Source organism: Chionomys nivalis, chromosome 18 (genome assembly GCF_950005125.1).
Source record: "Chionomys nivalis chromosome 18, mChiNiv1.1, whole genome shotgun sequence".
NCBI classification, from domain to species: domain Eukaryota; kingdom Metazoa; phylum Chordata; class Mammalia; order Rodentia; family Cricetidae; genus Chionomys; species Chionomys nivalis.
In genome coordinates this window covers 61,114,647-61,186,735 of record NC_080103.1, presented here as the reverse complement: position 1 = coordinate 61,186,735, position 72,089 = coordinate 61,114,647, and the positions used below count along the sequence as shown (strand labels likewise).

The 72,089-nt window shown below is 41.2% G+C and overlaps 1 pseudogene; it reads right to left on the bottom strand.

Moving 5' to 3' along the window:
* Positions 1–11,928: 11,928 nt before the first annotated feature.
* LOC130889374 (eukaryotic translation initiation factor 1-like) lies at positions 11,929–50,614 on the bottom strand (annotated as a pseudogene).
* Positions 50,615–72,089: the final 21,475 nt, after the last annotated feature.

Here is a 72,089-nt window from a genome sequence, read left to right as displayed (position 1 = left end):
TGACATGGCAACTGCTGAACATGTAGTACAGCGTTAACATAGCGCACAGCTAAGGAGCTAGAACGCTTCCATCAGAACGTACTCTGAGCATGTGCACCACAGCAAAGGTGTGGAGGATGCTGTGAATGGGTTAGGAGATACTCAGCTAGTAGGGTGCTCACTTGACAAGCACGAGGACCTGAGTGAAGATCCCCAGAAACCATATGTTTAAAAGTGGGTGTGTGGAGGTGCACTGCTATGATATCCCAACACCAGGGGAGGCAGAAACAGGAAAATCCATGGGGCGAGGTGAGCATTCAAGAGTAGTGGCGAGATATAGACCAATGGCGGTCCTTGTCTCAAAGGAGGTGAATGCATTTCTGAAGATGGCACTGTAGGCTGTCCTCTGGCCTCTACATACATGGGCACCTTCATATATACACACCCTGCACACACATGAGCATTTATGCCTATGTACACATGGCATTGAAACAAATATTATAATGAACATCTAAATTGTTCCAGTAAAATAAAAACCTGGCAGTCAAAAATTGAGGTAAAGTCCAGATAAACCCAAGGACAGACTACTGGCTGACTGTCTCCCCGTGCTTTTTTCAAAGCTCAGCCCCAGAAACTTCCCTCTTCTCTTTTCCTATCCTCTCTAGTAGACTTCCTCGGTCCTCCAAGAACTCTATGGCTAATCATGGTCCTCAAATTGCTGACTCGGTCCTTTGATTCAAGATGGCTTATTGGCTCAATGGAATGGCTGTAAAAATAGTTTTCCCACAGCAAAATATTCTAGCCTTTGCAGTGCAGCCTGGAAACCATGAAGCATTAATAGAAACAACTGTGTACTTATGCCCAGTTTCTAGTACGAGACCTTTGCTGTCAAACTTTCTATGTAACTCACCCTGAGCTCAGGATCCACTTCCATTTTCTGTGAAGAATGTGCTGAGTCACCTGACATTCTTTACTTCTGCAGAGGTGTCCCTGCTGCTGGCCATAACCAGCCTAATTATGCAACACGTCCCCAGTTAAGCTGTAGGCTCTGACATCTCACATCTGGTTTAAGTCATGGAGATATAAGGCAGGAAAATACCGTACGGTCAAAGCCAAACATCTCCATATGAGAAAATCATTGTAACCAATCACCCATTTACTTTAAACAATGCTATTCAGCTCTCTTTCTGAAACAATGCATGCCAGCAATGGTGTCAGGGTGCTGGCCGCTAAGGTCTGGAGATTTAACACTGAAACTACAGCTCATCATTGATGCAAACTTTAAGTGAAAATACGCTATCTCATCCTTGTCTTAAATGTGAATCTCTGAACTATCATTGGATTTATTACTGGCTAGCTTTCCTTTCTGATTGACAAGGAAATAGGAACAAGTAAAACAATCTCACATTACGTGGAATAGTCCAGTCTCACAAAGAGAAGTATCTCATGTTTCTCTTATGTGACGTGAGCTTGAGAGGAAAAAGGACATGGAAACAAAGAAGGGGTTAAGGAATGGGAATGAGTGTGTTCCATGTATGTATGGAAGGATCACAAAGAACCCACTACTTTGGACAATTAGTGAATGCTGACTTTGAAAAGTAAGTTGGGTGTTTTGTGTAATGGAAAATAATATTTTACTGAGATAGAGGAAGAGAAACTTAAACCTTCAATCTCTAAACACTCACTCCATGGCCCTTCATTTCTGTATCCTTTATTTAATTATTCCAGAAAATTGTAATCTAAAAACTCCTTTCTCATCACTGAAAACACACAACTCCTTTAATCACTAAATTCCAAGGACTGATTACATTGGCTTAAAATTCTTTCCATGAGGAAGGGTCTTATTAGTGCTATATTACATTTTCAAAGTCTTTTATAAGTATATTCAGTGGGTCTTCACTGAGTCCTTGCAAGTCACTGAATGGGGAAGAAACAGTTCTGAGGACTTAAGGATATCTTTACTTTAAGGTTCCCTATCTGCAGAAAGGTAAGGAGAATATGAAATCAACTATAATGCAATACAAAAACATAAAATATAGAATAAATGTCATTGTTAAGATAGAAAGGGCTATTCGATTTTAAATGAGAAAGAATAATATATGGGTAAGTGAATCTTAAGTGTCCTTAGAGGAGAGATGGAACTTGGATAAGAAAGATTTTTAGATCATCACAGAGGGAAGAAGATTATTTTATTAGAAAGGACTGGGTGAGCACCCAGAAGGTTTTATTGGACTAGTGTGACAGACATAATCTGATGAGAAAAGAGTAGAGAAGGGTAAAAGGAACAGTGAAGGAAGCTTCACACAGTGGGATTAGGGGCTGGTTTTGCTCAGGGTGGTAAGAGCGTCTATTGAAATCATCATTATCCAAAGCCTGTCACCCCACAGTCCAGTAGGGTTGCATGTTGCATGCACTAGGCTGCAGAAGGATGATGAAAAGAACCTGACCTGTTCCACACAAACATGCATATGGCCAGGCGGTGGTGGCGCACGCCTTTAATCCCAGCACTTGGGAGGCAGAGGCAGGCGGATCTCTGTGAGTTCGAGACCAGCCTGGTCTACAAGAGCTAGTTCCAGGAAAGGCTCCAAAACCACAGAGAAACCCTGTCTCGAAAAACCAAAAAAAAAAAAAAAAAAACAAACATGCATATGCATGCATGCATACATATGTGTGCCTTCATATGGAAATGAAGACCTTGAAGCCTTGATCATTACCAAACACATGCATGGGTAAGAACGATTAAACAAAAAGATGCAAAATATTTACTATAACGGACCTGGGGTTTGACTCAAGGATATATATAAAATATCTAGTAATTATAGGTCAATGATGAGGAAGAGACAACAGATCATGCAGGAATGAGTGACTCTATCTTATTGGGATCAATATAACACAGAAGGAAATTCTAAGAAGCAGGCAGGATGGGGTGATCTTCAGCATAAAAATATTGAAAAGAAATAACATTCAAGTAAATTAAAATATCTTACACTAGATACCAAATTGTCAAGATGTAAAGGAAAACTCAGAGAATAAAGTGTCATGAAATATATTGAAACAGAGCATTAAATAGTAGATATATATCCAACTTTAGCAACATTAACATTTAATGAAAGTCTTCCCAAAATCCATCAAACAAACAGAGGACAATAAACTGTACAACAAAAGACCCTCTTCTGTATGATCAGCGTTGTAGGTTAAAGAAAGAAATAGGTAGGAAATGCAGGAATAAGAGAAGATTGATAATCCAAAGAACAGGAAGAAAATGAAGTCGGACTTTTTTGGGCTGTCAACTCCCAAATAAAGACACATTATGAAAGCTTATTAAGTATGAAAGCTTGGCCTTAGCTTAGATTTGCTCTCAATTAGAGATTATAACTTAAATGAACCCATTTATATTAATCTGTGTTCTTCCACATGGCTCGTTACCTCTCTTCCACACTCTATGTCTGACTTCCTCTATGCCTCACTGGTGAATCTTCACCTCTCTAACTCTTCGCCCGAGTTTCTCTCTCTCCCCAGAAGTCCTACCTATTCTCTCCTGCCTAGCTATTGGCCATTCATCACTCTTTGATAAACCAATCAGAAGGTGCTTTAGGCAGATAAGGTAAAACAGACACATCTGCCAGTGTACAAAAAGATACCTCAGAACAGAAAACTGATGGGGTTACACTAGAGGAAAGATCATTTAATATTAATAAACATGAGGAATATACAAAAGGATAGATGTCACACTTACCTAGGAATTTATGATTCTAATAATACATGCTTCTAACATAGAATCCATAAGCTGCTTGAAGGAAATCTGAGAGAACAAAAACGAAATGGTTTGCAGTCTGGTGGAAGAATGCCACATTTACGTTGCAAACATGCAGAACAAGAAGTCAAACGTTGACGGTGGAAAGAAGAGACATGAACAACATTTAAATCGAATTAGCAATATACATGGAGTGCTACATTTACAGTCTTTCCTCTCAACTCCATACATACTCTTCAATGTGAGTTAGACAGTTGTCACAAAGCAGAATCAATGCTTAAAGAGGATTGATAGCACATAGAATATAATTTCTGATTTAAATGGAATGCAATCCAGACGCTGTTATAAAATTATGGAAGACACTGTTAAATCATAGATGTGTGAAAGTCAGGCAATGCCTTCATAGGTATCTGAAAGTGGTGGACTGGATGAAAGGGAAAGTAGAAGCATGTGGATAATGAAGGTATAATAGAACTGAACAACATGGAGAATAATAAAGAAATAGAGAAAAACTCATACAATCCAAGAATTGGATCAATCAAAATAATGAACAAAATTGAAAATGTAACTTATCCTGAAAAAAATCAAATTGTTAAATATTAGTAAGTTTTTCTGAACTCAGAATTGAAAAGCGAGTACACAATAAGATACTTTATGCAAACAAAGTTGTCAATAGGGTGCACAGTTTTTGTGAGAACTAAAATGAGATGGGTAGATTTCTAGAATGATGCAAAATATAAAAACAAAGAGAAACCAAAAATCCTGCATACATTTACAACAAAGAAATTGAATTAATTTTAAAGTTTCTTACAAAAAAATGCTAGGGTCAGGTAGGTTGATGGAGAACCCCAGGAAACACTTAGGGAAAAATTAAGAATGGTTTTCCTTCAAACTCTTACAAACATCAAAAGGACATGTTTACAACCTCATTAGACAAGGCCAATACTCAGATACTCAAATGAGACATGCACACACTTCAAGAAAACTGGTGATTTCTCTCATGGAAAAGACATGAAGGAAGTCTACAAAATGAGGGAAAACTGAACTCAACAACCTAAATAAGATGATGTGCCATCACATTCTTAATTCAATTAAATCCCAGCATCATAATAAAATAAAAAAAAAATCATGACCATGATGACAAAATGTTGGCATCCATGCATAGGAATTGGATGACCAGTTAATTCTGCCAGAAAAAGAATAAATTGAAAATAGTAAGTAAAACTATCTTTCTTTGCATATGGCCTTTTTCACATGAATGTGTCCAACGTAGCACATGGATAAACACTGATAAGCTTAGAGACCATGGTGCTGAAATAACAAGATTTTTATAAATGCCATTTTGACACTGAGTTAGGAAAGTCATTCCAATTATAATAACATCAGAATTAATGAATTACTTGAGAATAAATTTAGCAGTTTATAAAGCATGTCCCATGGAAATAAAAAAGTAAATAAAATTGAAAGAAAGTTTAGAGTTCATAAATAATCAGAAAAGCCAAATCTATTTAATCAGAAAGTGAGTTAATAGCTGCACGTGGATCAAAGTACAAAACATGATTGAAATGGAAAACTGTGCCCAATGGACATATGGTTCTTAGGAAGTGCTCAAAACATCCAAAGTTTGACTGCAATGATGATCATAAAGTGTGGGCCTATCCTGGAAGGCATCCAATTGCATTGTTATTTCCGAATGTTTATATTTTCTCAATGTGCTGTTTTCTCCCTGTACATAGTTATATGATTGCCATCCCCTCCATCTAACAATTAAAACTGTGTACAGGAGTGGAGCAGTGACACCTGACACTGATCTGCTGTGACTGGAGCAGTGTCTGAGCGTCAGGCTTGCCATGAAGAAATGTTGTCTCTTAGAAAATCGCTCTGAGGATGCTGAGGCGGTGGTGGTGCACACCTTTAAATCCCAGCACTTGGGAGGCAGAAGCAGGTGGATCTCTTTGAGTTCAAGGACAGCCTGGTCTAAAGAGTGGGTTTCAGGGCAGCCAAGATACACAGAGAAAGGCTGTCTCAAGAAATCAAAATCAAAGCAAAACTAATGAAAAACAGAAAGATAAGGAGGGAAAAGAAAAGAAAGAAATTTGCTCTGAGATTTTGGAGAGAGAGCTGGCTCAGCAGTAAGGGCACATGCTGTTCCTCCAGAGTACCCAGGTTCTGCTCCTAGCACCCCCTTGGCAGCTCACAAATATCTAATACCAGGGAATCCCACACCCTCTGGCCTCAAAGGACAGCAGACACACACATGGTGCATATACATACATGTGGGCAAAACACTCCAAGCACATAAAATAAAAGTAGATAATGTATTTTTAAAAAGGCAACTTCCTCTGAGTATCTGGCAGAATAACTAACAATCAATTTTTGAGCAAGGACAATCTGCAGAAGATGCTGTTTCCTACAGCTTCATTACTGCTGATTAGCTAGAGGTCCGGGGATCGCGTCAAGGGCCTTCATGGATGCTCTTCAGAACAGTGTTTCATGTTCATTGGAATACCTTTTTGTTCAGACACCTACCTATTCCTCAGTAAAATGCACACTCATAAATTAAGTGAGGAATATTTGGAAAGAATACAGAGAGGAACAAAGGTTCACAGGAAAACAGAACCACTATAGAATCCACAAATTACTAAGACGGTTTTTATTCAGAAGTATTTTTCAAGTATAAAGTCAATTTATTCATAAAAAAAGGTTTTGTGAATGGAACAAATATCATAATAAAAGACAAGCGATAAGCTAATAATCTGTATGAAAATGGAGTTAATGATTTTTAATAAAATAGGAAAAGGTAAAAATTATATTGATTTTAATTGCATACAGAGAATATTTCAATTTCAATAACATTGTTTTACTTTGGAGCTTGTTTCAGAGATTAGACACTGACCAGGAGCAACTTGAGGAGAGGAGGTATATTTAAGCTTCAGGTCATAGTCTGTCACTAAAGGAAGTCAGCACAGGAACTCAAGGCAGGAACCTTTCCTGTTCAGGAAAGGAGGCAGAAACCTTGGAGAAATGCCTCATACTGACTTGTTTGTCGCACTGTCCGGTTGCTTTCTTATAAAACCTAGGACACCTGCCTAGAAATGGCACCACCCACAGTGAGCTGGGCCTCCCTCTGACACAGCAAACCCACAGAACCATCGAATGGCATTGGTTCCTCAGTTGAGGTTTCTTCTCCTTCTGTATTGGCTTTCCTCCTTCCTTCTTTGTTGGAGCTCCCTACCCATTATGCGATTCCTCACTTCATGCCAAGTGTATTTAGCTATTCCTCTCCCAATTCCCCCACTTATGGTCCCTTTATTCTTTCCTGGCTTCTGGGGTGTCTTTATGTTGTATATTCACATCTGAAGACTTGGAGCTAGGAACCAGAGTGGACAGAAAACATGTGGACATGTTATATTTGTCTTTCTGGGTCTAGACCATTCCACTCAATAGAATCTTTTCTAGATCCATCCACTTGCCTGCACTGTTCAGAATTTCATTTTTCTTTACAGTTGCAGAGTATTCCACAGCGTATATGCACCACATTTCCGTTACACATTCATATGTTGAAGAACATTTAAGTGGTTTTTTTGTTTGTTTGTTTGTTATTTTTATTTCCTGGCTATTGTGAATAGGGAAGCCAAGAACACAGTTTGCAAGTATCTGTGGAATATGATGTCAAGTCTTTTGGGAATATAAAACACTATGAAAACTGCCAAGGGAAGGAAGCAAATGAACAGCCCTACCCAGCTGCAACACTTATGGATCACCACAAATATCAACCTGGCAGTATGCGCAGAAGGGCACAAAAGTACCATTCACATGTCAGTAGCAACTCACTGTCTAATTGGACGCAAGGCATAACTAGAAATCATGCCTGATACAAGAAACCTGGACAAATTCCTAGGGATAGTGAGCTCAGGGACCTTAGGAAAGAATTTTCTTTTTTTTTTTTTTTTTGGTTTTTTTGAGACAGGGTTTCTCTGTGGTTTTGGAGCCTGTCCTGGAACTAGCTCTGTAGACCAGGCTGGTCTCGAACTCACAGAGATCCGCCTGCCTCTGCCTCCCGAGTGCTGGGATTAAAGGCGTGCGCCACCATCGCCCGGCTTTTTTTTTTTAGGAAAGAATTTTCTATGGCTACTTCACTACACCAGAATAACTCCTTACTACACTCTTAATTGTACATTTATATTCATAGATACACCTCTTATCAGATACTACCCCTTATAGCAAATGGGGACCATTACAGAAAATCACAGCTAGACACAATGCAGAAACTGACAGATCATAGGGAATCCAGCCCCAACAGATGTATCTGCATTACATAGCCTACATCTCTGTCTCCTAAAACATCACAGAGAAGGGGCAGGAAGATTGTAGGAGGCAAATAGCAGTCAGCCTGCTGTGTGACACTGTCGCCGGGAAATGGCGGCATAAGTAAGACCAGAGATGTCGCCACATCGATCAGTGGACATGTTAACATGGAGGGGAGAAAAGTTTGCAGGGTCCAACACCAGAAAAAAGGACGACAAGCATCTATTGACTGTCAGACAAGGGAGAATTAGCTCTCTGAGGGATGAGCACTCTTACTGATTACACAACACAGTGTCCAGCCTTGAACCCGTATAAACACAAAGCTGGACTCAGCAGGTTTTGTATGCAGAATATGTATAATATAGAATAAACTCAGCAGGTTTTGTATGTATAATACGTATAATATAGAATAAACTCAGCAGGTTTTATATATCTGCGTGCATTTGTGCACATATGCATATGTATTTGTGCAAACAAAACTGTGCTTCATTTCCAAAAATATAGAATCCTCATTTTCCATTTCACTGTCTTGTATATAATACACCCTGAATGCAATCAGTCATCGAAAATTAGGAAAAGGTACAGAAAAATGTGTTGGACCCTGCAGAAGAGTTTAAAAGTAGCACATATTTTATCTTTTATAAAACACTTAAATGGCAGAGTATCTGTTCTACGACCATAACAGAAAAATAAAAACACTCGATCCCTTTCATAAGTGTTGTGGTTTCTGGCCACTGTTCCCTGCAGAAATATTTCCTGTAAGGTAAAACATTATATGTGTATTTGATGAGTGTATATTGATTTAAGTCAACTTTCAAATGGAACATAATGAATATATACATAGCAAAAGGCATGTCCAACCTGAACAAAGAAAGACTGCACTATTCTGAGTGATAAGCAAGTGGGGGTGAAAATTCTTCCTATCAAAGTTCTTCATCACCTCCCTGAGTCAGGACCCTAAAGTCTTCGCTGTGACCTCATCATTTCTGTACACACTTTTTTTGCCTTCATTGTGACATCATCACATTTGTACACATTTTTCTTGTCTTCATTGTGACATCATTACTTTTGTACACACTTTTCTTGTCTTCACTGTGACCTCATCATTTCTGTACACAATTTTCTTGTATTCACTGTGACATCACTTCTATACACACTTTTCTTGTTGTCATTGTAACCTCACTATTTCTGCACATACCTTTCTTTCTTGTCTTCATTGTGACCTTATCATTTCTGTACACACTTTTCTTTTCTTTCTTTTTTTTTTTTTTTTTTTGAGACAGGGTTTCTCCGTAGCTTCACACTTTTCTTGATGCAACAAAAGGAAGGCTCACTAGACAGTGGAGTGAAAAAAATGTATTTCAGTAGAAACAGTGTCTGCCTTTCTGCTTCAAACTTATTCCGGAAATCTGAGTGTATTTGGATGCAGCCAAGGCTAAACAGACAGCTGGTATACACTGCTCAGTATATGACATTTTGTGGCTCCCAGCAAGGCAGCTGTTCACTCGCAACTCAAGATTTCCCAAACAAATTAAAGGAAACAGGAAGCCTAAATACTCATCCCATAGAAAATATGAAGCTGCAATGCTGTTAGCAAGCATGGGTGTTGTAGAGAGTACCACTAAGTGCTGAGGGAGGGACAAGAAGACAGCATCTCATACAAAAGAAATGCAGTTTGTTCACAGAGTAATGTCTTCTCTTTCAATATTTTATGGCCTGTCCCAGCCTCATGCCAACGATGCTCAGTTACACCTGCATGATATTGCACAATCCAGTGTTGCAGGAATGTCTTCTTAGCTAGTCTCAAATGCATTCTTCCTCAGTTCTGCGGATAAAATGCAGGCAGTGCTTTGTGTTTTAAGTGAGATTGGGGCATAGCCTACTTGAAGCCCTGTGATGAAAGAGTTAAAGCTAATGCAATTTTCGTTCAATAGATTCCACACAAATAAGTGTTTTCCAAAAATCCTGTTTATAAATAAGGTAGACACACCATGGTGACTAATGTCACAGAAAGCATCTCGTACCTAATTCTCTTTAACCTACGCTCACCTCCTATATGCTAGATACTACTGTTTGGTCTGAAGAGAGAGCATTGATACATAATGAAAAATCAATAACTCCTCTAAGACAGAACAGTGAGCCTTAAAATCCCATGCCTGCACCCAAACCCCTTTCTATACCACCCACCCACCCTGGCCACCCCAATAACAAGACTTGAGAATGCAGGAGGCAATGTGCCCCAGAATATCAAGAAAATATAGATGATAGGTGGATCAGAGATAAATCAATAGACACAGAGACCCACCTCACATGTCCTTCCTACAAAGTGAGATGTTCCTACAATGAAAATAGTCATTTTTCGTCCTTATTTTAAGTGTTTAGTTTTGTGTGGAAATAAAGCTCAATGGTCAGAAGTAAGTGAAATCAACAAATTGGCTCTACCTTGCTTTCTTGGGCTTCTTACCACAAAACTCTGCTATCTCACTTAAGGAAGACAATGTAGGGCATATCAAGTGACCTCCTGTTGCTGTGATGAACGGCACTGTTCATGATTTCACCAGCTAAACTCAGCAACCACATCTGTAGTAGAATGGACTTGAATCCTCTATTTAGTTCTTGGAGCCACCACTTTAGACCGTAGAGTTGAGACATGCCAGTCCTGCCTTGTTTCTTCTGAACTTTCGGTCCCTAGAAACCAGGACAGACATTGGATTGTTTCACTTTTAAACAGATAAACCTTGACGATAATTTGTTACACAAAAGTCCATAGGAAAAAATGAAATATATAATATATATATATGTAATTTATTATGTATGTGGATGTTTCCATACTATCTCTATAAACTTACACTTCCAACTGTATGAACCATGGTTGCCATGTAGCCACACTAAGCAACAAGAATGGGGAATGGTTTAGAAGCAAGAAACAGTGGGTTCTCTGATGACAACACTTAAATTCAATTCTCACTGTACCTCTGGGCACCCATGTAACCTTCACTTCCCATTGCTGCAGACTGGAGCAGTAATACATCTCATTTATCATAGAAAGTAAATACCATGATAGTCACAGACCCTCCCCCTGACCCATGCTGCATGTTTAGGTGCTTTATGTGCAGAACTGGAAGGAAAAAGACATAATATGAGAAACCATATTAATCCAAGAATGGAGGCATCTCCTTATCCTCATAATATAGTTGCATCTCTTATTGCTAAAATTATAAAACTCGTTTTATAAAAATACAGTTAAACAGCAACTAGTGTAGAATACCCAACTCTACCACCCCCTAGAACATGAACATCTGTTTATTCTACTACACAATACACATACACATGAACACACATACATACACATACATGCGCGCGCATACACACACACAGACACACACACACCTTAAAAAGGATGGAGAAACAAGAGTTCAGAATCCTGGCTGTGAGAAGGGTGTCTCTTCAGTTTCCTACTGGACAGCGCACAAAGGGGCAACATTCTTGCAGCTTCATGCTTACGCCCATTGTCTCTCTCTTCTGGAAGCCACTTTTCCCACAAGACTCTATGCTGTTATCACCTAGAGAAGAATCCTAGTTGTAAGAAGGTCCTGGGAGATGTCAGGCTTTCCTGACAGTGGACTATCACTGGACAATTCCACAGCTTGTTGACCGTCTTCAGAACTGGGTGGTTGTCTGTGACTATCAAGTTTCCTCTCTTCTTTGATAAAATTGGTGCAGTATAATGACCTCATAGCTCTCCTAGCCTTCTTTGTGTTCCTCCCCATTTTCAATAGTCATTTCCAATGACATGATATGTTTCTATTCAGTGAGTCTAAAAAATCTCCAGTTATCACAAAGAACATAAAATGCCAGAAAACTTTTTTTTTTTTTTTTTTTTTGGCTCTTTTCAGTTTATTGCATGAAGGAGTTACACTAGTCCAAGTTAAAAGCGGACCCCAAATGGTTACATTATACAAGCTGTGAGGTTTTTAAACTTGTGACAAGGGACAGGAGGGAAATTCTACTCATTGCAAGAAATCCTCACTTAAGCTTCAGAGTCACAAGCACTTAAAACCCATGAACCTTCAGCTGATCGTCCTTAGCCAGTCCAATCTCTATTAGGAACTGGCATATGTTCTTGCGCTGGTCACCCTGTAGCTGAATTACTTCTCCATATTCTGGATGCTCAATTACAGTACCATTGCAGGCAAATTTCTTCTTAAACGCCTTCACTAGTTTCTTTTAATCGTAATCATCAGCGATCCCTTGGACAGTGGTAAGGGTCTTCCTGCCGTTTCTCTGTTGAATTCTTATATGGATATAATCCTCAGTGCCAGCAGGAAGCAGGTCATCACCCTTACTTGCATCAGCAAAGGGGTCGAAAGAGTGGAGGTTCTGAATAGCGGACCTACGATACGATTCCTTTTCCTCGGTGGAAACGGCCTGCGGAAGGCGGCTGCGGGTGAAGGCGGCTGCGGGTGAAGGCGGCTGCGGGAGAAGGCGGGCAGGGGGGGGGAGCGTCGGGAAGCGAGGGGGCTCGAGGGGGAGGCAGCTGAGTCCTCGGCGGCGGCTCAGTGACTGGGGCCGCCAGAAAACTTTTTAAGATGAAGAGAGAGTATCATCCAACTTAGCAAGGCAAAAATCTGAAGCAACAATATGCACTCAGGGATGTTTCAAAGAAAGGAGCCCAACCGCAGAAACACACCCAACAGAGGCACTGATGCATGGGGAGGTGGAGCCTGAAATTTATGGAGCAAGGAGTGGGTGAAGAGTTACCATTTCTATTACAATTATTTTGTAACTTATCTTAATATTTTAACATTCTGATCTCTCTATGAGGTACAACAGTTTCTCCAAAGTTTACTTCCTGCCAAATATTTTGCTTAAAATACAACACTTTTTATTTATTTTGGTAACCCTTACAAGTGGTGTAAAATCTAAGAAGAAATTGCACACATCCAATGAAGAAGCAGAGAAAGCAAGCGTCGTATCTTTTCTAGCATTAAATCTGACATGCAGTAGTTAATAGATGCAGTTTTCCTTACATAAAGCTATAGCTTTGCTGGTCTCAGACAGTCCAGAAATGGAAGAAGACACTGAGCAGCTGACTTTAAAAAGTACTTTTAGATTATTTCTCTATTATCAAGCAATACACTAATTTTATTTTAAGTTGTGATTTAATTAGGTCTTGTTTCCCCTCCATCAGCACAAATAATTGAGCTGACTCCATGTTTGGCTGAACCGAGCCACAGAGACCTCACAGAACCAAGATCATCTTTTTCTCTGTATTCTAGCCAAAGCAATGCATGCTCCATGACTGCCCACTGGACAGGGCAGTTTTGAGGTTGATCTGGATAATAGAATAAAAATCTCCATGCTCCCCTTAAGAAAAGCGGCTCCTAAATCTTCAGCAGTGACAGAAATATGCCTTTGAAGTATCCTGGTTGGCACACTAGACTGCCAAGACAGCTGACTGAATCCAGAGCTTGCTTTCCCACACAGGATGAGGAAAATCCCAAGTGATCAGTCTTCTCAGACTATCTCCTCTCACACCTGCCAGCATTGCAGGCACTGTCACTAGAAGGTGCCCTGATAGGGAAAATTATGCAAAGCTTTGTTGTGAAATGCATTTATGCCTAGGAAAGATAATACTTTGAGATGGAAGTCCCCAACGGCAAAGTGGTACAGTCACCAACGAAGAGGCTGGTAAAACCACTGGTGGATGAGTGTCTGGAACTGCCCATCACACACAAGGCTTTCCTAAGTCCAGTGGCCTGGGCTATACTGCTCTCTCTGTTGAGTCCATATTTTATACTCTTGATTTATTTGACAAAATATCCGTTATCTGTCACTGCATAAGACACTATGTCACTGTCACTAAATTAAAGCAAAAGCTGTTGGTTTTACTCAAAACCCAACACTAACTTCTCAGCTCTCGGGGTTGTGAATATCTTTACAGTCCAGTTATTGATGGGCTGGAGGCCTACAACATCAGTAGACCTCTCTGACAAGTTTCATCCAGTCCAGGTGAAGAGGTTTTCAAAGCTTGAAAAACCAGGGACAACCATGCAGACCTTCCTAAGGGGTTAATGGCATTACTGTCACAGCATGGTGACTCTCATGTGCCATCACTGTCTTGGGTTTTATTATCCAGAGTAAATGTCATGGCAAGAAACCTTTTGGGGGCGGGGGCAAATCGGATCTCTCCCTTTCCATGGAGGAATTCCAAAGCCAGAAAATAAGAGGCATGCCCGCAGTGAGAGAAAGAAATGGAGGGTATATTAACAATCTATCTGTCCTAGGTAACTGATTAACTATACAAATTTTTAAAAATCCTTACAATCCATCTTCTAGAGATAAACAATGGAGGTCTGAGGATGACATTTCTCCATCATGTCACTGCTCCTTACCCTAGACAAAATGACATCATCTCCAATGTTACACCCATCACTCTAGTGTTTCTATGTATCTTACTGTACACATGACAATGGCATCAGGTTGCTTTTCCTATTCTTTAGTGTGTGATACTTATACCTTTTTTTTTATTTTTATTTTTTTTTACTTATTTATTTATTTTTATTCTTTTTTAATTAAAATTTCCACCTGCTCCCCATTTCCCATTTCCCTCCCCTCCTCCCAAATATTGCCCTCCCCCCACTTCCCTCCCCCTATCCCCACTCCTCTTCTCCTCCCCCCACTCCATTCCCCCTCCCTCTCGATACTGAAGAGCAGTCCAAATTCCCTGCCCTGCGGGAAGACCAAGGTCCTTCTATCTACGTCCAGAAAGGTGAGCGTCCAAACAGGCTAAGCTCCCACAAAGCCAGTTCATGTATTAGGATCGAAACCTAGTGCCATTGTCCTTGGCTTCTCATCAGTCTTCATTGACCGCCATGCTCAGAGAGTCCGGAATCAACCCATGCTTATTCAGTCCCAGACCAGCTGGCCTTGGTGGGCTCCCAATAAATCAGTTCCACTGTCACAGTGGGTGGGTGCATCCCTCGTGGTCCTGATTTTTTGCTCATGTTCTCCCTCCTTCTGCTCCTCATTTGGACCTTAAGAGCTCAGACCGTTGCTCCAAATTGAGACTCTGTCTCTACCTCGATCCATCGCCAGATGAAGGTTCTAAGGTGATATGCAAGATATTCATCAGTATAGGATAGGGTCATTTCAGGTTCCCTCTCCTTAGTTGCCCAAGGTACCAGCTGGGGACATATTCCTGGACACCTGCGAACCCCTCAAGAGTCAAGTCTCTTGCCAACCCTAAGATGGCTCCCTTAGATAGGATATATACTTCGCTGCTCCCGTATCCATCCTTCCTATATCCCAACCATCCCAATCCTCCGAGCTCCTCCCATCCTCCCCTTCTCATATTTCTCATCCCATTTCCCCTTTGCCCCATGCCACCTCACCCGCAAGTTCCCAGTTTTTGCCCTGGAATCTTGTCTACTTCCCCCTCTCCATGCGGATGACTATATGATTTTCTTTGGGTTCACTTTCTTATTTAGCTTCTATAGGATCACACATTATATGCTTAATGTCTTTTATTTTATGGCTAGAAACCGATTATGAGTGAGTACATCCCATGTTCCTCTTTTTGAGTCTGGGATACCTCACTCAGGATAGTGTTTTCTATTTCCATCCATTTGCACGCAAAATTCGAGAAGTCATTGTTTTTTACTGCTGAGTAGTACTCTAATATGTATATATTACTTATACCTTTTAAAGCTCACCACTGTGCTCCTCGTGGGCATTCACTTCACTTGAGTAGCGCTAGTTGTCTCTACTCTGTCTTCACAAACGGAGAAGAAAAATGTTAAAACCTGCAGAGCTGGGTAGGACAATTTAAAAAGAGTATCTCTGTACTGCCACACATAATAACTCTTTACACCTGCATGAAATACTTTTGTATTTGTTCGACTTGTTTGTTACCTTGTGTGAATTGCCCTTCCTGGTTCCATTTCAGTGTAAATTGTGTTTCTGGATAGGGTCTTTCAATCAATTACCTTGTTTTATTTGCAAGTCTTTGATCAAAACTCACTTCATCACTCTGCTCCAACTTCTCCCCACAAAATCCCAGAAGAAAAGAAATCCAGGCATTGCTTCTCTCTTTTGTCTTTAATAACAGCAAGAAACTCCAAGCTGCTTGACAATTTGAGTTTTGAGTTGCCGATCGCTAGGGAGAAAAAGAGGTTACTTTTGCAATCCCTATTATCTAACATGTGTCCTCAGGATTAAATAGCTGTTTTTTTTTTTCAATAAATCCCACTCTGTAGGCATTTGGTAGGTAACAGGCCCTGCACATATGGGCATAGAGCTAACAGCTGCTGCTCCCAAGGTGTCAGGCATTAAACAGCTTCAGCAGCGTCTGCTGGTTCCGGGCCAGATCCACAAAGACTTATGTGGGCAATAGAACTTACTTAGCGACCTGACTTCAACACAGAATTCTATGTGCTCCTAAAGAGCTGACGTGTCTAATTGTAGACCCAGACTATATTTCTGCCATGGTCACTGATGACCGCTTCAGCACATGGGCGTTTACGTCTGCTTCCTATGTAGAGAGGAGGCATGTTATCTCAAGTGAGATAATTCTCGCTTCACGTGCTCTTTCCTATGGATATCTTGCTTTGGCTTCATGGAAGAGGTAGCCGTTTACACTTGTACCATGATGCTAACTATGACCATCTGTGTATGGTGCGAAGGAAGGGAAGAAACATGCTTCGTGGAATCCAAACAGTAGCTGGAGTCTGTACAGCCTCAGACAAGTTTGGAGCCGCCTGTTGGGGTTCTCCAGAGAAAAGGAGCAACAGGATAAATGCAGAAGCCGAGAATGACATTTACAGATTTTAGAATTTGCTCTCCATGTCTGCAGTGGCCGCTATGGGTCCTCTTCAAACTACATGCCTATGGAATCTGAAGGAAAGATGGATTCTGATTTCAAGCACTTGAGGACCAGAATTTAGAGGTCCAGCTGAATAAGGCATGGGCAGAACAAGCTGTATTCTGGGGTTCTGTTCTCATGATGGACATCTTAATGATCTCCATGGAGTCTACAGATATGACTGCTGACCTTATCCAGGAACATCTGCATAGACAGAAAATCGGCATTACCGGGGATCTGGGCATCATACAGCCGCATTAAACTGATAGATCAGATTGACTCTCCTAGAAGTCTCTGCAGTCTGAGGTCCTTAGACAGTGTCTTCCACTGACATATGGTGGGGTAGTATTTCCCCCTGACGTGTGTGACCACTTTCTTTCATAGTGAAAATGCAAAAATTCATGAGATTGGGTTCAATCGGATGATATGGTAGTTACAGGCTAATTAGCTTCCTTCTAACATGGGCACATGAAATGCTTGCAGCTCAGCGTGACACACTCTGGGTGATGCTGTCTCTAATTGGTGCTTCCTCTCCAGTCACTCACACAGTCCTACGCCCAGTTCATCCCTAAGGATCCCTCCAACTCTGGGCAAACCTGTTTCCTCAGGAAGCATTCTCTACCTGCCTCAGCCACAATACCCTGTCCTCTACCACAACACACTCCTTATTCTGCATAGAGCTAAATAATTATTTATCTCATGTCTCCTGCTAGAAATTACACTGGCATCAAGGGACTGCACAGGTCTGCGTTTTCTTTCTCCCTTTATGCATACTGACCATGAAATGGATGTTCACACTCTGTAAGTAGAGATGCAAATTACCGTTCCATGTATCACTTCATTTTTTATTTATTTTTACTTACTTGCATGTGTGTGTCTGTGCGAGTGTATGCTGCTTGTATTCAGGTGCCCTCAGAGCCTGAAAGAGGGTGTCAACCCCCTGGAGCTGGAGTTATAGACTCTGTGAGCCATCTAACTTAAGTGCTAGGAGTTGATTTCAGTTCCTCTGCAGAACAGAACTCATGCTCAATTGTTTATCCATCTCTCCAGATCCCATGGTAAGATCTGATTCAAAACTTTAAGCGTTTTACACAAACCTTAGTATCTAAATCCTTCTCAGTAAGACTCTCTAATGATTGTTAACTACGGTTGAAAAGCTGGGCATGCATTGCACTGGAAATGTAAATTGGGGTTTATGACAAGATCAAAGAACGTGGAAATATAAAGAGAGAGGAAATGTGTAAAAATATACAGGAAGCCCTTGGAAATTGTTAAAAGTTGTGCCACCACCAACTTCTGCATCTTTTAGCAAAGGGAAGATACTAATTAACAGAATAATCTTTGTTTCCCAGTTTGAAAGATTACAGTGATTGCTTTCCTTCAGTGCAAGGCCTGGCCTTAATGGTTGTAAAGATTAATTGACAGTATACTAAAGCCAACTAGCCAATTAATGCCAGTGTATCACCTAAGTGCCTTGAAAAAAATGTGTGTGCACTGTGTAGGTAGTGAGGTTGCTGTATTACTTGATGCCTACAGTGTGTATGTCCTGGTTCCTCTACAAGTCCCTTCCCATAGCACCATGGAAAACCATATGTCAGTAGCTCCACCAAGCCACGCTGTAGAAAATAAGGTTATGTAGAGTACCAAATGTCTTAGCTACACCAGTCAAAATTCCTCCATTTCAATAATCTTTCTATCACTTTCCTAAGTATAATGCTCATTCTATATATTATTCTCATGTATACGTTTATTTTATGGCTTATTAAGAAAGTTAATCATGTGATACCCGCTCATGGGGAAGCCACCATGAAATGGGCAGGGTACACTCAACATGTACAGAGAAAACAATCACAGACCAATCCAGACACAGAATTAGAAGGACGTTCCTAACAGTTTAAAGCAACCTGTCTGCTATGCACCCATTTAATGATCTTATAATCTTTTCCTCGTGGTTCCACAGAGCTGAAGGATAAAATCGCTCCACTACCCTGTTACGTTTCTGATAATTAGCAGTGGCTATTTTGTGTCACTCTGCATCACCACCTTTGTTTGTGACCCCAAGTCAGTATTTGTTATCCTCCAATGATTTTCCCCTGAATCTGATTAAAACCCTTTAAAGATGGACTGTGAGATGAAGTATAAATAAGTAGTAAGTGCAAGGTTGTGTTCTATATGTCAGTGCTCCACCCTGTTATGCAAAGCATTAAGGCACAGAGGCAACCTCATCTTTCTCCCAAATCGCATTTCCTACAGCTCCAATTTTATGCGGGAAATACTCTGAGCTGTTTAAAAGGTCCCAGGACATGAAATAGTGATATGCAAATGACAATTGTAGCTGTTAATTTCAGTGTGTCACAATATTAGATTTATATCTCTCTGAGGGTATCCATGTTTTAAAAAGAGGAATAATATGCCTGGTTTCATTCTATGAAGACATTTGAAGTGAACCACTCAGCTCTTCTCCCTAGTCATTTGGTGGAGATAAGGGGTTAGCTATAAAGTGCACTGAGACCCACTGGTTCTTTTCCCGAAAGACACTGAAATACATATAACAGGCTCATCAAGCACTGCCTACTGCCGGAAGTCTCTTCTAGAGAGTTCCTGTGGCATGAGATTTATTAACCATTGAGGTCCTCCCCTGCTTGCTTAAAATCTTCCAGTTCCAAACTGTCTGCCCTCTGGAGCAGCGTGTTTTGGCTGGTTGGAGGAACAGAGTGCTGGCTCATTTTTCTGTGAATTAACTTGTCTCTCTATTCCCCTTAGGAGCCACAGACTCAGCTGATGGAACATGAAGGAGTTGGGTGGATGTCATTAATGATATAACACCAAGAACATCTGGACTCTAACTGCTTGTGCTGCTGGCCATGACCAGGCTGTGGTTTGAGCTTTCATGATCAGGGTTTCTGTGCCTGCTTTAAAGGGGCTGATGTACAGCAGGAGTTAGTTACCTTTCCTGTGCATACAGGTCCTATCTTGGTCAAATCCAGTTCCTACTTTGAAAAATATGGATGAGATCCAAAGAACACCTATTTCTATGGGACTACAGAGGTGCTGTTGCTGACAATGACGACGACGACTCGGTGCACATAGGTAGTGAGCAAAAGGGTTCCAGGAAGGCTGTGATTTCATTAAGCCATCTAATTGAAAGATTACTTATGTAAGTAAATTAACAACTTTCATTATTATCTGTCAAAATCCATTGTTTGTGATCTTTAATTAAATTTAGACACAAATTATTCCTTTTTCTTTGTAATATTCCTTTGTCCTCAGTGAAAGAATGAAGTTGACATTTATTAAATATCTTGCAGTGTGTGTGTCTCATGGGATATTCTACAGAAGATACAATTGCTATCAAAACAAGCACATGAATGCTGATCCCTCATAGAGACATCACTCAGGGTATCAAAAGAGCATGAAGTACAGAACTTCTGTACAATCCTCTGGGTGTCACTGCTGGTCTGGAGAACAAAAAGAGTGAATTTGTTCCTAAGCGAAGATTTCATCAAGTGGAGAAACACACATCTGTAATCTTAGCGTTCCAGTGACTGTGGCAGGAGGATCAGGAGTCTGAGGTTAACCTGACTGTATGGTAAGAAATAAGACCTTGTCTTACAAAAAGAAAAGAGGAAGAAGAGGAGGAGGAATAAGGGGAAGGAGAAGGAGAAGCAGAAGCAGAAGCAGAAGCAGAAGCAGAAGCAGAAGAAGAAGAAGAAGAAGAAGAAGAAGAAGAAGAAGAAGAAGAAGAAGAAGAAGAAGAAGAGGAGGAGGAGGAGGAGGAGAGGGGGGAGGGGAGAGGGGGGAGGAGGAGGGGAGGAGGAGGAAGAGGAGGGTGAGGGCGGAGGAGGAGGAGAAGAAGAAGAAAGAAGAAGAAGAGGAAGGAGAAGGAGAAGGAGAAGGAGAAGAAGAAGAAGAAGAAGAAGAAGAAGAAGAAGAAGAAGAAGAAGAAGAAGAAGAGGAGGAGGAGGAGGAGGAGGAGGAGGAGGAAGAGGAGGAGGAGGAGGAGAGGGGGGAGGGGAGAGGGGGGAGGAGGAGGGGAGGAGGAGGAAGAGGAGGGTGAGGGCGGAGGAGGAGGAGAAGAAGAAGAAAGAAGAAGAAGAGGAAGAGGAAGAGGAAGAAGAAGAAGAAGAAGAAGAAGAAGAAGAAGAAGAAGAAGAAGAAGAAGAAGAAGAAGAAGAAGAAGAAGAAGAAGAAGAAGAGGAGGAGGAGGAGGAAGAGGAGGAGGAGGAGGAGAGGGGGGGAGGGGAGAGGGGGGGAGGAGGAGGGGAGGAGGAGGAAGAGGAGGGTGAGGGCGGAGGAGGAGGAGAAGAAGAAGAAAGAAGAGGAAGAGGAAGAGGAAGAGGAAGAAGAAGAAGAAGAAGAAGAAGAAGAAGAAGAAGAAGAAGAAGAAGAAGAAGAAGAAGAAGAAGAAGAAGAAGAAGAAAGTCAAGAATGGAAAGGAAAGGAAAATAAGTAAATAAAATGTGAAAGAAAAGAGCAAAAAGAAAACAAATGACAAACAATAAAGGATGAAATAGCTGGGCTTTCAAGTCATCTGCAGAGGAGAATCAAGAAGAAATGATGGTCACCAGATCTCTTAGGAGTTGCCGTGGAAACTGATGCTGTAAGTGCAGCAAGAGCCTATGTCAGCTCTTCTAGCCTACAGGGCATGTTCTAGAGCAGATTGTTGAACAAACTCAAAGCCAAGTTTTTGTGTCAACTACATTCTGAAATCTTCCTACTTACCCACATCTATGTGCAAGTAAAATCTCACTTTTTACGGTAATGCTTTTAAAATATTAACTTATTTATTCAAAATTTTCTTGATAAATCATCAGTCTATATTTTAAATTAAAAGGATAAACAAATGTATTCCTTAATTTGTTCTAGTTTAACAAATTTGAACTAGCAAATCACATAATGAATTGTCCATAAAAATCTATGGCACTACAAGCCCATTATCCATCTAAAGTCTAGTCCTTTCCCAAAGCCATTCCTGAGATAGCCTCCCCAGCTTTTGCAGATGCCATATTTACCCCCAGCACCATCAACCGACCTGCTAAACTGATAGCTCCCAAATACCCAAGACCACAGAACCTGTGTGTACCATTCTTTAGGAATGGACAAGAACAAAGTGCTACATGGTGACAAGGTGTGGCGTCTTCACTGTTTACCACAGCTATGGTGAATGACTGATGTCTGTCTCCCATGTTACAATGGCATTGAAGTACCATGTAAGAATGTGCCATAGCCAGGTGTGGACTTCCCAAGGAGAGTGTCCATTTAAAGTTTTTATGTATTATAGGTAATACACATAGCTAACATACATAACAATGGGTTTCATTATGGCATTTTCCTACATAGAATGCTTTTGACCATATATAGGCACATCACCTGCTCCTGCTCCCCACTCCCCCTGACACTCTTCCTCTCCTCCTCTCCCCTTCCTTCTAAGGAAGGGACTTTTAAGGCTCTGTGCTCCACAGTGGTGGGGTGTGAGGTTCTTGTCACACCACTGCATGTCTTGACCTTTGCATTCTACAGAACTCAGTTCTGTATTTGTGGTGTTATGGAATCTGTGATAGCTTTGTCCACAACACTTCCCTCTGTTGCTTTGAGAGGCACAGGAAAAATGCCTGAGCACCTAGAGCAGCACTCTCACTCAGAGTCAAAAATGTCCCACTTTCCCAGAAATCTGTCCCACCAGAACAAGACCATGGATAACGCCTTCTTCTTCCTGTGTGGAAATACATGAAAATGCTCCAGATCATTTGGTTCCTGTCCTTTGGAGCTTGTGAAAATCTTTGCTAGCCAAGAATGCTGAAACTTAGAATACTCTTCTCCATCCAGTAGGGTGTGTTATACTGCTGTATGCAAAAGCAATTCATGTGAACCTATTGTCTCCATTGTTCTCGTCATTTTGGCAAGGTCAGCTGTGTAGGCAGAGGCAAGCTACTCTCCTCAAGGGAAGAGCCGCCACTGAGCACAGACATTGGTGTAATTGGTTCATTGTCATGGAGTCCAAGTACAGTTGATACTTATCAGAAGTATTTTGACTCTTCTGAAGGCTCTTTGGTTACCTCCTCTATGCCTCAGATATTCAAAATACTTCAACAGTATTTGCTGAATAGCCACTGTCAAGTAATATGCTAAACTCCAGGAGAACAAGGGGTTAACTGGCAAAAGAGACTTAAGACATAAGGATAACTAAGCATATGAAAACAGTATCCGACAGCCTCAGAAGGGGATTCTGAGCTTTTATTTCTGGAACTTTGGAAGGAAATATAATTTTAAATGTATGAACCAATGCCTTATTTAAGTAAAATGTTTCAAGTCTTATGAAACAAACCTACACTTATGACCTACCTGAAGCTGACATTGTTTTAAGTAATATTTTGAGAAGAACTCATCTGGGGTGTGCTACCACTCTGTCGAATGCAGCCTACTGCCAGCAGAGAGAAGCCGTCTCCGAAGGCGAGGGTTCTGCCATCCCAGCAGTCAGCACGGTGAGGAGAATGTAAAGCAGGTTTAATCGTTGAAGACTTTCTGACTTTTTAAGACATTCAATCGAACATTTAAAAGGTTTAGTCTCATATCAGTTCTAGAAAGGCCCCCTGGGGCAGGCTTAAGTAACTATGCCATTAGGTACTCAGCAGCAAATTGCCTATTAAGTCTGACTGAAACTGTAAAATTGCTTTTCACAATGCAAATTAATGTAAATAAGAACAATTGGTTACACATATCACAGGCTATCAAATTATGGACAGATGATGTGTAAGTCCCCACACTTTTGAATCAACATTACTTTAAAGTTATATTTAGTAGGCTTGAGTGCCCTTGTGATAAATTTCACAAATGTATTATAAGCAGTACATGTGTCCTAAGTATGTTACCTATTACATGAAATACAAAGTTCTTTTCATCTATGTGTGAGGACACATTCAGATTCGTGGCCATAACACTAAAAACGCATCTAGCTCTAGCTCTGGTGTTAAGGCAGTAACACGCAGTTCCTAAGTATTTCAGTCATTTGTCTTATTTTGAACAAATACATTGTAGGAAACTTGAAAAGTCATGACAGGATCACGAAGGTGACTCATATTTTTTAGGCTAAACAGAGAACAGTATCGTTTTGTGGAAAATCTGAAATTTAGCTCAACTCTCACCTTAACCTTTCCCTCTCAAAGGAAGGTAATGGAAGATATCAGAGTGTTTACAATATTGGATCAAGGAAATGATGATATTTAAAGTGCTTATAATTTCCTTTATTTCCTGCCTAGACTCAGGGCAAATTAAGATTCAGATACAACCAAAAAGACTACTATTAAAAGAGAAAATGGTAATGAGTCTATTTTCCCAAATTATAATCTCCTTTAGTCTGGATTCTAGAATCAAGCAGCAGTATACCTTCATCCCACGGCTCACAACCCTATCAAACACCCCTACATACACACAGCCCACACTACCACATACACACACCCTATACCCCACACCCCCACAGCTCACACTCCACATTCCCCACCCATTCACTCCAACCCACATCCCCCTCACACCCCTAAACCTCACAGCCCCACACCCTCATATCCCACAGCCCACAACCCACACCCCCACACCTCTACACTCCCACACCCACACACGCCTGTACCCCCACACCCCCACACTCCCACAGCCCTACACTCCCACACCCCCACACACCTGCACCCCTATACCCCACACCCCTACACTCTCACACCCCATACCCCCACACCCATACACTCCCACACGCCCCTCCCAAAAAAATTCACTGTCAGGAATATTCCACTGAGTCACCTCAGAAGCCACTGCTTGCCTAAATGCAGGAAAGGAAATGCATATGATTTGCTGCAGAGTGCAGGATCCCAAATAGAGGAATTGGTGAGCCAAGTTTCTAGGTTCTTGGGTTTGCTTTTTGTTTTGTTTTTGTTTTTTGGAGGGGGCTTCACTAGTTCTGTAATAATTTAAAGCCAAGTCCAGCAATTTCCTAATTGAATGTTTTTAAACTCAAGTTGCCTTTATTTCTGACAAAACTATAGTAAATATTTTAGCTTGCACTAATCCCATATCTAAACTGGTTCTTTGAATCAGTAACAACATTGTACAATGGTCCACACACAAAGGAAGAAACCCCAATTCAGTGTGTAGTGCAGCCTGACCTTGAACTCATGATCCTCTTGCCTCAGGCATTGGGTGACTGGATTTCAGACATCTACCACTGCAGGGTAGACCACCAAGCTTAGCTTCTTCACTCTACCCTATTGGAAGGCATGTCAAACTCAGGCATGGAACACGAAAAGGGAGCTCCCTTCTCAAGAACCAAACTGGAGCTGGAGATATGCTCAGCAGTTGGGAACATTGGTTGCTCTTGAAGAGACGTTGGTCAATTCTCAGCACCCACATGGTGGCTCACAACCATCTGTAACTCTAGTTCCAGGAGATCGGATGCCCTCTTCTGACCTCTGTGGGCACCAGACAAGCACATGGCACCAATTTGCAAACAGTCAAAACACCCACATACATAAAATAAAAGTAGCAAAAAATTTATAAACAAAGCCAACATTCAGCAAAAAGTTCCTCCAAAGATGTCTATGAAGCATGAGACTGGGGGCTGGGAGTTGCTCTTAAGTGAAGGTGGCTGTTGTTTACTTGTTTGTTATTTCTTTGACAGCTCTGAGAAGTCAGCACGAGAAGCATAACAAGATGGGTGAAACAGAGTAGTGGCTGAATGACTTTCAGTCATACTGTTTCATGTCTTCCTTATGGTCTTTGGAGACAGTCTCACTGTGTAACCCAGGCCGGCCTTGAACTCATGGTCCTCTTGCCTCAGTCATTTGCAGGTATGGATTTCACACATGCACCACCACATTCAGGTATGCTTTTATGTTAGTTGGAACGTTGCTACATTCGCAGAGTTAGCAAAGTGCTGGGCATATAATTCAGTACTGACCCCTTCTATTCACAGTAGAGGACCATAGGTTCAATATCCAACACCTTACCATAGGAAGAAAAAAATAGAATCATCAGCAGGTCCTAAGTCAGCATGGAAGATAAGAAAGATATGCATCAAGGACAGTCCTTGAATAAAGAAGTAGATCTGGGCCCCTTGAGTGGCAGAATTCCTCTCTGTCTTCTTTCCCCTTTCTCCTTCACGACATCAGAGAATTCCTACTAGACCCGCTCAGCACACTGAGAGCGCCTTGACAGATTTCAACAGAAATATGGATATATTTCCGACTTATGCTCTCTGTCTTTGATGATCTGTGACACTTAGACTTTTGCCATCTCCTAGAGAAAGATAGCCTAGCATCTCACTGAACTATGATCAAAAAACTTGCCACAAGTTTTATTTTCATGGTTTTACAGCCTCAGTCCCTCCTCCAAAAACAAGAGAAGATGTTGGGAGGAAGAATTTCTGCAGGAGATGAGAATACAGACAAGGTAATAGGGATGGAGAGGAGAAAAAAATCATTACATATTTGTCTGAAACTGTCAAAAAATTAAAAATATATAAAAAACTGTGACGTTCATGTATAAAAATTTTAAATTTCAATATCTATGGCAATACTTGTTAAGGAGTCAATCAACAAAGAGTTATTTTTAAGAATGGCATGATAGCATTAGCCCTGTGCATAAGATATGATAGAAATAAAGTCCCTCTCAAAACAAAAAGTATGAAAGCAGATCCACGACACTAGGCAGCTTATGCTGTACATTTTTAATACATCATCTGCAAATAGAATACGGTCCCAACATTCAAAGATTACTTTTAAAATTATTCAATCTTTATAATCTCACAATAAAAATGTCAGGCTTGTCATTGCATGAACTTAACGTTCAGGTGGGACAAATGCCACTTTTTCGACAAACTCATCTCCTGAGTCAGTAATACTGTAGGGTACCACCAAAATGGCACAATGTTCACAAAAATGCCAATGTTTTAATTTTTTTCACCTTTTTCTAATTGTGACCCTTCTTTTAGCCACAAACTCCCACCCACATCATCTATGGAAGCATTAGAGGAAAGAAACAGTCACTGTACTAAACTCTTGAAGAAGACAATTAGGAACTTTCAATGCATGAAAGTCCAACAATCAGTCAAGAGTGGAGTATTTGCTGAAACAGGATAGAGAAATCAACCCAAATTCCAAGTGCATGTCATCACTGTAGATCTCATCTGGAATGCAGCCCTCCGTGGTTGTGGTGTTCTCAGAGTCCTCCAGGGGGTGCTATAGTGGGTGTGCCTAAGAGTTTCAGCGTGCCAACTAATGAACTAAGTCATTGCCCAGCATGCTCAAAAATATCCAGAATTATTCCAAAACAGACCACAGGATTAAGAAAAGAGATAGACAGGAACTGGTAGGATAGAAAGAAATCCTAGGAGCCTCGCTGACTCAGTTCCGTGGAGGTCTGCTTGCTGCCTGTCTCTCAAGGCATATGTGAGAGGGTTGACCCAGCTGGTGGATCCGGCTACCCAGCAGAGATTGGTTGCTGAAGGTGTCAGCATCATTGCTGACTTTATTTATTGTTTGGCTCACACTGAATGGGTTTGCAGGAGCGGGGCCTGATAGAAAGTGTGTCTGAAGAGTGCGCCTTGTACTTGCCCCTCCCTCTCTGTCTGCCTCTGCTTCTCAGTCATCCTGAGCCGCACAGCTTTGCATGTAACAGGGCTGAATTTTCTCCTGTACCACATTATATGTGTATGATGGTATGCCCCAAAATAACAGTGTACTAGTCCCTGTTTGTGTATAGTACCACTTTCTGTGGTCCTTGTCACTTTTAGCCAACCAAGGTCTAAAACCATGAGGTAGAAAATTCTGTAAATAGGCATTCTATAGGTTTAAATTTAAGTAGCTTTTGAGGTCTCCTGTTATCCCAATTGCCGTACCAGAAGCTGAATCAGCCCCTCACTCAAAGTCTACGTAGCATAAACGATTCGAGCACTGGACACCTTGTGCGTGGGATGTTGTATTGTTGTCATCAGTGTCGGAGTTACCTCCAGTCATGAATCACACAGGCAGTACACCACATCACTTTCTCACAGCCTAGGCAAGGCAATAAGCTGTTGTGAGAGACTATGCTCACGAGACCTCGATTACAATGCACTATTAATCCTCCTACTTTTTATGAGTTTCTTTTGATCCCATAATGTGTTAAATTTATAAAGAAATCTTTATCGTACATATTTCCTTGTGGATCTAGAACTATTATTGGTCTGAGGCATCTACAGGGTTCTTGTAGAGGAAGCTCCATCTTCTCACTGTCCTGCCCTCTCCATTGTAGACACAATACAGCAAGGCTTTATTGTTTAGCCTCCACTCAAAGGCACACCCAATGCCAAGACACTCATTTGAAGATTTTAAAGCTAAACACCTTCTCTTACATGAATAACTACCAGCGATTGTAAACTTTTCCAATAATTTTAAAGTAATTCTTATTACACATTTAATCTGATTTCCCTTCACTCTGACATTTTAATTTTAAAGACATATTCTATTGAGTTCTCTGTTGTTTCTGGGACAAGTTTTCTTTCAATTTCAGAGATTTTGCATCAGTCTCTTTTTTATTAAGGAGATTTTTATTCTCCCCTGGTAAATCTGTCTTGATATGAACATAAGATTTGCCACAAAATAATGACAATTTGAAGTAACATCTTCCAAACATATGTATCCTGTAGGAGAGGCAAACATAACTGCCCCTCTTCCTTCCTGAATTCACAGCTGGCAACTTCGCAGCAGAAGCGATATTAGCAAAAGAAATACAAACCAACGTCTATTAACATATATATTTCAAGCATGCCCAGGAGATAACTCAGTGAGTGGCTTACAACTCTGACTTACATAGAATCACTAATAAAAAAATACGTTTATTAAAAAAATAAGACCTTCCCACACTGGGCAGTGACCTGTGGGGATGCAACTGTGCGGGGACCTGATGCTGAGGATGAGTTGGCTATGCCCTCGTTGCAAAAATTCTTCCGTAGCCTTCTCCAAAATGACAAGGGCTTGAAGTTGCCTCCAGATGCTCAGGTTTCCTTTTAGTAGAAAAGAGATGTAAAATGACAAAGAGCTTATCGTGTGTGTGTGTGTGTGTGGTATGTTTCTTAGCAATTTCCTGCTCTCAAAATAGCCCTCATGCCAAAGATGTTCAGCAATAAACAAGACTTTCAACCACCCCCTCTGAGGTCCAGGGAGGTTATGGAAAAGGGTGCATAATAAATGGGAAAGCTGATGATAAGAGCTCTGACAAAATACTTTGGATGTGCCACAGGCATTACGATTATGAACTCAATGCAACGGCACTCACCTATCTGAGCCTGCACTGTGATGGTCCAGTCAGCAGCCAATCATGGGTAAGGAAGGTGCTCAGGAGACTTTCTCTTTCTCTACTGAACTAAGAATCAGGGTAACAGAGGAATTTGGGGAACCTTGCCATTAGTGTGTATCCTCTCTTGGGCCTAACAGACTCCAACAAGGAGATCTGGAACCAGGGGTTAAATTCACTTGATCTCAAAAGAAAACAAAAACACACATCGAAGCCTGGAGTAAAGGAGGTTGAAGGTGGATACAGGAGATACGAAGAGACAGGGAGTGAGAGCAATCTGGGTACATTGTATGCACATAGGAAAACGCTAATCAAAAGGTAAACAATGAAGTGAAAAACTCCTTACAAGAATAACAGGAGTTTTTGGTCCAATTTTATTGTTTGTTTCCTTCCTCTCATGAATACCAAGTACACAACAAGGCCTGATTAAAAAGAGACAATTGGCACTCCTCAACCCAGGAGCAAGGATGAGTCTCTCAGTGTGTCCCACTGTGATTCTGACATAGTGAGCAGGCTGAGAGAAGACACAGCTCGGGAGAACAAGGGTAAACTAACCCAGCCAACAAGTTACAGAAAGCACAAATGTTGCCAATGTTCTCAGTGCTAGCCCGGCCGTAGCCAAATGGTTTGTGTGTAAATGGGAATGCACTGGCAGGGCCTTTGGAAACAAAGAGCAGAGACTGATCAGAAGAGCTGAAGGCAGAACCAGAGAAGCACAAAAGAACACATGGGCTGAGCCATGCAGGGCTTGGCTAAAGTGTGGATGCAGAAGGCTCCGAGGAGCAGAGATGCAGAACTGAAGCCTGATAAACCCAATTTGGAGGTCAGAGCTTGCTGAACATCTGAATGTCTTGTTCCATTTTGATCTTTGAGACAGGATCTCTCCATACCTGAGAAACTCTCTTAATAGGAAGGTGAAATGAAACAGAGAGGGAGGACTTGCACACTGTGGGAGGCTGCCCCATGCACGCTGTACGCACTGTCTGAGGCTGCCACGTGTGTGCTGTGTGCACTGTCTGAGGCTGCCACGTGTGTGCTGTATGCACTGTCGGAGGCTGCCCCATGCACACTGTACTCACTGTCGGAGGCTGCCACGTGTGTGCTGTGTGCACTGTCCGAGGCTGCCCATGTGTGCTGTGGACACTGTCTGAGGCTGCCCCGTGTGTGCTGTGGACACTGTCTGAGGCTGCCCCGTGTGTGCTGTGGACACTGTCTGAGGCTGCCCCGTGTGTGCTGTGGACACTGTCTGAGGCTGCCCCGTGTGTGCTGTGCACACTGTCTGAGGCTGCCTTGTGTGTGCTGTGCACACTGTCTGAGGCTGCCTTGTGTGTGCTGTGCACACTGTCCGAGGCTGCCCCATGCGTGCTGTGGACACTGTCTGAGGCTGCCTTGTGTGTGCTGTGCACACTGTCCGAGGCTGCCCCATGCGTGCTGTGGACACTGTCTGAGGCTGCTCCGTGTGTACTGTGTGCACTGTCCAAGGCTGCCCATGCGTGCTGTGCACACTGTCCGAGGCTGCCCTATGCACTGCTGCCTAACAGGTGTCTCCATTCTAGATAGCACTGCCTCCTCCTCCAACAAGCACCAGCAGATCCACGCTTGTTGGTTTTCCTTCAGCTTCTGTCTTCTTCTTTTTACATTTTGCTGTTTTTTACTGATAGACACCCCATCATTGATAGACACCCCATTATTTTCCACTATGACACCGACAGTTCGTGATGCTGAGTGAGAGTGTGGGAACGCAGTGTGCAAGCTAGGTTACACCAGGATGATAGATTAGATTGGTTTCTCTACCTATAATACCCCATAGTCCTTAATACACACACTTTGCAAACCCCTCTCCAGCTCAAAAGCTTGTGATGTGTCTGTGACAAGATATTTATTTACAATCCTATTTCCTTGCTAAGGTAAGCAAGGGGGAAAGCAATTATGACAGATTTCTTTAGGCCCTTGAGACACAGACGGACACATCTAACAAATTCCCAGGGTTATATAGAAATATAACCCCACTGGCCTGCAACATGGGGAGTGTTCCTCTCTAACAAATTCCCAGGGTTATATGGGAATACCACCCCACTGGCCTGCAACATGGTGAGAGTTCCTCTCCACTTTTTATTTGGGATGCTTACATCCTTTGTCCCAGATACAGAAGAGCTGGACATTTTATTCTAGAAGAGCACACTTTAATAACACATTTCTACAGGTCACCGTATGCAAATACTAAAGTGTGGTTCTGTCAGAGCTCATTCTGAAGAATCGCTTTAAATAAAATCTACTCCAAAATGCCTGGGGGCTTTTATGTCTGAGGATAGTTACATAGGTTGAAGAGTTAAAAGACCCAGGGTTGGATTCTCACTCCATACAATAGTGTGCTTCGTTGTGAGTACAATCCTGTTTGTGTGTTTGCTCACCTGTTTACTGACAGAGACTTCTGAAAAGGGATTCTGTTGCCCTTTGGCAGACATGCATGACTGGCATTATTTTGCAGCTTGCTATGGGAGAGGAAATCTGGCCCCTAGGAGTCAGAGATTCTTAGCTCAACACTGACTGGAGTTATTCCGCTGCCTGATAGGAGAGGCAAGTTGGCTTCCAGGAGTCACAGGTTCTCAGCTCAACACTCAAACCTGATGTTAAAGTCCCTGCAGCCATGTTTTTCTTTCTAAACACACAGAAATAAGGCCATGGGAAGAAAACAAGCTATGAGAAACAGAAAAATGGTTCTCTGGGCAAACGGGCTTTTCCTCACATGACACGGATTGAAGCATGAGGTATGGATAATAGGCTGAAGGAAGCCTCAGCAGGTAAAGGTGCTGCTCAACCTGATAACCAGAGTTCAGTCCCAGGATTCATGTCATGGCAGACAAGAACCAGCTCGCAGAGTTGTTCTCTGACATCCACGTTTGCATCAGGAGGTTTATGCTTTTACGTGGACACATGTGCACATGAGGGACACAAAACAGAATCCAGCATCATTTAAAAGCATGGCTTATAATGACACTGCAGAAACATAGGAAGGAAAGAGTCTATCCTGATGAAAGGAGATTCCACTAGACTGCTTTGGAGGACTCCGAGGACGCTGAGTTACTGCACACAGTTATAAGAGGTGGGGAGTTCTGCTGAATACAGAGAATGAATTCAGAGGGAAAATGAAAGTGGTTGCTGAGCTGTGTCGGGAGGACTCAGTAATGGGTAACAGTCAGGAAACATGCACAGTGCTGGCCAGATTCCTCAGTCTGCTCATATCAGGAAAGTAGCCAAAACCTGGAGTAATCACAGATGATGGGATTGAGCTAGTCCAAGCACTGGATGGGGTTCAATCCCAGCCAGTGTCCCTAGGGAAGAAAGGAACACAGAATCCATGGAAAACTTGGGCACTGCGTTTCAGAAGCAGGCAAAAGCCCAAGGCTGATGCCTCGATGAAGAAGCTGATGAGTGAGGCAGGAAGAAGAGAAGGGGCTGGTAACATAGGTCACATATTAAACAAACTTCTCATTAAGCAAATTGTTCAGTAATCAAACAGGTGTGACGTTAAATGACTCTGGCAAAGTGGATTTTCCCAGGTGCAGAAAGAGGCAGAGGGCAGCCTGCAATTTGAAGCGCCTGCAGGTGCCGGGGACAGAATCAGGTCAAAGGCAGCAAAATTACCTGCCATCCCCACAGGTAGAAGTGCCAATGATCTTAATGGGTGGCTCACTGTGGCCCGTGTTGGTTAGTAATGAGTGAAGTCCGGTATCCAGGTGGAAGGCATTAGGCCTCAGGGTCACCAGCAGGAGGTGGTTGGAAAGGGGTGAAACTGATGGGAAGTGTAGCCATCATAGGATGAGGAGGAGTAAATTCTTGTCCATTAGTTCAGGTTAAGACAGATCTTTGAAGCCTGGCCTTTGCTGTCGGTGTACCAGTTGCTGCAATGACAAACAATCTAAACTACCCTGGTGTGTGTGTGTGTGTGTGTGTGTGTGTGTGAGAGAGAGAGAGAGAGAGAGAGAGAGAGAGAGAGAGAGAGAGAGAGAGAGAGAGAGAGCTGAGGGGAGGACAAAACTGGAAGCAGAGTATAACTAGTTGTAGGTATGACGTTTTGTTATCAGAATCCACCCCCCTACACACACACACACACAGAGAGAGAGAGAGAGAGAGAGAGAGAGAGAGAGAGAGAGAGAGAGAAACTAATCTTTCCATGCTCATTACCTCATTTTCCTTCCACTCACATTAAGTCCTGTGACTCTCTACAGATCTCACAACACAAGCGTTAGCTCCTGAAGGACAGTCTGCTAGTTCTTAAAACAGGTTCAGACTGAACTTGACTCCTCTCACACAGTGGAACAAGAGGAAGTTATTCTCACAATTTCAAATCCCAAGACCCTAGACGTTATCCCTGATTTTCTTTCTGGGTCTGGGTGACCTCACACTGCATAATTTGTTCCAGCTCTATCCATTTCCCTGATTTTCTTTTTCTTTCCAACTGAAGAAGAAAAACCAAACAATTCACTGTGAATAGGTGCCACGATTTTATTAACCATTCATCTGGTTAATGGGCATCTAGGCTGTATCTATTTCCAAGCTTGTTTTTGGATAGAAAGAAGCAATGATGAGCGTGGATGAGCATGAATCTTAGAGCAGGATATAACATTCTTTGGTTGTGCAGCCAGGATTCCTATAGTAGGCTCTTGAAGTAGGTCTATTTCTAATTTTTTTGAGGGATGCCAACACTAAATTTCATAACAGATGCATGGTTTATGCCCTCATCAAGACTGAGTATCCCCTTTTCCCCGAATCCTTCCCAACAACTGTCATTTGTTTTACCTTAGCCATTCAGACTTGGGAAAGAGAAAACTCCAAAATCGTGCTAATTTGCACTTTTACTGATGGCCAAGGGTATTGAATCCTTTTAAACAATATTTCTTACTGTTCTACTTCTTGTAAGAACCTGCTGTTTGGTTCCACGACTTATTTTTAAACTAGGATGTCTACTTCTTTGGTTAGTTATTTCAGTTACTTATTTGTTTAGCTATTTAATCTAAACACTGCATTGGTTAGTTATTTTAATGAATTTTTTAACCTAATATATATGATAATCTCAAAGAGTGAGTGAAGGTGGAAAAACTAGAATCTAGTTCATATTTTAAAAATTAATTATTCAAGCTGGGCATTACCTCCACTTCTGCTGCTCTGAGTGTCTGTGTCCTCTCAGAATCCATGTGCTGACAGGCAATGGTCCTCTCAGTAATATTAAGATATGGATCATCTGAGGTAAGTCATAAGTGTTTCATGATCATAAATGTATTTGAAATCGTATAAAAGAGTCTGAGGGACTCTCCGCAACAATGTGCCATATTTAAAGAAAGGATGTGGTTTCTTCTAGTGATATAATCTTTTGACCCTTGAACTCAACTTCCTAAAATTCAGAACTGTCAACAATACATTTCTGTTGCTTATCTTTACCTTGTCTAAGGCATTTTGTTATAGTAGCCTGAGTCAACATAGATGTTTGAATGTTCAATCCCAACATTTTTAAGCCTTTCAGAGTTGACACACAGGACAGCGTAACCTTCCCCACAAACTGAGTCCTATCTCAATTTAGTCCATAAGGCTGTTTAACAAAAATGTACATGCAATGACCATGTTAGTCAGAGGCACGGAGATGCTAAAACTTTATGAACTACCAAGCTTAAATTTTATTCATGTTTTTGGCAGCTAAAAAGGTAGGAACTCTACAAATCCAGTTCCCCTATTGGGCCCAGCCAAGAGCTTTTACAGGGGTTCACTTGAATGGCACCAATTCAGGAAGTCCCTGAAAACTTCCTCTGGCATTGGCTTTGAAATACTAGAGTTAAGCACCTGACTGCTTTCCACAAACAAATGACCCCAGAGTGAGAGGCACACAAACAAACAAAGCACCATAGATTCTCTTCTGCTTTCTTTGATCTCCATAAACATCTTGGCCTTCCATTTAATAGTTCTTGAGACGGCTGAACTTGCTATAATTGCTATTGTTGGTAGCTAGAGCTTCACCTGGGATCACCTCTAGCTCATCAGTTAATAGTCCCCATCTCACCTCCTGGAAACATTTGCCTCGTAACAGCATCCTTTCCTCAGAGTGTGGCAAGAGTTGCCCCAGAAATACCCTGCAGCTCATGCGCACATTCTCATGCGTCACACTGACATACACGCATGTGAATAACTGCATTCAAATGGAAAAGTGCTTGCTCTGTTCTGCAGGGGCACTCAGACCTTAACTGATACAATGTTTCCCAAATCAAGGCTCTGAATAAAGTTTTATGAACTGGTGATGGGAGATCCATGTGTCATAAACGTGTGGTTTTCATTACCAGTCGTGGACTCCCTACTCAATCAACTCCAGAAATAAACTCCATACCTTTATGTAATGTAAGTATTACCTGCCCTGGCTGGAAATACAGACTCTTTCCTTTCCATTTTGCCTCAGAGACTTCAAATAAAAATCAGAGTCCCTGGAACCTTTCAATTCCTTGTATTCAAGATCTTGAACAATTGGAAATTGTGTTCTGGCATGATGCCACTTCCTAGGCAGTGGGAAGCTAGCAAAATCCCATACCGGCATGGTTTGCATTCTAGTGTATTTTGTAAATAAATTCTTAACAGATGGACAGAGCAGCAGGAAGCCAACACCAGGGAGTCAGCAGGTGCATCGGAGAGCCAGAAGTGGACTGGTACTTATCAGATCAACAAAACCGGAACATCTTGGGATTCACGCATGCTGCCCACAGAACAAGTTGGCACTGCCCAGATAGGCAAGCTCAATCAAGCCCAGCATGGAAAATTTCCATGACTGTGTTGTCTGTGAGGTCCACAGTCCCTCCCAGATGGTGACGACAAAACTGTAAATCATCCAGAAAACCAGTTTGCCATCTTTGAAGTTGATGCATATTAGGAAGAATAAATTCTAATTACAAGAAATATCAAAGTGTTCCTTACTTAGTTGTACTTTCTACAAAAGTTAGAGAATGGGGAGAGAGATACCCACTGAACCTCACAATTTATTGTTACGGTTCCTACAGGACTATAAAGATGTCCGCCCACTGCAGACAGATCCCCTGCTACATCCAGCCCACAGGGCCCTCTCCCATAACATACAGCTAGGGTAGGTTGTGATATCTGATTCCTATGTGCATGCATAGACTGTGCTCTCAGATCAGAATGCCTCCATCCCACACCAAGGTATGCCTGCCTTGTGTCGAAGATCTTGTGTAGTGAGACAATGGTAGGCACTATAATCCTAGGGCTGGCAGGGAACTTGGGGACTATAGGGCAATGGGCATTTGTCCAGGTCAGAGCCAACGGGTTCTAAAAGTGGCAAGATTTCCTAAATCTCCATGATTCACTTAAAAGTTCTTAAATGTTTAATGCTATGGTTATAATGTATAACCACACGGTTAGTTTTTATAGATGTTACCATAGCTGTATAGCATTCTGTATTTACCTTCGGACCTTGCAGTTACCTGTCTACCTGATTACGGAAGAGTTGCCTGGGAAACCCAAGCTCAACCTTCTCCCACCTCTGAAGTCAGGATTCTGAGAAAGAATCTATAAAATGATCAGGAAGAATGCAGCAAAGCATGTCTCATCTGTGAGTGACTATTGGTTTCTCTTATCAACATTGTATGCATTGTTATCTAAAGTAGATGGAGGGTTACTGAGGATAATCCCTCTCTAAACTATTCTTAAAGATCATTGGCAGCCTTGGGATAGGTGTTCACAAAGCCAGTCATGTGTGGTGAAACTTCAGGCTGGGCACATTCCTAAATAAAGCTGCAGTAAAATCTGGACACTCAACAAGCATTGAAAACAACTTGGGAAATCAGCAAGGCTACAACAATTGAGGTAAACTCAATTTTAACCCTAACCTTCAATGCCAAACAATTAGAAGATCATGTTTGATGGTTAGCATGAAGGAGTTAGGTCTGAATACTTGTAGACAACAGTGATGATCCTGTCCTGAACCTCTGACACCGAGAAGGATGGTAGAGAAAACAGTTAACTGATCCTTGTGTTGGATAAACGCTCATCCTTCTGATGTGCTACTAGATTAGCTCCAGTGGCAGTAGCTAGTATCTTTGTAATTAGCCCCATCAAAAGTGGACTACCAGAGCCAGAAGACATCTTTTATGCCAGTTTCAAACCTGGATATATCTTACCACTACAACGTGGTAGGAAGTTGGGTTTCGTTATGTATTTGTTGTTCTCGTAAAACAATGAAAGGAATGAAGAAGATGAAGAAGGGAAAATTCAGTATTTTTATATTTATGTTGCCTAAAATTTTACTCTCCAGTTCTCAAGAGAATTGCAATAAAAATTTTGATGACTCTTATGCTTTAACATCTCCATATGCAATTTTGGAGATGCTCCATGGACAGTGGGGAAGAACAGGACTGTTTGAGCCCCTAGCTTGACTCCTCATCCAATGGAGCCTGTTCCTAAGTGGCACCTTTACTTATCGTCTATGCCAGATACTTATTACTTTTAACTGAGCAAAGTAACCTTTAATAGATTGGTACATATTAACTAAATAAAACACAGGTACCATAGATTCAGTGCTGGTTTTCCCCACCTCATTTCATGTACATCTTATGAAAATTAAGAAAAGAAATAAAATACCAACTCTTTGAGAAGTATACAAAAATGTTCCTTTAAATTAATTTGAAACTATGAGTAATGTTATTAAGATCAGATTTCTGCTCTTTCTGGATGAAATATCTGCATTGTAGATGAGAGTCATATGCATAATTAATGATTCGGCTATCTCTCTATTAGTATGAGCACCAAACAATGACAAAAATTTGGAGACAGTAAGTAGGGCTACCACAGAAAATAGAAACATCAGATATGGATGGTCTGTTGGCTTCTGTCCTGTGGTGAAGTTATGCCAAGTAGAAGATGTAGCTTGGCATGGTATGAGATGCTAATTTGACCAGTTTGACAACTTTTTTGTTGGAGGAGGCCGTTTGTTCGTTTCCCGGTTGCTCAGCCCCAAAATACACAGAAACTGTATTAATTAAATCACTGCTTGGCCCATAAACTTTAGCTTCTTATTGACTAACTCTTACATATTAATTTAACCCATTTCTATTAATCTGTGTATCTCCACAAGGCTATGGCTTACCAGGAAAAATTCTGGCGTCTATCTCCAACAAGGCTACATGGGTTCTCTCTAACTCTGCCTCCTTTCTCCCAGCATTCAATTTAGTTTTTCCCACCTACCTCTATTCCCTGAGTAGGCCCAACACAGTTTCTTTATTAACAAATGGTATTCACAGCATACAGAGGGGAATCCCACAAAACTTCTTCATAGAGTTGACAGCTTCTTCCCTTGTTAGAGACAAGAAGCAGGACATCCTAAATGACTTAACCTGAAAATGATCCTGAGATAAGGACTTAGTGCATGTGTTCACTTAATAGTTGACCCTAGAAGCCATCAGAAGAAGTAGGGTGAGGCTGGGTAGGATGAGGGTGGAACTGTCAAAGGTTCACTGTCACCAAATAACAGTGGTAGATCACAGGTCAGAATGCTGGGGTCTTTAATATAAAAATGTCAAGGAAATTGGTAGAGAATTGCTTTCTAAGGTGCTTTTGCTACATTGCACACTGGTGTGGAAGGGTGAGTCATATGCCCTCTCAAGGTCCCTTCCAATCTTCTGATTATATGATTGTTCATTATCAGAAATTGGCTAGTAATTGGTTTGATTCTGGGAGGCCAGCATGCGAAGAGGACTGGGCAACCTTTCGATTTTATGGTAAAGAACAATGCCATTTTCCCAGTCAAGTTTTAGAAGGACATTTTTTAAAGATTCATAAATGTGCCATGATAATCTTCATGATCGTTAATTAAGAGAGATCACGTAGGAGTAGGCATAATGTAGACTGTTAGACCTGAGGGTTGGTAATCAGGGATGGGTGACTCCCATGATAGGCTGAGTACTGCACCTGCAGGAAGAGTAGCCCTGAGTGAGAAGCATTGCCCATACCCAGTCAGATCTTGCTTTTGGAAACTATCATGTCAAGGTATGGAAGCACACTTCAATCTACCTGCTTTTAATTGGGGAAAATAACATTTTTCTAAACAAATGAGGATCTGACTTAAATTACATGACTTTTTGTACATTCTGCAAAGTAAAATCTGTGACAAGGGATGTGTATTTTACACAGGGTAGCTACAGCTAATCAGCCAACAGTAAACTTTCAGTGTGATCAGAGCCAACTCCTGTCTGCCAAGATTTAGAGATCAAACAGTACTTTCTATTTTCTGTGCTCTTAAGGTTTGAAGGGAGAGAACATTTATCCTCAGAATACTGATTTTTCTTGTATCAGATGTCATGAAATTAAGTTCTCACTTCACTAGGCATTAAGGAACATATATAAAAGGAGTTCCTGAATAAATAAGATCCCATTCATTTGTGTATGTATCAGTAATTTATGTTTATTGTATGTTACTCTCAAAATCAAAACTCAAAGCAATACAAAATAGGGAGGCTGAAAGAGATCTTCCTGGCCCCACTCATTTTGTTTTGAAGAGGACACAATCAAGGCAGAGGAGGTTCAATGACAAAGGCAAAGCTATGATCAATGTGGAACTAAGGACCCTGGTTCAGAATCCTCTACTTATGTTGTGTAGATTTAACTTGCACAGGATGGTGGGCTAAGTACGTATTTATTTCCTTTCTTGTTCTACTGTGCTGGGAACTGTATCCTTGGCTTTGCCTGTGTTGGGTGGAACTCTACCACTGAATAACAGTCTGAGTCACATATCTTGATACACATGTTGAAATAATTGACAGTCAAGTATACACAGCAACATTATCCTGTGATATAGGATGTTCCTCTGTATGTTGGAATATGTGTTTCTTAAACCATTGGTTAATAAATAAGCTGCTTTGGTCTAAGGCAGGGCAGAATATAGTTAGGCAAGAAGTCCAAGCAGAGAGACAGGGAGAAAAAGGCGGAGTCAGGAAGATGACAGCGGCCACTGGAGGAGTAAGATGCCAGAGCCTTACCTCTAAGCCAGGGGCATATGGAAATACACAGAAATGGGCTAGTTTATATGCAGAGCTATCTAACAAGAAGACTGAGCCATCGGTCAAACAATTATAATTAATATTAAGTCTCGGAATGATTATTTTATAAGCAGCAACAGGGACCAGTGGGCAGGAGAGAAATTGGTCCAGCAGGACCAGGGAAAACACAGAAGAGTCTCTGTTTAAGATCCTCAGACAGCGTTGCCTCTCCCATGTTGAATGCACAGCATGGACTCTGGCGGTGTCATTTACTGTGTGTAATGTATAATGTCGTGTTGTGAAGATAGCCTTATTCACATGGTTAATCTCTGGACTTACTCTCTCCACATAACTGCTCCATGAAATGCCCGGTCTCTTCTCCATTTTTGTCCTCACACCAACTGTCTCTGCTAGCTGCTGTTTTTATTCTGTGCGTGTGGCTATTTGTTATTGGAATTCAAGTGGTCCATCTGTTAAGGTAATAAATATCTTTCTCAAGATATTTGCTAACCAGAGAAGCAAATCTATTTATTAAACCGTTTCAGAAACACGCATTAACATACTTCAATTTGAAAAACAAGAACCTGCAGTGCCTTACAGTCATCATAGCATTTTTGTTTTCTATCTCTCCCTTCCTCTATAAACACTCTAAGGTCTGCTATGGATAACCTTCAAAGAAACAGTTAAAAAAGATGATATCCATAGCTCAACCTCATGCTGCCCTCTGAGATACACTTTGAAACAATACTCTTCTAAGAGTCTTATTGAAGATTGCCCAAGAAATAGAGCAAAAGATTAATATTTCTCTTAAAGTAATATATTACAAATATTAAACAGATGAACTATTTTCAATTTCCAGGATTATCCATGGCATCCTGTCCGAACAAGAGAGGTCTGGTACTACTGAAAACTGCATCTCAGATGAAGGAACTGGCAAGATGGATCCGTGGATAAAGGCATTTGATGTCAAGCATGACAATTTGAGTTCAGTCCCTAGAAATCACATAATAAGCTCCCAGGCCATCTGCTGTCCTCTACATGAACACTGTATCATATCCTCACCCCACATGTAAATAAATGCATGTAATAAACACAAATGCAGATCTTAAGAATAGGCAGGTGGGGGAGGAAGGAAATGAAAAGAAGGAACTAAAGGCCTTCATAGAAATCAAGTGAAAGCCACCCATCACTGGCTTTCCTGGGGTCCAGGTCTTCCCCTCTCACTGCCTTCAGTGAGGAGAACTGAGATAAAGGCTCTGGTTTTGCTTGTATTTTCCATGTTGTAGTTGTTTAAATACTCCAACTTCATTTTATGAAGCTATGAGATGCTTGAGGGTGCATGCTGTATCTTATCAATCTTTATATCTTCAGCGTCTAGCTTAATGTCTACAATGTAAGTGACCGTAAGCATCTGATAGCATCTCTGAGACTTTGCTGCCCATAATCAAGTCCACAGCAGAGTAAATGAGAGTAAAAAGACAGAACAAAATGCCAAAGGAGATGAAGAGGGGAAAATCTGCACGTGAAGTAAAAGCAGAAATAAACTCTGCTCTTCCTGATGCCCAATATCGAAAGAAGAGCTCAATACATATAGTAGGGACTGCCATGAAGAGAGAATGGCTACGAATGCAATAGTTTAAAGTTCCACAGTATGCTTAAAAAACAAATTTAAAGCCAGGCATAGAGAATGATGCCTGTAATCCCAGCAGCTGAGGACTGAGGCAAAGTAAAAGGCATGAGCTAGAGGCTAGCCTGAGCTACAGGGTGAGTTTAAAGTCACCGGGATTATAGAATAAGACCTTGTCTCAAAATAACAGCATAGAAATACTAATAATAAGATTAAATATTCATTATGAAGTGGCTACTTTTAAGAAGTTTCATTTCACAATGTGAAGCTATACAGATATAAAATATAAAAAATAGGACATGAACCATACAAGGCTGGCCAACAGATGGTGGCCTATAAACACATATGCATAAGAAACATAGGAGACAGCCACACCGGGCTTCAGGGATTGGGTGAGTGGTGTTTCTCATTTTGTGTCAGTTAAAAAAAAACAGTATCTCAACTGCCGGGCAGTGGTGGCGCACGCCTTTAATCCCAGTACTCGGGAGGCAGAGGCAGGCGGATCTCTGTGAGTTCGAGACCAGCCTGGTCTACAAGAGTTAGTTCCAGGACAGGCTCCAAAACCACAGAGAAACCCTGTCTCGAAAAACCAAAAAAAAAAAAAAAAAAAAAAAAAAAAAAAAAACAGTATCTCAAGTACTATTCTAGTTGTCACTGAATTTAAGATGTAGTTCAACCTCTGATCCTCCTTAGTGCTGGGATCACAGGTGTATACTACCGCTCTCAGTTCTTGTGGTGTTGGGATCAAATTCAGAATAGTCTGCATGCTAGACTAGAATCCCTGAAGCAGCAAAATCCTATCCTTAAAGGGTGCTTTGTTTGAGGAAGAGATTGGCATCTAAAGAGATTTCTGGCCATCAAGGAATGCTTGTCCAGACGCAGGGATAACCGTGTGATGACACTCTCTTAAGGACACATGTTTCATGCTCCTAGGAAGTTAGCGGTCTTTGTAATACAAGTTTAGCTCTCGCAAAGGCTTTGTGTCAGGAAATAATAAGAGATAAAACTGAATTACTACTTGTGATACTCACTGAAATCCGGTACCTCCCGATGAGAAGTAATTTCACAGGAATCCAATTCAGTGGCCTTATCTTGATTCAAGGCCCACTTTTAATTTCCACTCAGGTTTGAATCCTTTGGCACATCTAATTTTAATAATTAAAGAGCTCTTTGGACTACATGGCATCTAGCGTTCTTTTATAATTCATGAACTTGGGAAAAGTTTTAATATTGTATGGATATGAATGGGCTTACTAAAACAGGCTAACAAGCCATCTGCTTCGTGACATGTGCTTCCATAAATGCCACGAAACTTTATGTTACCATAAAATATGGCAGAAAGGAAGAACCTTCCTATGAAGGAGAAGTTCTCTGAAAGGCATTGGCAAGGGCCTGGTCTTCCGTTGATCTCCTACATTCCAGCACTAACCATAGGGGCTCTAACAGCAAGGAAGGGAAGGAGAGGGGCCTGATGCTTTCACCATGATTTCTACATTCCTGCTCCACAGTGACAACAGTGAACACTGCTGCTCCTGTCTAGAGACCTGCACGTCCCAGGGGTCCACGGCACCCTTGTTTAAAATACTAAGGTTCTAGAGAACAAAGAGGATCAATGTGTTTTCCTAGTGGTGCAAGGGAAGTGGATATTAAGTTCTCACTTCAGAGTAAATATAACTTTGTATGTAACTTTTTCCTTTCCTTAAGCTACCTAGTTACCAAATTCGAGGTGTCCCCATGGAGTGTGCCAATAAAACTCCTTACATAATACACTTAATTAGTCATCAAAACCCCTCAGTGATGCTACCACCAACCTCAACCCACGGTATCAACCATGTCATTAGAACGCATTGCAATCCTCTAGCTCCTGAGATGTAGCCCCAGCTATGCCTCTTTACATATGATTAGAATTAAAGCCCAGATGACAAGCTCCACATATGTGAATTCATTCCGGTGTGGTTCCCTATTTCCACACATACTAGACAGAAGTAGCCAATAAACAACAAACATCTTCCGAAAGCAGTTTCCAGTGGTTCAGATTTTATGTTCTAATAATGCTTAAATCCCAGCTTCCAGAATTCAGTGTACTGTATCAGCAATAATGAGGAGAATGACTGGAACTCATTAAAGAAGTTTCTCATCAGTACGTTAATTGAGGCTATTTGCTTCCCGTTACGCAGAGAGAAATTAAGCAGGTTACGATGGTTCCCAGGAAGCATCTGTGGCAGCATGGCAAGTTAAAGATAAATAGAACAGGGTTCATCTCTTGGGTGATTTTTCACCCAGCTACATCTTTTAAAAGATGCTATCAAAGAAAACCACCCATCATTTGTGAAACCAGAATGAAGCCCCTAATTGCTAATAGAATTTTTCGTACAACCTTTTAATTAGAGGTGATCAGACCTTGAAAGGGCCACCTACTTCCACCACATATTGTGAATTGAAAGAAAAAAAATCTTTGGAAATAATGTACCACATCTTTGTGAATCCATAAAGATGGGCAATCTTCACCTCAGAAAACTATGTCTTTCACAATAAATCAGAAAGATCATTCTGAAGAAAAAAATAACATTTAAGGGTGTTTGTGTTACCAAAGTTCTACTGTATGGTAAAATGTAGAAGTTATTCAGATGAAGGTAGTAGAAGAGAGAGGCAAAATAGAGGGGCAAGCTGAGGAAATGAAGTTTCTGAGTCATGTTTCTGTATGAGTTGTATGGGTACAACTCTCTGCATGCATGAATAATGTCATGCTGCCCCTGTATATAGATACTGCATGACAGACGGCCAAGTCATGTTACTCTCCTATTAAAACCCAACGTAATTCAATATACACATAAACCTTAAAACTGAACTTAATAAACACTTCTTAACAAAACAACCAAGTCATGTATGTTAGCCTTGACTGTTTCTACTCTTTGTCTTCCCCCTCTGTTTTATATTGATATATTTTAAATTATAATGCAATAAGTTGTGCATATGATTTCCCTTCAGAATTCTAGAATGCAAACTGCAACTCCCTGTCATACATCCTATTGCATGTTGCCTTTTCTATCAGCTTTGCATGAACTACATTTCACTGTAACACATGCTATTGCACGTTGTCTTTTATTTTTTTTTTTTTCGAGACATGGTTTCTCTGTGGCTTTGGAGCCTGTCCTGGAACTAGCTCTGTAGACCAGGCTGGTCTCGAACTCACAGAAATCCGCCTGCCTCAGCCTCCCGAGTGCTGGGATTAAAGGCGTGCGTTGTCTTTTATATCAGCTTTGCATGAATTACATTTCCCTATAATATATGCTATTGCACATTGTCTTTTCTATGAGCCTTTTATGTGGCCCTAAATGGGTTGAATGGGCAGATGTTTGGCTGTGGAATTGGCAGGATTGATAGTTCACACTGTGGTGTGAAGACTAGCATAAGGGGTGCACATTTTCAGATTGGGAAACTGGACAAAGTACAGTGTCACCCACAGAGAAGAGGGGAAGGGAGGAGGACAATATCAAGAAGAAATTAGGTGATGACTTTATTTTGGGGTATGCTTGTATTTAGGTGTCTAAAGGACTCCTATGTGGAGAAGGATAATTCATAGAGATAGATAGAAGATAGATGATTCATAGAGACAGATAAGAGAGACAATAGTGCAGAAAATAAATTGTAGAGATGGATGTAGTAGCACATGCTTACATTTCTGGCAAGAGAATTGTTAGCAGTTTCAGTACAATCTGAGATTCAAAGGAAACCAAAAATGTATGCATATATATGTATATACATGATGAAGACGTAGATATAGATGATATAGATAAAGACAAATTGATAGATGGTTTTTAGATAGGTTGATGGTGGATGGATAGATAGATAGATAGATAGATAGATAGATAGATAGATAGACTAACATAAAGATAAATGATAGATGATAGAAGATAGATAGATAGATAGATAGATAGATAGATAGATAGATAGATAGATAGATAGATAGACAGACAGACAGACAGACATATAGATGATAAATGGACAGATAACATATGAGAAATAAGATATACAGACCAACAGTCCATTTGAATACACCTCTGGGAGAGTTCATTCTGGGGATTATAATTAACTTACAGAAAGTCTGTGCTCTCTGATGAAGACTGTAGAAAAGCAAAGATGAAACAGGATATAATATAACTATAAAAATAGAATTTAAAGGTTAGATCTAGAAAAAGGGATGAAATTGAAAAGCAGGAAACACCATGACAATCCAACCTAAAGATGGTGTCAAATGGGAAAAATGAATACTTTCAGAAAGGAAGTTGACAGTGTAAATTGTCAAGAATCTGTCAGCAAAGAAAACTTAGTGAACAATGCTACAGCCAACGTGTTAGAAGAAAGGAAGGGCAGGACCCAGCATTGGTTCAAAAGCATTGTCGATGGAGGGAGTCAGGACATCATGTAGAGAGGATGTGAGATCAGATGGAGAAGATGAAGAGAGTGTGTGAGACTGTGTGTATGTTTTGTGTATTTGTGTGAATGTGTTTGTGTGTGTGTGTGTGTGTGTGGTGTGCAATAGTTCAGTGGCAAGACGAAGTTTAACTATTAGGTGCAGGAAACAGAAAGTAACGAGAGTTGAGGCTGTTAGAAAAAGAAGTAATTCATATCATTCCAACACATAAAATCAGAAATCTAAGGTTAGTAAAACATGGCAAGGTAGAGAAGTTTTAAACCAAAACGAAGTTCTTGTAAACTTTCCAGCTACATTAAGCTCTTACATGTAAAAGTGGCATAATGAGGGGAAGCTGTTTCCATTTAAAAACCCGGTGAAGACGCTTAAGAGAACTGCATACATTGATGAGTCATGAAGGCAATGGCACGTTAAGTCCAACGTAGATTAGAGCTGATGTAGAGATGGCAGCAGTGTGAGGAGACTGCACAGGATGAGATAGAAAAGAGGGCTGAGTAGTGAAACACAGTGGTGACTGGCAGCACCTAGCTCATAAGGCTAGACATCACAACAGAGAGGGGCCATTCTTAAACATAAAATAAAATATGAACTGAAAAATAAGAAGATAAGACTGCTTGTGATCATAGGAGTGAGAGAATTGGGTTTCGTAAACGTCATCATGAGGCGCTAAGGGCACTGAAGGCCATGCTACTCTTTCATCACTGAGCTCAGTGTGGTCAGGAGACATCAGTGGAAGATATACATAAGAGTGGGCTGGCAAAATCTCTCTTGATTGAAGTACATTGATCATAGTCAGGACTCATCTGTGGAGCAGCTAGATTAAAGAACTGGAAGCCCTGGACAAAAAAGAAATATGTGTATGGTAATCTCAACTTACTTAGTGATAAGAAGAAAGGATAGACATAAAAACTTGAAACCCAGAAGGAATAGGAGTACCTGAGGGTCTTTCCCATCCATGTTTCTCTATCTGAAGATAAACACCACTGGCTACATATCTAAGAGAGAAGTATCTTGTTGGATAGTGCTAGAACAAGGGGATGTGAAAGGGTGGCCTGCACCACCAACATGACTTGCACATGCTTCTGCACTGGTGGGACCAGGACCTGGTATTCACTAAACGAATACAGAAAGAATCAAGATGACTCATCTCTAGGAAGAACAGGTTTACAGCCAAGTAATACAAGCCAAGTAATACAGCGAGCTAGACCATTGCTGAACAGGGCTCTTGATGTCTTAATTTTGACATGTGAGATTACACACAGAGATACACACATAACACTCACACACACATGAGAGAGAGAGAGAGAGAGAGAGAGAGAGAGAGAGAGAGAGAGGAGACAATGTTAGCACGCACAGACATATGTGCAAGCATCAACATCTTCTTCACACCCATCTATATGACCTATTTTAACAAAAGACGACAGTAATCATAAAGGAAAGGCACATGTAACAGAGAGCATTAAGAGGGGAATATAATACAGAATAATCCAGATGGAGTGGGTGATGTACCAGAAGGGGGATCCATCCCATGCATTCATATTTTCCCTCGATGTTTACCCAGCACAGTGCTAGATGGGACAGGTGCTTAACAGTTAGATCTGGAAAGAGAAAAGGCTTCTTGCTCTTGTGAAGCAGCCATGCTCTAGCCAAGAGTCCTGATGTCATCATTGTGACTACAAAACGCACCCTGACGAAAGCAATGCAGTGGAAGAAAGGGTTTATTAGGCTTGCAATTTCAGGTTACGGTCCTCCATCTCAAGGAGTTCCAGTTGTGAACTCAAGCAGCTGCTCACACAGTCAAGAGATGGGGAAAGGGAAGGGGCCCGTTCACCCTACTTTCTAGCTTTTGCTTCTTTGCAGGTAGTGGTTTTTGCTTATATGCAATGTGTGGTCCAGAGCATTAAATGAGAGAACCCACAAGAAGGGTGGCCCTTCCTACCTGTTTCTATTCTTCCTATGCTCACAGCTAACAATGAAGACAATCCCTCACAGATTTTCACACAGGACAATCTGATTTGGGCAATTCTTCCATTGAGGCTCGTTGGGTGATTTTATATTGTGCCTGGTAATTATTAAAACTAGCCAATGTACCATGTGTCCTATAGTTTTTCAAGTATTAGATAGCAATGATAGGTAAGTAAAGGGTGAATTTCAGGATAAATGCACATACAAACACACAGGAATGTGTGGTCTGAGAACATCACTCTGCTGTGATGGATGCTCTTCCAAAGCCTAATTTGGTGAGCTAGAGCAGGAAGTTGCATCTTGTCAGATAAATGACTAAAGAAAGATTTCTTTCTATAAGATAGATGTCAAAGTCAGAAAAACCAAAATTCATATGTGCAATGTAAATCATTCTCTAGGCAACATTAAAAACGAGCATCATCATCAACAGATAGTTTCAAATTAATGAATAAATCAGAATGGGAAATGGGCTGAGATTTTGCACTCAGGATTAGGGGATACAACTCACTGAGATGACTTAGGCACAATGTGCAGAAGTTTCAAGAAGGCTCAGAGAAATTGTGTCTTATGGCTCTAGGAAAAGCCCCTGGAAACATTTTGGGTAGAGAAAAATGACCTTGCATCAGGCCTGAGGACAATCAGCTGTGGGAGAAGATCCTTCCGGCCTCAGGAAGTGTGCCATTCCCCTGGCCAAGTTCCTCTGAACCCACAGTAATATTCCCCACTCCAGTGAATGCCGCATGGCAAAAGGCCCAGCCTATTCATGTGCTCGATGGCCTTCTAAATTGTTCCTAGCATTTTCGGTGCAGGCTCTGTGAGCCTGTCATGGCCGTGGCCTCTTTCACAAAACCACTTGTTGCTTGGCAGTTGCTTTTACAGGAGTATCATAAGAGGGCATTGAAATCAAGACCCCCTCTGGCAAGGATAAAGGAGCTTCCCAGGGTTCTTAGCGCACTCTGCTGCACAGCCCAATTAGATGAAAGGAGGAAAATCCTCCCAATGGTCATTTAGCAGCAGCCAGACTGCTCTGCTGTGTGCCTTCCCCACAGCTGCCAATTGGCAATATTGTTTAATTTTAACAGGGCATAGATGGCATGCAGCATAGTGTACAGGGTGCCGTGAGCCGTCAAGGCCTTTGTGAAGAACTCAAGGGGTGGAGCGTGTGGCAGAGGAGCATTCCTGGACTGAAACTTCACATTTGACAATAGGGTATTATTTGGGCTTATTGATTATTTTCTTTACAGAGAAATAAGAGAAAAGCAATTCTTGTCATTGGAAATCCACCGATACTGAGCACCTGAAACATCCATCAGGAGAGAAAGGGCCTTGTTAGAAACTATGATGAGTGCAGGAGAGATGATTGGGCAAGTGTGAGATGCAGTTGACTGACCTCATTTTGGTGTCTGAGTTTTGATGAATTGTCAGGTCCCTCTCTTTCTCCTTCCCTCCACATCTGGGAAAACTGATGGAAATGGGATGTTCTTCGCTGTGGCACTGGCTAGAAGGTGAAACTGACAGATCATCAACCTCAGCCCTGCTCATAGCTGAACCAGCCCGTTATCCCAGTCCTTGCTTTACCCAGCTGTGGCTGGACCCCACTTGAGCCTCCTTGCATTCCACACAAGACACCATCGTCTGGGCAGTAAGGCTCTCATATCTAGTGTTGTCGGTTTCATAGCAAGTCTCAAATCTGACTACATTTGGCGTGGGGCCTCATCTACAGCGAGTGTCTTAATACAAGCGATAAAGGCAATTGCATTAACTCCAGTAAGGTAGCTGCAAACTAAACACGGCTGACTTCTGTGTTTCTTCTTTTCCAAAACCCATCACAATCTATATCCATAAAGGACAAAGTGGAAGGGGGCTGAGAAAAAGAGCTGCACCCCAGAGACTGGAGACTTGGTGTGAATTACAAACTGACTTTCCACTGAGAGCTGACAGCTTCAGGGGCTCTTGGGTTTTCAGAGAAAAAGGTAAGGTCTATCTATCTATTTATCATCTGTCTGCTAATCTGTCTGTCTATCATTTATATCTCTATAATCTGTCTGTCTATCTGTCTATCATCTATCTATCTATCTATCTATCATCTATCTATCTATCATCTATCTATCTATCTATCTATCTATCTATCTATCTATCTATCTATCATCTATCTATCATCTATCTTACTGTTCTAGGGACTGGAACACCCACAATCAAGAGGGTGTTGCCTGCATTCTGACTCACAGAGGACAACTGACAAAGTTGTTCTCTCCTTACCTGGCAGAGCTGTCACCTCATGTACAAAAGTTGTGCTGTCATGATATAGCCACTTCCTGCAAAGTTTCACTTCCTTATTATAGCGCATTCGTTATGAGTTTTAATGTCTATGAAACATCAGCACCCAGGCATCCTACCCCTGACCAAGTACCCTTGAGCAGCACTCTGTCAGTCTGTGGAAAGACTGTTAATTTTAGTTACTAAACAGCTACAAACAACTAGCCAGTTTCATTTTTTTTTCTTTCTTTCTTTTTTTTTTTTTTTTTTTTTTTTTGGTTTTTCGAGACAGGATTTCTCTGTGGTTTTGGAGCCTGTCCTGGAACTAGCTCTGTAGACCAGGCTGGTCTCGAACTCACAGAGATCTGCCTGCCTCTGCCTCCCGAGTACTGGGATTAAAGGCGTGCGCCACCATCGCCCGGCTGCCAGTTTCATTTTTAAAAGTCTTCTGTAGTTTAAAGGCAAATTGGATTAAGGAAGAACAGTTTGGTTTTTCCACAGAATTTGTGAATGTAGAATTTATTCCTTATGTATTATGTACAGTGAATAGAACACTGGGTTGCACAGCAGAGGTCCAATGCAAAGAAACAGATGGTAATCAACACCTATGCAATGTGAATTCTAATTGATCTTATTAATAAAAACCCAGAGTCAGATATTAGGGGGTGAAAGCTGAAAGATCAGAGAATCAAGCAGCACCCATTTGTTCTTACCTCTACACAATCTTCAGATTGAACTGGGCATTCTGTCTCCACAAATCCTCACACTGAATCCTCAGACTGAACACTGAGCTCCTGTCTCCTCCCACCTAATATTCCCCTCTCCACCCAACCTTATCCCTTCCTGTCTCCACCTCCTTAGTGCTAGGATTAAAGGCCTGTGACTCCCAAGTACTGGGATTAAAGGTGTGAGCCACCAATGCAAGCCTCTATTTCTGTTTTAGACTGATTAGATCTCCGGTAGTCCAGGGTGGCCTTGAACTCACAAAGATCCATTTGCCTCTGTCTCCTGAGCACTGGGATTAAAGGTGTGCACCAGCACTGCCTGGCCTCTGCTTACTAAGTGGCTAAATAGTGGCTGAGCTCTGCACTCTCCATTTTCAAGAAAACTTTATTTGATAAAACACAAACAAAATATCACCACACCTACACAAGACACAAAGTCCTCAGGGCTGAGAAATGAGCACACTTCTACACAGGACTGGAAGACCCAGAGGATCCTTCACGAAGAGGGCTTTGGATGCTCTGGACACTCCAAAACAAGGGCAATAAATACTACAGCAGGTAGTTGCAAAGTTCCCACTTCAGCCTCAGTTAAGATGATTTGGTGTTTAAAGGGATTAAAACATTAAAACAGCACTAACATCAGTGGAAGGAAAATCTTTAATGAGGTGCTAGATGGCAGAAGAACCTGGCTACTGTGAATTTCTTTGCTGATAACATATGCTATATCCAGTTTATGGAAACACTAGTGATTCTATAGAGAGCAATTAAGTAATTTTATATGACCTGTACTTAGATGTGACCACTCCATCATCTGTGTCTCCTCTGTCTGTGATAACAAAATTGAATGAACAGTTACTGAGACTGTGGTAGGTGATGGGCAGGATGTCACAGAACAATCCCACTTGGGCTCCCACCTCCTCACTGCTTTCTCCCCATGCCCTTCTCTCTTGTCTATCTTTGTTCAACCCTGTGTCTTCCTCTCCATGTATAAATTCCCAGAGAAGTCACCTGCTTTACCTGTGGAAGCAGCAGTCAGAAATCAAGGGTCCCCAGAAATGCCATTTGAAATGGGTTTGCAAAGATGAATAGGAGACATCCAGTCAGGGGAGGGCAGGGGAATGCAAGGCCTAGGATATCTTTCTCTATGAGTGCCTGTGCATATGTGTGCATGGTTGTTTTGTTGGTTGCCTGTAGGAGACTGGCTTGGCTGCGGAGAGCAAGGCATCCCTGGGCTGGTTAACATGCAATTGCAACATCACTTTGTACAGAAAGTCGGCATGTGCACAAGGACAATGCATGAGAAAAACAGTGCACACTCATACACAAATATGTGCATACATCCAAATACCTATATACATATGCACAGACCTACATTCACATACACACATATGTATACACACCCCCAAATACCTGCACACATCTATATTCATACATACATACAGAACCTATATATACCCAAACACATATACATACACACATATATTTACATACACCTATATACAACCAATATAAACATAGACACACCTCTTCACGTCTATCCATACATACACATGCATTTGCTTATAAACACTAACATAGATACATGTTCACGTGTACATGTGCATACATATACCCAAAAGCAAACAAACGTATTTGGAACTAAGACATAGCCCTTTCTAAAACAGTAGAGCCAGGGTAGTCTCCTAGTTATTAAAACAGAAGGCATCACTCACGTTGTACCTGAGGTGTTTTAGTGTACAATCTCTGCTCAGTGGTCAGGATCTCCTCCAGAGTGGATGGCACCCTCTGAAGAGTGTTCTGCATCTATTTATCCACAGGAATTAGAATATTCACTCCTTTGGGCTCTTTCATGTGTGTGTATGCATGCATGTGTGTGCACGTGTGTATGTGTGAGTGTGTGCATGTGTGTGTGTCTTATACATGAAGCTTCATAGGATATTGATTAATGAGAGAAAAATAATCTGCTAACCCAAAAGTTATTAGGAGACTACCAATGGAGAAATATATTCCTATATTTTCCTATACATGTTCTGTGTCTGCCGTTGGACATTTTTACAACACACAACTTCCTTGAAGCTCTTGGTAGTCCGACCTAAGGCTGTCATTTCACAGACTGTGATACTGGACATTTACGGGAAAGGAAAAATTCTACCATTTTGCTCTTCTTGTGACTTTGATTGCTCATAACAGTCATACAAGCATATATGTTTTGATGATATTTATGACCTCTTTTCTCCTGTGCAACTCCCCTGTTGCTTCCCACCAAGTTTAGAGTTCCCTGTTCTTCAAACCCACTGAGTCCACTTAGTGCTGCCTGTGCATGAGTGGGCATAGGACCATTTCCTGAGTCATGCGCAGTCTCTTGGAGGCTGTAATCCCTCAAGAAAGATGAAGTCCCTATTTATCCATTTATTTCTCTTCTCTGACAACATGGATGGTCATTGCTGAGGTCGCTCTCTCCATTGTCTCTTAATAGCGAGAGAAATAAATACATATTAGAACAACAATGAGGTCTAGAAGGTTCTTATGGGAAATAATTTTCTAATTTATTTCATGAGAAAGTACCATTATTATGTCAAAGAATCAAAATGATTATGGATGTGACCTCCTGCAAGTGGACGTTAAATAATATTCATTGAAATGCCAGAACCATATGCAATTTGTAAAGTAATTAACCACAGAACCTTTAAAACTTCAAGCTCAAATGAATAAATTTACAGTTAAATTAGTATAGCAAGAGGTTCTTTTTTTCTTTCCCATTTTTCTTTCTTTGCTCAGAATGAGCACAATTTTAAGTAGCTATCTTTTCTTTAGGTGGAAGCTGCCATGGGGATCCTTGTGTACAAACTTCTACACACAGTTTTGACTTTCTCTTCACAGGTTAAGGAAATTTAGGAACTAGTAATGAAAATCTAGTAACGCTGAAATCCTACGGTCTCCCCATGCTGTACACAGCAGTGGACCTTCTTACAGAACACCTGTCTGTGCGTTAGGACTTCCCCCAGGTCCCCCGTCAGAGTGCCATGAGCTATGAGAGAATTTCCCATGTTCTGCAGGTCCTTCTCAGCAAACCAAGAGGCAGCACACTCTCTTTAGGCAGCTCCAACAGACAACAAATAAACACACAGCTTTCTCAAAGGAAAGGTAGGAAAAAAAAAGATAGGAAGCAACAGAGCAGGGCCTTCAGAGAGATGCAAAAACTTGAAAGCTATTGCTTGTGGGATTTGCCTTTTGTTTGTCTGCTTTTTCAAGTAAATAATGGCAATAATACTTCCATGGGGCAGAAAGCAGATCTTCTGTCAGAGACACTGCAGAGTGTAGTATGTCTACCTGGCATCCTTAAAGGGTGTATTTTTTTCTCTTTTTTAAATTTAAATAACATTTTTCATTTATTTTACATTCCAACAAGTTTCCTTAGCCTCTCTCCTTCCATCCCCTCCCCTTTCCCATATATGCCCCTCCCCATCTCCTCCTCCATCTCCATTTTAGAAAGGGACAGGCCTCCCCTGGGCTTGCACAAAGCAAGTTGAAGCAGGACTGAGCATCTCCCCTTGCATCAAGGAGGGGCCAGGAAATCCAGCCTGGGGAATAGGTTACAAAATGCCATGTTTTTGGGGTCATGCAAATATTTGTGTATTCCTGTATAAATCACTTGTCTTCTATGTCTTGATTCAGCAGAAGAAAGCACTGCAGTTTGGGTTGCAAATCTTCAAATATTCTTTAAGAGCACCCCAGGGGATCAAGAAGAAATCTGGGTGTTTTGGGAATGGAAGAAAGAGAATCTTCAGAACCAGTTCATGTTTTAAGTATAACACACTGCTGGTCTGTGATCAAATGGTATTGTATGTACTACAAACCACAAAACCACGAGGAATTTAAGGGAGAATTTGTGCAATAAATTTCCCAGTATTAAAGGTAAGGCACAGAGAGTGTCCTTGTCTTTGGTTGTCTAAATACACATGTCATAGGGACAGTCTCTTTTTTCTAGACCTCACTAGAATTTCTCAATTAAAGAAAGCAAACTTTCAACAGGAGAAAATCAGAAGGGCCTATCATCATTGTTAACACAGCACAACTGAAACCAATGGGAAGACATAAACTGAGGCTCAGTTAAACCACTGGTTTCCTTTATTAGATTGTAAGATGAAAACATAAAATCATATTGCCTCTGCTACTTTCCTGTGCTCACAGGAGTCAGAGTCAGCTAGTGTGCCTTACAAAACTGACCCCTGCACCCTCAGTTACTCAGAGGCCTACAGAGGCAAGAGCACACCTACATGTGGTGTGCTGCCTGACTCATCTTGATTGCCTTACAAAACTCACCACTGCACCCTTAATCACTTAGACACCTGCAGCAGGAAGGGCATGCCTGCATGTGGTGTGCAACCTGGCTCATCTTGGTTAGAAAAAAACTAATTCCCAGAGCTGTAGCAAGTCATCAACAAGCCATAAAGAAGGGCACTGCTCTGTTCAGTAGCTACATCCAGATTTATCCTTCAAGAAAATACTGTTCTAGACTTCATCACCCAGGAGATATCTTCTGGGTTCCTAAGGTGGACTGTGCATCTTTGTGTGGACTATTGGAATCAAGGTCTCCGCCTCTCAATTACAGACCAAGGTGACATCAGTATACCGTGTGACCACAAAAGCTGTAGCTCCTTGAAGGTACCCTAGGAAAGTTGATTACACCCCTGAAACAATCTGACATTTCATTTGCAACCATGAATCACCCTCTGTAGCATCCAGTCTTCTGAGATTCATTTTCAGAGCAAACTAATCTTAACAGTGTCAGACTGTGATTAGCAACAACGACACATTTTAAAGCTTGGTCCTCCGAGCTGTGTCTACCCTGTTGCTATAGAAAGTTCAGTGGAAAGCTTGATGATTGTAATCTTGACATTAGGAAAACTGGCACAAATTTAAATACAGATGTCCCTGCTAAGAAAGATTCAACAAAGATTTCACATCGAAGGAATGCCAAGTTGTTCTGAGTGATCTGTGTGCTTGAACGCATTTCAATAGATCAGTTGTTAGCCCTGTGTGGAGAGGACACTGCCTGCCCATGTTTGTCAGTGAATCACGTTTGCAGTTTTGGCTAGCATTTATTTAAAAGGTCAGAATGTAAAGAGAGGCCCCTTTCTATGCAGTTTAAATATCAAATGTTCTGAGTATTATTAATATGTCCTTAATCATAAAAAATATCATATTTATTAAGGAAATTTTAACCAAAATTGTTCTGCATAAAAGAATAATCCAAGAGATGAAAGAGGTCAGGGTGGATGAGCAATGGCAAGTGCCATTAAAAATTCCTTCCACTTCCAAAAATGCTCGGTGGCCTTTGATCACCCATGAGGACATGCCAATGTTGTCATTAAATGTTGTCATTTAATGGGAAATATTTGAGTTTTACTCTACTACTAAGAGCACATGCCATTGGTGACCAACTTTTTTAACTCTCCTTTAAAACCCAGCACTCAAGGGGCTGAGGCAGGGAAACCTCCGTGAGTTCGAGGCCAGTCTTGTCTACAAGAACTAGTTCTAGGGCAGGCTCCAAAGCTACAAAGAAACCCTGTCTTGAAAAACCAAAAAAGAAAAACTAAAAAACTCACTTGCCAAATCCAAGAGAGAACTCTAGTATATGAGAAAGACAAGAGATTTCCAAGTGACCTAAAGAGGCAAGCTTGGCTGATCCCTCCTGAGTCTCCCTTGGCTCTTAATTTGTGACAAGGGAATTAATCCCAGACCTGTGACTATGTTCATGACTTTACTGTTCATGACAATGAAAACGTCATTGTACTATCTTCTATTTTGAAATGAATACTGTTAGGAAGACATGAGTGTGACAGTACTGATTGCTACGATGGTTTGTATCTAGGAATATTGGCTCACAGCTCCATTACTTCATCTTTGTGCACAACTTAGTCAGGAAATGGCTGTCTAGGCTGAATATTCAGATTTGGAGCCTGTCAGTTAACCACTCAAGTCTCTTGCTCAGCATTAACATTTCCAACATATAATATAGGGATCTTAAGGCATGGCCATTGAATAAACACAGTACCCAAATCATTTCGGAGATAACTGTGGCTTTGTGTAGTACTGTCTGAATTAAATGCAGAAAAGAAAATGCCACATTGCTGACATCAATGCCCTGAAAAAGCTGCAGACATGAGAGTTGAGTAAATTATAGCACTAATAAAGTTAACCTGGTAGCATTCAAAATGGCTCATGTAGCAGAGAAATAGCAAACAGAAACAGTCCCTGATGCTATAATTGCTACAATTTCAATGGCAATTTAAATAAAACGATTCAAATCGCTGCAATTAACACACACATAGAACTCAAAGAACGGGAGACACCTTGCTCAAAACACACCATGGATTGAGCCCTCCTCCAAAGAACTGACCTTCAGAAATCATTTGTATCCGTGTATCTAGAGGAGTCCTGACTCTACTCTGAGGAGATGGTTCTCACAGAACAGTAGGGCCCCTACACAGTGGCACCCAACACACAGAGCTCAGATTCCTTGTTTATTCCAGTCAGATGAATGTTCAGAGTGAGAGAATTGCTATACTCATAGACTTCCTGGATAAAGGTGGGATCTTGCTTTTTCCACCTGGATGCCTCTCTCTTAGCTCAGAGGAAGCTGTCAGGAAAAACTTCAGCCTGTGATTTTCCTGGGAATAGCCTCTGATTTAGGATGGTGGAGATTCCATTTCTGCATGACTGGAGGGAGGAGAAAAGCTTCTCTGGATTCAGGATAGAGGGAGCGCTCTCTTCTCCAATATATTGAAGCCCAAAAGCCACAAACTCTCACTTGCGATGTGAGATGTGCTCAGTTTCTCCGATCATCTAAAACCAAGTGTGAGACAGTATCTGGTACACACTGGACATTTTTTTTTCTCTAATCAGGTCAGACTCATTCAAGTCCTGAACTGACAGCATTGACATTGGTGATTTGTGGCCTAAAATGAAAAATGAAACCATAGGACGTGTCTAATATACATGATCGATGACCTTACCGTACCTTGCTCTGAGATCAAGGCTGGGGAGAGGGACAGCATTTCGACAAACGCCTTTAACATGAACTATGGGCCTATGGAATTACAAGACTCCTGATTCCAGCAATGTCAATGCAAGATCTTAGACTATTTCCCAATATTTTCCAACTCCTACATAGATACTTCGCAGTGCACAGTCACAAGAAGGACCAGGCTATTATTTCTATGAAGCACTTGCTCTTATAAAGAGCTACTCCAACAACTCCCTAACGTCCTTTGTGACTAACGCATATTAAAGTATGGTTTAGGCAAAATCATACTCAAATAAGATTCAGAAGCTGTGAGAAGATTCACAAGCATGAAGACCTGAGCTCATATTAAAACTCCATGTTCATGTCAAACTCCAGAGACAGGCAGGTCTGGGAGTCACACTGACCAGCCAGTACAACCAAATGACAATATCCAGACTCCGAAAGAAACCCTGCCTCAAAGCATCTAAAGTTTGCCTGGTGGTCTAGTGATTGGGTTTCAGAGCTCTACCAATAAGGTGGATAGATACCCAGTATTGGCCTGTGGCCTCCACACATGCATGTTTGGGTTAGCATGCCAGACAGGCACATATATACAGCACAAACACCCACAATAATGACTTGATAAATTATTTAAAGTTGGTTACTATCTGTAGCAATAGGGAGATAAACCAATAGTTAATACTGAGGAAAATTGATAAAATACGATTGCTCCAACTGTGGGAATGTCTGTGAGTCAGCAGAAAGCTGAACCATTTTGGAAAACTATGCCTAGAAGTGGTAATCTCACAAATGGGGCAGCAGCAGACACATTTACCTATGTAAATAAGCATTTCCTCTCTAAGGAGAGTGGGAAGAGGTCCTGTAGGGGATGCAATTTGTAGGATTCAGGCTTCTAGGGCAGTGTGGGTGACAGAGTGACATAGTGAGAGGGAGTGAGGGGGTAGAATAACAGCCCAGCCAAGAGAACACAGCCATTTATTAAAAGTTAAAATGTAAGGCATCAGAGGGAAGCCTGCAAACTCAGAGAATGAAAACAGAACCCAAGGTAAGAATCAAAACCGTGATTCTTCAGCAGAAAACATTTGTATGCAAATCTGCAGAAGTTAAGGAACATTTGTTCTGAAATAAGTACTCCTTAAAAGGCTGCCAGGATCGGGTTCTGAAATGACTCTCTGCACCCTCGTGGGAAAGCGCTTGAGTGAAGCGTGCTCAGGAATAACAAGTGTGGGTAATTTATTCCCCAAGTGACCTTTGTCAGGTCACAATAAATCATCCCTAGATAGTGTCTTTTTCCATGAACCTTCCATTTCAGAAAGACAAAAGTGAGAATACTTCTGAGTGTGCAGGAAGCCCTGGTTTAGGGGAGAAAACAGGGGCTGGAGCATGCTAGCTAACTCCTGCGATGCACTGGCTGGAATGCTAGCCCGGGAAAGCGAATGAACTGAGCTACTGAGTACATCATCACTCATACCCCTATTCTTCCCTCTCTGCAGCCTGTGAGAGGGAGACATTAGTTTCTCACTTTGCACTCAAGTATTAAATGAAGAGGTTTATAATAAATGAACAATGGGATTATTTGAGATGTGTTTGTCCCAGTGACACAGAAACTGAAGGGACTTTAGCAATGATAATAATCAATTATTACCACATGTAAGTTATGTAATTGTACATATTAATAAACTGTCCATATTTATAGAACAGTGAGTTACAACATGACTATGCATTGGGCACATCTGTCGATGCTTTCTTTACTGTTGTGGTATTGTTGTTTGGAGACACGGTCTCATATACCTTAAGCCGGTTTTGAACTTGATATGTAGCTAAGAGTTCAACGTAATGTTGATCATCTGATCATTAAGTCCGTATCTCCCAGTGCTGAGCATATGCCATCAGACCTTCTTCCTACGGGGTGATGGATTGAACACAGAGCCTTGTGAATGTTAGGCAGGTGCTCTACCTACTAAACTGCGACCCGGTCCTCCTTGTCTCCACTTATCCTCCACCCCGTGCTTGCCTTGCATCTAGAAATTCCAAGTTTAAATTGAGTTTTGAGGCTCATCATGCCATAACACCAACAGGAAACTGAAAGTTTTTAGGATGAAGATGATAAAATGTCTTTTTGGACTCATATGTTTCCACTTCGAAACCTGACTGTTTTCTTTTGTTTTTCTGGGGCTGGGAGATATTATATTGGCTGACTCAAACAATCCAGTCTGCCTTCAAGCTTGCAATTTTTATCTCTCAGCCCACATGTAAGAAGACTGTGGGGGGGGTGTCATAACTCAAAAAAGGGTTAAAAATTAAAGAACATTTAATTAGGAAAAATTCAGGATTTTATTGGACAGGCTTCCTTTGCACTTACATGTCCGGATAATGTCTCATTAACCAAGAAGAGCAAAGATGAGGGTAGGAGTCTTAAACACTTGATAAAAATGTATATTTCATGTAGGTCACACACATACGAACAATATAAATGTAGTTTGATACTTAGGAATAGCCATTGAGAAGTAAGAGGAAAGGAAAATATCAATGTGACTCCTCTCATAACTATATAGAATTCAAACAAAAAATAGCAGTTTTTATGAACTAGTATATTTTAAATTTCCACCAAGTGATACTTAAAATTTCCAGAAAGGGAATAGACACATTCCCAACCATATTATAAATCAGCAAGACACAAATAGCCAGATACATGAGTTTGATAACTGCTTACAGTTTCTTTCAATTATTATGAGTATACAGGAATTTTATGAATAGCAAAAACCAGCAGATCTATCCAAGGCTAATGAGTTTCAAGAAGCTGGATTGTGATTGCATCTTTGAACACACTTTTGTTCAAAGAATAGTGAACACAAAACACATCCAAAATAGCAATAAGTCAGTAAAGCTACAACAGCGTTATTTAACATTCTTAACTTAAAAGTGGGATTGGTTGGCACAATTCAGGGAATAAAAGTGCTCACAAGCTTGAGGTTCTGCATTTGATCTCGGGAACCCACATGGTGGAGGGAGTGAATCAGCACCTGAGAGCTGTTCTCTGACCTGCATGCATGTACCATGCACAGTCCCCTGAATAATAAATATATAAAAAAAAATAAGAGAGTTTAAAATATGGTATGAGACAGAATCAACACATGGCAGTTGATTCCAAGACAATTAACTGAGAAGTTATTATCTGAAAAGTACAAAAGGCAGGACATGTGTATTTTTAAGTCACAGGAAAAAAGTCCCCTATGTACAATGCAAGTGTTACAATGAAGATTTTGAATTATCCGTGGGAAGAAGTGCCCAAAGACGGCAGATCCCCGTGTACCCAGTAAGGCATATTTGCTGACATATGTTGCTGGTATGGAATAGGGTATGAAATCATGAGATCCACCCCACTCCTCTTACCATGCTCTGACCTTTGCTTCCATTAGCTGTGTTGCAAGTCAACCATAGTCATATGAAATTCCTCAAAAATACATCTATGACAAGCTGTGCATAGAGGAAAGTGCAGGAATCCAAGATTCTGCATGAACTAGGGGCATAAGGAGAAATGGTGGGCAGGAAGCCAAGACTCTGGACAAGCTGGGGCATAAGGAGAGATGGCGGTGAAGAGGAAAGCTTCCAATTTAACCAGAAAACTGACTGCTCAGAGAGAAGATTAAGAAAAAGCGAACAAAGGTGTCTACTTCGTGAACGTGACCTTTAAGTAACTCTAGAGAAATATCAGTGACGTTAGAATAAACGTGTTCAGTAATCCACTGTATTTCTTGTTAATATTTTATTTTCTTTAAGGAATATACTTCAAAAATCTCTTACATGAAATGAATAAAATAGTTCTGCTCTTTGTGCACAAGGTACTACTCAAAGCATAGTATGTGAATTATTTAATCTCCCCTCATTTGCCCCACAGTGGAACGTGATTAGGGGGTGACTTAAAAGACAGCAGAGCTCAATCAACTGCTCCTAATTTCCACCCTAACATATGTCTAAAGAACAAATACCTAAATCCAATTCAACATCTAGTGTAAAATGTAAGCATAAAGTCAACAAGATTTCATTCTCATTTAAAGATTATATTTGGAGGGCTGAATTACCTTACTCTTGCCATTTTAATCTGATTCCTTATACTTTGGGCAGAATAAAATGCCTGTTTTAATATAAATAATCAGGCGCACAGTGGGATGAAAATCTGCAGTTGGGAGCTAGAGTACAGCAAAACCTTCACTGACTTGATTTTAATGGACTTACTAGTCTAGCTACATTTGTTAGTGATGGATCATGTTAGTAACTACAGCTTTGCCGCCTTAAATAGCTGTGCACATACTGAACGGAGCATCTAATTCTTTAATAATCCTGAGATACTGATTGCTGGGAAATGGAATAGATGAAAGAAGGAAAAACAGAATGGAGGAAGGAAGAACTTGACCATTCCCATTCCACTGAGAAAGGAAATCATCCTGCCAGTGTCAAAATCCTGTAGCAGCTGATTCCAAGACAATTACCCGAGTCCACTCTGACCCAAAGGTAATGCTTGTCAGCTGCAGCTTCATTAGCCAATGAGAAGGCAGGACTGTTCATTGAACAGGGCAATGGGTCACTGACTAAGCAGAGGGACACTCTTGGTTAGTGACAAGAAGGGAGGTGGAGATCTGACAAGCACAGAACATCACATAAAAAACACATGTCTCCTATGTACAATTAGGTGGATTACATAATGACTTCTGTACTGTATCTACTGACAAATGCTTTACTCACTGTAGCCAGAAAGTGCAGGCTTTTCTTCTGATTTGACCAGAATGTCATCACCCTTCTCTAACTCTTCTGCCTCCTCTTCCTCATCTTCCTCCTCCTATTGCTCCCTTTAATTTTCTCTTGCCTTCCTCCACACCTTGTTCCACCTCCTCTTTTGCTCTTTTATGTGAATCTGTGTGTGAGGGGGGGGAGAAAGAGAGAGAGAGAGAGAGAGAGAGAGAGAGAGAGAGAGAGAGAGAGCCCTGGACATGCTCAACAAACCCTCTATCACCTCTACACTCTGCCCCTATCCTCATGATCATGTTTTTCAATGATGGGCATGGGATGGCTTGACAACACTGTTGTTTGCCTCACCAATACCTGATGCTCTCAAAGACAGCTGAGCAGTTAGAAATATTCCGAGTGTTATTTTGGAATAAAACTGTGAAGTTTCAGTAGCTTTCCATGTGTTTCCAAGTTGAGCAGTACCACACATCACTCTAATTATTACCATTTCCACGGCTTCCGTGACAAGCAAATACCTTTCCATGTTCACATGCACTTTGTCAAGAACATACCCAGGTGGAGGGTAGAAAAGAATCTATAGTCTTTACAGAGATGGTAGTAGACATGGAAGTAAGTGACAACTTTTCAATTCAGATCTGGTTGTGTCTCACTTCTCCTCCAAATAAAACAAAATATAAGAACAATGAAACAAATTCAGCTTGATGCAGAAGCCTATCTATTCGCTATCTGGACATTCAGGTTTCCATAAAATCATTCTTAAACTTCACTTCTCCTACACGCTGGGTGACCTTTACCTTTCTGAATGTCCCAGATATTCCTTACTAGTCACCATGTGCATAGCTCCATCTTAGCATAGAATATTACTTCCACTGCCTCCAGTCTCTGTTGACTTACTTACTTCTCACTCTCCCATCAAGGATAACTGCAAGCTTTATTCTCTCTAGTTGTTAAATATCTTGGAAGAAAGATGTTACTTTCTCCCAAAGCATCCGTCTCAAAGTGTATTTATATACGCTTTCTTGGAAGTTACAAACATTTTCCTGGTGAGATCACAGCCAACAATGAGTTACCTTGAGTGAAATTGGACTGCTCAACGATTCCTCCCCATGATCTACTGTGTATCCACCATGCACTACCTAGAGCAGTCAGGGAGTCACGTCTGGGAACTCCCACCCATCTCACATCTTTACAAGAAGACACTTTGTTCTGTTGTTTCCCTGGATAGTTTATAAGCGTCCTGCAATGAGGAAATGCAGCTATCATTTTAGTCACTGCAAACTTCCAGAGCCTCAATTGATTAATAAATATGCTTATTTATCTAAATTCCTCAGAAAAGTTCTTGCTATGCTCTCCTTCACATTCTCAGTTCCCTTGAATATCCACTGTGTACAACAATGTGAATTAATGTATTCTGCCCAGCATGTTTAGCATTGTTTATCTCTGCAGAAGCCAAAATGAAAGACGGACTGTTCGCTAGTTTTTTAACTTCTGTGAGTGCACAATAATTATAAGTGAATTGGTAAGTAATGAAAACACTAAGTGTTGTATAAAGATTATGACTCCCGTGCCTAGTAGGACAATTAAATTTATGTTTGTTACTCTATCACACAGGGAACGAGGATATGGTTTCCCCTGTGATTATGCAAATAGCTGATTGGTAACAAGAGAGTAGTGGTTATGAAAGCCAATTCTGCTCATTATTAAATACATGACGAAGCAATTCATTTCACAATTAAGGTGACTGTATCAAGCACTACAACATAGTCCAGATAAGATCAACCCTGAACCCTAATGAGTAGAATGAGCTGAAGACATTTTCTTCTGATGTATTGAAATGTGAGAGGGATAATAGGTGGGCATCATGGAGCATCAATCAGTACCTGCAAATTGTGACTTGATTGCCAAGGATTTTGCCTGTGATCAACAAATGCATAATGACATGAGGTCTAGCCAACCTTTTCAGAAAGTGAAAATAGACAAAGCCTGGTCCCTTGCGTAGAGTACAGATAAAATGAGTGCAGATGATCAACTTGCTTTCTTCCTCTTTTCTTAATTTCTTGTTGCAATGAATAATGTGTATTATGAATATAATCTTCAAACAAATTTTATAAGACATTTTCCAAATGAAATTCTACTGGCATTTTATTTTGCTGTTTGATTCAAGAATGGCAATCGACTCTCTCTAGGATGTCTATGCATGAGGCTAGGAAGTAGGCATTTTTTAAAATGACAGAGAGACTCTGGACTATAGCCAGATTCTACCAGAGTTCAGCCAGGTGCACATCTACTCCAGGAATGAGCTAAGTAGAACCATTAAATCATTCCTGGAAAGATGCTTGTTTCATAAAAACTGTAACATAAGTTTTATCAAGACATACAAAGACTTTATTGGAAAGAATTCTTGGCACAGAGAAGACATTGTCTTCAGCTATGTACCTACTATGGAGCAAACCAGGCACAACAATTACATCCAAACCTGCGGTTTAACTAACAGCACTTCTTAAACACAGCAGACCAGAAGACAAAATGAATAGATGGGAATGTGAGAAAACACTTGTACAGAAGAATCACGTAGACATAGACGGGAAAGAGATAAGAAAGGGTGGCATGTGAGAGTAGAGCATGTGCCTTTTATACATGCAATAATGAAAGAATATACATAACAAATTGAAAAGTCCTAGGTAAACATATTTTTGAATTTTTCATTGCTTTGCTTAAAGTTTTGTCAATCTGTTTGGGGGATATTAGCACTCAGGTGTCTCTATTGACCTTTCTGTAGGGTCCTGACAGGACCGTACCCTTATGTTCCCCCCCAAAAAAAAGGTGGGCCCTGCTCACCTTCAGTCTCCCTCTCTCCTCTGCTACTCTTATCCCCACAGACTGATAGCTGCCCCCCTCTCTGCCGCCTTCTCTGCCTCCTTTTCTGCCCTTTCTCCTCTTTCAATAAACCTCCCATGTGAGCCCTGTTGTAATGTGTGACTCCCTCTCTTCCACTGTTTTTTTTTTTTTAATTGTACCAATGGGGACTAGGAAGCAACCTAAGTTAGTGAAGGTCATAAAGATCTCAGTATGCCTTTGCCTTTAGTTTAAGAGAGAAGTGGACTTGGATTTGGTGGAACCAATTAAACTCTACATGTCAGGATGAAAAAGTATCTTAGTAGTGTCTTTGTTATAAGGCTGTAGGAGGGTTTCCTATGATTTTGCACCTGTAGTACCTTCATTGTGGTGCTTGGGGTTTTGTCCTCTGATATGACATAGGCATTGCCCCTAGGAGCTCACTGCCTCTGTGAATATTGGTGTAGAACCTGCTCGAAACAGGACCCATCACCACAATTCACCACATGTGAGAGGCGATCATGAGACCTAGTCCTCACCAGGTCAGCATTAGCAGATAATGGATGCTGGTTAGAGGCGTTTAGTTTTCTTCATTGCTAAGCTGTCCATGTTCCAGGAGAAGGACTCTGCACGAATGCTCATGAGAACAACCACAGTGGACAACCACAGTGTGTCCAAAAGAATTTTAAAAAGAAATCAAAAGAGAAGGACCTTGTTGGAAAGAAGAAAATGGATTTCTTCAGAAGAAAGGGGACTAACAGACAATACTGTGTATTAAAACGCCCCAAATTCAGTATATACACAAAACTGACAACGACAGAGAGAAAAGAGTGAAGAGAAGATGCAGTTGGGACAGCATCTGGAGGCCACGTTACACCTCAGTTTCCTAAAACCTAGTGAGGTCCAACAAGAAAAATAAAAATGCACTGTAACAAATCACTGGTTATCCCACCAACACCTATGCTTTTTAAGTCCTTATACTTCTGTCATTCTTTTAAGATAACTACTTTCTTAACAGAAATACCCAGAAGATTCTTGAAGTTATGAGGTGAAAATTGTTATTCTGAAAGATAAATTAGTGATTCTGGAAAATGTTTTACTATCAAAAGGCAATATTTGTAATAACTGCAAATCTCTTTGTTCTTCCTACAATTAGCCATCTGGCAAATGGGATATAATTGGGTCGTCATTTGGCGATACAACTTGAATAAACAGGAAGAACACCAGTCACAATGAGCCCCGCTCTGTAATCTAATAAAATTGATTACCATTTCTCTTGTACTCCAGTTTTATTTTAAATTACACTCTTTGTTAAACCTTGAATATCTCTTTGGTGAAGAAGTATAACGGGGCTCCCTTCCAACTGAGAGGCAGAGAAACTGGAAATAAATGCCATGTTCTTTATCCTTGGTCATTCTGCCAATTTCTAGCAGGGCTGTGTTAAGGGGATTTCTCCTGCCATTGAACCAGGCACAATGACTGGGTCCAAACTTACAGTTTAGCTAACAGCACTTGTTAAAGAAAGCAGGCCAAAAGACAAAATGAATAGACAGGAATGTGAGAAAATATTTGCAATGGAGAATCATGTTGACAGAGATGGGGAAGAGATAAGAAAGGGTACCTTCTGAATATGCTCACAAGGCAAACATCCACTGGAAATCCTCCACTTACCAGCACCACATCAGATCTTGTCAGGCACACAAAGGACAGAAACTTAGAAAAGAATTTGGGAAAAATTGTAAGAGAAAATTCAGATATTCAAGATCATCTCAAGATGAGGAACAACTGGTAAATGCATTGTATATATACATTTCCAAATTATTCCATGTCCCAATTGTCTCTTGAAATTCAAGAAGCAAAAGTTTAATTTTCTCTTCTTTACTTACTTAATTGTTCACATTCTTGTTTGTTTAAGAAATAATCTCATGGAGGCAAGGCTAACTTACAACTCCCAATAATCCTGCCTCTACCTCTCAAGACTCTGGTGATAATTCTCAGACACTGTGCTTGGCTTTTTAATGTTTTTTTTTTTTTGAATAGAACTTACATTTGAGGTGGTATCTTTGTTCAGTATGGGCAACTCATAAGAATTAGCATGTTGGAGAGAAATATTAGTGAGTTAAACAATTTTACAGCTCTTAGGGAAAGTCAGATGCACAGCAATGGTGGTGTGGGAGCATGCATTCTCCACCTCGTAGGCAATGTTAAAACACAAGCCAGGGATGGCTTAGTCTGCAGTACACACATGGAGTACACACAGGCATAAATATGCATATCTATGGAGACATGAACAGGGGGACTTGATATCACATGGACTGGTTACTGCTTCATGGTGAGAATTTAAGTGTTTTTTAATTTGCACTAAAATTGATGTAATTAATTTTAATTTATGTTAAAATTAAAATTTTAGTTTACATTAAAGTTTTGGTACATACTGTAATTTCTAAAGTTTGGTAAAATAAAATACAATGCTTCTGGAATTTGAGACGACTTATGCTACAGAGGACCTCAAACCAAAGCAAACCCCAAACAGACACAATAGTGAAGCAATAAGTGTAACAGGGATTGATCCTGTTCCAGGAGATCCATCAGAGGGAACCTTCATCTGGCGATGGATGGAGACAGAGACAGAGACCCACATTGGAGCACCGAACTGAGCACCCAAGGTCCAAATGAGGAGCAGAAGGAGGGAGAACATGAGCAAGGAAATCAGGACCGCAAAGGGTGCACCCACCCACTGAGATGGTGGGGATGATCTATTGGGAGCTCACCAAGGCCAACTGGACTGGGACTGAAAAACATGGGCTCGAACCAGACTTTCTGAACGTGGCTGGCAAGGAGGGCTGACTGAGAAGCCAAAGACGATGGCACTGGGTTTTGATCCTACTGCATGTACTGGCTTTGTGGGAGCCTAACCTGTTTGGATGCTCACCTTCCTAGACCTGGATGGAGGGGGGAGGATCTTGGACTTACCACAGGGCAGGGAACGCTGACTGCTCTTTGGACTGGAGAGGGAGGGGGAGTGGGAGGAGGGGGAGGGGGAAGGAAGTGGGAGGAGGGGAGGAGGCAGAAATTTTTAATAAAAAAATAAATAATAAAAAAAGAATAACAGGGATTGAGAAGGACTGGTGTTCTGGGAGGAAGGGTGAGGCTGTGTCAGAGATGCAGGGGGGGTTAGCATGGTCTCAGAGGTCATGACCTGTTGCAGGCAGAGGGCCTGCTTGTTTGTCCTGGCCACCAAGCTAGCTTACACCCGAAATAACCACACCGAAATTGTATTAATTAAATCACTGCTTGGCCTATTAGTTTTAGCCTCATACTGGCTAACTCTCACATCTTGATTTAACCCATTTCTGTTAATCTGTATATCATCACGTGGCAGTGTCTTACCGGGAAACATTTAGCATGTCTGTCTCTGTAGGCTTCATGGTGTTCTCTCTATTTCACCTTTCTTCCTTCCAGCATTTAGATCTCTCTTTCCTGACTACCTAAGTTCTGCCCTATCAACTAGGCCAAATCAGTTTCTTTATTCATTAACACACAAACAGAAGGAGCTCCTACACCAATGACCCAGGCTGAAAGACGGTGGCGTATATTCCTCTGGTGCTCAATGATGCCAACCGAGACGTTTCTCATGAAGTCATGGCTTCCCCATGAAGTGCCATGGTGACAAAGCCGAGAATAAGTTCATCACAGTCCAGCACAACTCATGTCATCTGCCTCTTGTGACACTTGATAGGTTACAGTCAATCTTCGGTATCTCCTGGGGCCCTGGACACCCTTTTCTGGTCTCTCTGAGCACCCGTATACATACCTCCTCCATACACACATAATAATACAATTATTTTAAATGAATAAAATTACAATCTTCAAAAATTATTGAAAGGTGGCCCAAATGCATTCCTTTTGATCACAACAGAAAATTCATGCTCTTAAGTCCTCTAACTCACATGGCATGGAGGTAGAAGCCTCTTACCCCAGTGCTCTGGAAGCTGAAGCAGGAGCACTACAGCAAGTTCAAGCCCAGCCTTACCTACATGGTGATCCAGGTCAAATAGGGCTAAACAACAAAACTCAGTCTCAAGAAACAGAAATACACAAATAAAAATAAATTTCTCTTCCAGCTTAATGAATCCAGTGCCACCATAATGAATGTGCTCACAGTTCACTTGCCCTTGTGTAAATATTTATGTTACTGAAGAAAACAAAATGTTCGTGATTACAAATATGTAATCATGAATAACAAATTTAAACACTGCCAGACTTCCTTCATAAGACAATGTACATAGACACAGCTTAATTGGGCGAAACTTGGGGGGCTGGCCTCATCAAGCCCATGGCAGTAATGAAGTATTTGTGGACGATAGACTTATTTCTCATACCTAACTACACCCTGCTTCTTTCCTGTATCCAGGGGTAAGAGTCAGAACTACATGACTTCCACACACAGCCACACACACACATACAAGTACACACACATACACCTGCATTATGAACATTGCTCACTACCAGAAATGCCCTTTCCTTGTGTCAAAGCCATCACCAGGAGACACCCAAAGTCCTCTGCTTCCAAAATGAGGTTCTTCTGTAAGCACCTGTAAGCATCTAAGGACTTCAACCGAAAGAATTCTAACAAATGTGCTGGGCTTTTGGCAAACCTGCATGGGCCATTAGATGGGAGACAGGTGCTTTTCTCATTGAAAGTTCAAGGACGTCCAAGTCTTAGCATACTAAAGTAGAAAGTGTCCCAGCATAGACAGAGCACTCGCTGAATGACTCCAGGATCATGACCCAATGTGTCCCCCTTCTCCAAGAAACAATGCACTTGATAAAAGCTGTGTCTGTCCTAGGAGGCTTTCACGATCACTCCCTTACATCAGTACCATCTGCTTTAATCTGGAGCAACAGGTGGCCATGAGAATCTGCTCTCTTGAAAGAGCAAACGGCGATCAGTGAGGTGACTGACAGGATCTGGAATCACGGAGGAGATAACCCTAGAGATGTGTTAGAGGAAGAGGTGGGACACTGACCCTAAGTATGGACAGCACTATTCACTGTTCTGCACTCTTCCAAGGTCTGTATCCTTAGATGAATAAAGAGGAAAACAGGAGCTGAATGCCAATGCATATCTCTCTCTGGGTCCCCTGCCATGAGGGGCTGCGCCCTCAAACTGGGCAGAAATAAAACCTTCATGCCTTAAGTGGATCTTGGCTGTTTGGCACAGCAGTGCGAAAGGCAACTAATAAAACCGGATTCAGAATAAAGAAGTGTCTCTGTGATTTCCCATATAAAGAGAACTAGACAAACCCCTGCATCCACATGGAATTTTGAACAACTGAGCAGCCTTGGCTCCTGAGGGGGCCCAGGGGATTTGCTTCTGCTCGTTAACTGTACTGGGAAAGATCAATTGCAACCTGCCACTTTGATGCAGAGAAGAAGAGACTCTTCGTTGCATGTAAAAAAGTGATTTCCATTTAAAAAAATAAGAAATGCCACAAATATGCAGAGTATTCAAAATAATATACTTTTAGTGCATTGATCCTGAGAATAGCAACTTAATGATATCTAATGAGTTGTAATAATCACCATAAATACGATTTATTTAAAGTAATGTCTCCTTGGGACTTCAGAATGGAGAAGAATGTTTGTACAAAATTTTGTTTTGTTTTCCAATAGTTGAAGTGTTATTTACCTCTTATAGCAGGGCAAGCTGCCTGTAGAGGATGGTATTTAAAGACGAGGCCAGGTTTCAGCTGCTTTCATTCAGGTTGTATGTCTCATCATGCTCCCCTCTTTCCTTAGATGTCATAAAAGGACACACTAAACTATCCAGTGTTTTCATACAAAATGTCATTCATCACCCACTATGGCCATGCACTTATTATAAACCATCATTGGATGAGATCTTTGCAAGACAACCTGGGGTATCTCATATATCATATTAAATCTGAAAGAACTGAGCAAGAGGGTGATGGTTTATCCAATGTTTATACAGTGATTTATTCTTTTTTTGTTTTCTCTAAATTTGAGCTCAGATTTATTTGAGTTAAAGATTTACTCTAAAAACATAATTCTACATAATTCCATGGTGAAAACAAACAATCATTGCTAGTTTTCCATGAGGCACAAGATCAGATTTGGAAGGACCAATTTGATGCTACCCATTTGATCTCCGAGTGGCATGTATTCCAGAAGGGAGTTTAATTATACATCTGACTCCCGCTCACCCA